Below are 72,089 nucleotides of genomic sequence, written 5' to 3'. Positions count from 1 at the left end.
GCGACATGGACTCGTCCTCTGATGGGAGCTCCCTTGTGGTGGAGGCAACATCTGTGCCCCCTGCATCTACAGGTACAGCCGCCACCCCCCCTACCAGCACCGCCCTCCCAGTAGCCCCTCAGGTTTTGCCCCGTGCCCGCACACCCAGGAGGGTGGGCATCACCTTCGACCCAGGCACCTCAGGCCCTGCCCCAGTCACCACTGCTGCCCTCAGTGAGGAGGCCATTGACCTCCTCAGGTCACTCACTGTTGGGCAGTCTACCACTTTGAATGCCATCCAGGGTGTAGAGAGGCAGTTGCAACAAACTAATGCATTCCTGGAGGGCATTCATTCTGGTTAGGCGGCCCTTCACCAAGCTTTTCAGACTCTGGCCTCAGCACTGATGGCAGCCATTGTCCCCGTCCCTAGCCTCCCCCCTCCAACTTCCTCCACCCAGACCCAACCCCCTTTACCTCAGCCCATTCCAAGCACACCTACAGATTAACATGCACACACGTCAACACCCAAGGGTAGTTCAGGCAAACATAAGCACCACGCATACCACAGGCATTCACACAAGCATCTCACACACACATGCAGACACACCAACATCCACTGCCTCCACTGTGTCCCCCTCCTGCTCGTCTCCCTCCTCCCTCCCAGTGACGTCTACACTCACACCTGCATGCACTACCTCTACAGCCACTACGTCCCTCTCCAGCACACCCACCACCACACCCCGCTCACGTGCAGTCACCACCCCCACTACCATTCACACCTCCTCTGTGTCCTCTCCCAGTGTGTCTGTGACGCCCCCTCCCAAGATACACAAACGCAGGCGCATACTCACCCAACAGCCATCCACCTCACGACAGCCTCCAGCGCATGCACCTTCACCCAAAGTCACCAAACGTACACCTCCTACAACCACCACCTCTTCCTCCACTCCCAAACCGCCTCCAGTTACCCGTCCCAGTGTGTCCAAAAAACTTTTCCTGTCCACCCTTGACTTCTTTCCCACACCTCCCCCACCCCGTCCATCTCATAGGTCCAGAACTAGCACCTCAACCACAACATCTCCGGGACCAGTGGTGCCTGTAGTCACCGGAATCTGGAGTGCACCGGCCACCAGGGCAGCCAGTGTGGCACGGAGCCACAGCACAGACAGTCCCCCACCTGTGAAGTATCAGAAGTTGGCCAGTGCCCGGCGGGAGAGGGGGAAGACTCCAGCCACCAAAGCCGCTCCCAGGGGTCCCGGTGGGAGTGTGGAGTCAGCTGTGACACCTTCCAAGGTGGGGAAGGGCCACAAGAAACCTGGCAAGTCTGGGAAGAGCAGCACGGCGGAGAAGACCGCCATCATCCCCGCTGCCCAGGAGGCCACCGCCAGCACCAGCCCTGCTGCCCGGGAGGCCAACGCCAGCACCAGCCCAGCTGCCCAGGAGGCCACCGCCAGCACCAGCCCAGCTGCCAGGAGGCCACCGCCAGCAAAAGCCCCGTTGGGCCATGAAGGACCGCCAGCAAAAGCCCTGTTGGGCCATGAAGGACCGCCAGCAAAAGCCCCGTTGGGCCATGAAGGACCGCCAGCAGATGAGACCCTGCAATGGAGACCGCCATCTCAAGCACCGCTGAACAGGGCACCGCCGTCTCAAGCACCGCTGCACAGGGCACCGCCATCTCAAGCACCGCTGAACAGGGCACCGCCGTCTCAAGCACCGCTGCACAGGGCACCGCCGTCTCAGGCACCGCTGCACACGGCACCGCCGTCTCAAGCACCGCTGCACAGGGCACCGCCATCTCAAGCACCACTGAACAGGGCACCGCCGTCTCAAGCACCGCTGGCCCATGAGCAGCAAGGGCACTGACGCAACTGAGTCCGTCACGGGGTGAATGATGCACTCTGGGCACCATGCCCCCTCCAGAACCAGTGGAGAGATACATCCACTCCCTCTGTCCTTAGCAAGATGAAGCACTCTGGGCACCATGCCCCCTCCAGAACCAGTGGAGATATCCATCCACTCCCTCTGTCCTTAGCAGGATGAAGCCCTCTGGGCACCATGCCCCCTCCAGAACCAGTGGAGATATCCATCCACTCCCTCTGTCCTTAGCAAGATGAAGCACTCTGGGCACCATGCCCCCTCCAGAACCAGTGGAGAAGGCATCCACTTGAGAGACTGTGGCTTTACACTCCCCAGGATTGAACAGTGGGCAAACCACCCACTGTACAGACTTGAGAGACTGTGGCTTTGCACTCCCCAGGATGGAACAGTGGGCAGCCCACCCACTGTACAGACTTGTGAGACTGTGGCTTTGCACTCCCCAGGATTGAACAGTGGACAAATCACCCACTGTAGAGACTTGAGAGACTGTGGCTTTGCACTCCCCAGGATGGAACAGTGGGCAGCCCACCCACTGTAGAGACTTGAGAGACTGTGGCTTTGCACTCCCCAGGATTGAACAGTGGGCAAACCACCCACTGTAGAGACTTGAGAGACTGTGGCTTTGCACTCCCCAGGATTGAACAGTGGGCATGTTGCCCCCTCATGGATGTCGTTGTGCACTCAAGCGGCTGAGGTGCCCCTCTTTCCCTCCCCCTGAGGTGCCTGTTTAGTTGCTGTCTGATGCCCCTGCAGTGTTCTCTCCGTCATGGTCGGGGATCTTGTGTGGGCCTCGCCCATACAGTGTGGTCCCGGTGTTCCACGGACTTTCTTAGAACACTACCTGGACTACTATGCTTGGTCTATATTATGTACATGGTGCATATATCTATTTCTGCCTACTTGCTTTTAATATATTACAATGGTTACACTCATTTTCTATTGTCTTTGCATTCTTCCAGGGTGGTTTCGGGGGTGTAACTGTGATGTATTGCTATGCATTAGTGTGTGTGTTGTAGTGGGTGAGGGTGCGGTAGGGGGTGTTGAGTGTGTGTGTCCCTGTTATTTCCCTCCCCCCTCCCCTGTGTTGTAGGTGCAGTACACACCGTGGTCTTCGCCGCCGGCATTCGTGCTGCTGGTAGAGGAGCAAGAAGATGAGGGCTGGAAAAATGTGAAGCTCTGGTTCCATGGTGTCCTCGTTCCTCGTGGAGTGTGTAGAGGTGAGCGTTTTTCCTTCGGGATTCCTGTTTCCGCAGTGTTTTTATCCGCAGTCAATCCGCCCCGGAAAAGGTGGCGGATTGGCCTGTCATAATAGTGTGGGCGGTACATTGTCTCCCGGCTGTCTGTTGGCGGTGACCGCCGCGCTGTTTGTTTGTACCGCCGTGGCGTCCGGAGTGTTAAAGTGGCTGTCTTTGTTGGCGGTTTCCGCCACGGTCGTGATTCCAAATTTTTTTACCGTCAGCCTGTTGGCGGTCTTACCGCCGCTTTAACACCGACCGCCAGGGTTGTAATGACCCCCATAGTTTCTGGTATACAATTGTAGCAATGCCATGGTGACATTAACATAATTAAATGTCTGTACACACATTCTCGCAAGGCTGCTTTCCTCACCAAACATTATACATTAGGCAATACATATCAGGAGTGTGTACATGCATGCTGGAGTATTCATCTGTACAAGTACATTGTGCTGTATGATGCAGTGTACCTTACACCATGAATCAAGGGTGACTGTGTTGGTGCTGTTGTTGGTTCACATTTTAGCGCTTAGGTTGCGCACCAATATTTTAGTCTTTAGCCCATAGCCTGGGCTTTTAAGGGACACACACGTTTTATTCACTTTTATTCATGTTATTATATTTTACCCCAGCTTGGTTTTCAGCTTGTTGTTTTTACGTTTTATCACCTGCCATTTTTTAGAAAAAAACATTTTATTAGTGTTTCACATTTATATGCACTTTGTATGCATTTCGTTCTGTGCTCTTCTCAAGGCTGTTAAGTTTTCCCTCTACAAGAGTACAAAGTCACAGACACACAGGCCCTCATTATGACATTGGCGGTAAATCCCACTTACCGCCACCCTGACCGCCGCCAACATTATAATCCGCTTACCATATTATGACACACACATACCACTTGTTAGACTTTTCATCCTTGGCGTGGTCTCCCTTAAATTTTTGCCTCTGTTTCCCAGGTTGTTGATGTGTGTTAGACTCTGATTTTGCTGTTTTTGTTACTCTGGGCACTTTACCACTGCTAAATAGTGCTAACGTGCAAGTGCTCCTTTACAAAATGTGCATGTAATTGATTCATCCATGATTGGCATATTTGACTTATTAGTAAGTCCCTAGTACAGTGCACTAGAGATGCCCAGAGCCTGTAACTCAAATGCTACTAGTGGGCCTGCAGCACTGGTTGTGCCACCCACATAAGTAGCTGCGTAATCATGTCTCAGACCTGCCACTACTGTGTCTGTGTGTGCAGTTTTTAACTGTAAATTTGACTTGGCAAGTGTACCCACTTGCCAGGCCTAAACCTTCCCCTTTCATACCTGTAAAGCACCCCCAAGGTAGGCCCTAGGTAGCTCCAAGAGCCAAAAATACAACTGGTCAGCAGGTAGGGACAAATTCAACCATTATTTTAAGAAACCAGTACTCACTCCTGATTTCATGGGTCAATTCCTTTCCCTTATTTATTTAAATCATTTTAAAAGGTCAGCAGTAGCTCGTCGTTAAGCAATCTATAACATAGCTATATACAAACCACAGATATATACATAACATCACAAACATTTATGACAGAAAAATAAATCACAATATTGGCTGTATGCCAAAAGAGGGTTATGCCCAACATCATTCCTTTACGTTGTGGTCACTGTTACAAGATTATAGTTGTAATCCACTAAAATGCGATGATAGAGGGATTTAACTGCACCCAGCTGTCAAATACCTATATATTTTTTAGAAGGTATTATGTAGTGCATATAAAATTCCGTGTTTGAGTTAATTAACTTCAAAGCCCTCAATCTCGCTAGAGATGTGTCAACGCGTTTCGGCCTCTTCAGTCAGGGCCTCATCAGGACTGTCAGGGGGCAATGGCGCCTCTTTATTCTGTTAGGCTTAGTAATACTTGCAGGTTGCCGCATCTACTCTCAAGTTTGTATTTTATCATTTCAAGCGTATATGATGGTTCACTGTCAAAGACTGGGGAGAATCCTTTTAATAGCTGGACCGATGCCGTTGTCTTGCCATGCCGTGTATAGGCAGTTCGGAGTTTCTCTGAATTTCCGACGACAAGCAGTTACCTATCTGCTGCCCGCATCTTTCTACAACCAAAAGTGGTTCGTCAGACGCGCGCGATGTGACCAGGACCCTGGTCACATCGCGCACGTCTGACGAACCACTTTTGACCAGGTCACATACCCGCGCGTCTGATGAACCAGAAATTATAAAATACAAACTTGAGAGTAGATGCGGCAACCTGCAAGAATTACTAAGGCTAACAGAATAAAGAGTCGCCATTGGCCCCTGACAGTCCTGATGAGGCCCTTGACTGAAGAGGCCGAAACGCGTTGACACATCTCTAGCGAGATTGAGGGCTTTGAAGTTAATTGACTCAAACATGGAATTTTATATGCACTACATAATACCTTTGAAAAAATATATAGGTATTTGACAGCTGGGTGCAGTTAAATCCCTCTATCATCGCATTTTAGTGGATTACAGCTATAATCTTGTAACAGTGACCACAATGTAAAGGAATGATGTTGGGCATAACCCTCTTTTGGCATACAGCCAATATTGTGATTTGTTTTTCTCTCATAAATGTTTGTGATGTTATGTATATATCTGTGTTTTGTATATAGCTATGTTATAGATTGCTCAAAGACGAGCTACTGCTGACCTTTTAAAATGATTTAAATAAATAAGGGAAAGGAATTGACCCATGAAATCAGGAGTGAGTACTGGTTTCTTAAAATAATGGTTGAATTTGTCCCTGCCTGCTGACCAGTTGTGTTTTTGGCTATTATAGTACCCAGGTCAGGTTAGGGTTACAGGGTTCCCTCTTTTGGATTATGATGCTAGGTAGCTCCAAGGGCAGGGTGCAGTGTACGGTTAAGGTAGGACATATAGTAATGTGTTTTATATGTCCTGACAGTGAAATACTGCTAAATTTGTTTTTCACTGTTGCAAGGCCTGTCCCTCTCATAGGTTAACATGGGGGCTACCTTTAAATATGATTAAAGTGTAGATTCCCTTTAGGAGCGGATGGACATGTGGAATTTGGGGTCTCTGAGCTCACAATTTAAAAATACATCTTTTAGTAAAGTTGATTTTAAGATTGTAGGGGTCATTCTGACCCTGGCAGTCCATGACCGCTATGGCGGAGGGCGGCGGAAGTACCGCCAACAGGCTGGCGTTGCTTCCTGGGCTATTCTGACCGTGGCGGTAAAGCCGCGGTCAGAAAAGGGGAACCGTCAGTTTCCCGCCGGTTTTCCCCTGGCCCAGGGAATCCACCATGGCGGCGCTGCTTGCAGCACCGCCATGGGGATTCCGACCCCCTTCCCGCCAGCCTGTTTCTGGCGGTGTCCACCGCCAGAACCAGGATGGTGGGAACGGGTGCTGTGGGGCCCCTGGGGGCCCCTGCACTGCCCATGCCACTGGCATGGGCAGTGCAGGGGCCCCCTAACAGGGCCCCACAAAGATTTTCACTGTCTGCTTTGCAGACAGTGAAAATCGCGACGGGTGCCACTGCACCCATCGCACCCCTGCAACTCCGCCGGCTCCATTCGGAGCCGGCTTCCTCATTGCAGGGGCTTTCCTGCTGGGCCGGCGGGCGGCCTTTTGGCGGTCGCCCACCGGCCCAGCGGGAAAGTTGGAATGACCGCCGCGGTCTTTTGACCGCGGTGCGGTCATTCGGCGGTAACCGCATGGCGGGCGGCGACCACCGCCCGCCGCGGTCAGAATGACCGTCTGTGTGTTTGAAAATGCCACTTTTAGAAAGTGAGCATTTTCTTGCTTATATCATTTCTGTGGCTCTGCCTGTTTGCAGATTCCCTGTCTGGGTCAGTTTGACAGTTGGGCTGGTTGCACCTCACACTAGACAGTGACACAAAGGGAGCTGGGGTGTAGTCTGCATTTCCTGATGAGCTATCTGTGCTAGGAGGGAGGGGAGAAGTGGTCACTCACACCTGAAAGGGCTGTGCCTGTCCTCACACAATGCAGTCTCCAACCCCCTGGTGAGTGTCTGGGGCCTGGCCTGGGCAAGGCAGGAGTTCACATTTAAAAGAGCTTTTGCTTTGAAGTAGGCCCACTTCAAATGAGAAATTGGGTAGAAGAAGGGAACCCAAAACCACAGACTTTAGAACACTTCTGGAAACCAAGAGGAACTTCTGCCTGGAGAAGAGCTGAAGAGCTGAGGAAGAAGAGCTGCCCTGCCTGTGACCGTGCTTTGTGGAGCTATCCTGAAGTTGCTGCTTCTGCCAGAGTAAGAGGACAAAGACTGGACTTTGTGTTGCCTTCCTTCTTTTGAAGATCTCCAAGGGCTTGAAAGACTTCTCTCTGCCAGCACTTGGAGTCTCTGGGGAGACTCCTACTCTGCCATGTGGTGCTCATCCAGTTCCTGGGACCTGAAAGGAGAAGCTTGCAGCCTAAGAGGAAGAAATCCACGCACAGGACGCCATGCGGGAAAAAGATCTACGTGACTCAGATCTGCAGCTGGAAAATCGATGCGCTGCCGGCTTTGCGGCTGAAAATCGACGCTGGCTTGCAACGCGACCAGAAGATCGACGCACGGAGCTGGGGAAACGGCACGCAGCATCACTGACGGAGACTGGTGAGATTGCAACCCGCGCTGCCTGGTTTTCGGATCATCGTGCGGCTGGATTTCCAATGCAAACACCGCTGGCCGTGTAAAAACAACACAAGGCCTGCCTAGACCAGAGAGTGCTGACCGGATTGACGCATCGCTCTCCTGTGGAGAGAAGAAACAACGCGCCCGACCCGGCGAAAGGAGAAACGGCACAAGGTCTCGCTCGTGAGTGATATCGACGGATAGCAAGCCCTTTTTGACACACACTAGCCCGTGCAGGGTTATTTTTGACGCTCCCAAGGTACATTTTCACGCTAACAGTGTTAGTGTGTGTTTAAAATTACATGAAGACTCTTTTTGCATTTTTAGTGATAACTTGACTAGTGTATGGTTTATTTTTGTTGTTTTGGTTAGATAAATATTTTCTATTTTTCTAAACCTGTGTTGTGTCATTTTGTAGGGTTAGCTGAGAGTGATTTTCTTTTACCCTGACTGGTGTGAGGGTCCTTGCTTGGACAGGGGGTAACATCACCATACACACCATCACCCACACCACTACACCCTTGGCACCACAACGACACCCCAGATTCTCTGAGGAGGAGCTAAGGGTCATGGTGGAGGAAATCATCCGGGTAAAGCCACAGCTATTTGGATTACAGGTGCAGCAGATATCCATTGTTAGGAAGATGGAGCTGTGGTGGAGGATCGTAGACAGGGTCAACGCCGGGGGACAGCACCCAAGAACCAGGAAGGACATCAGGAAGAGGTGGAACGACCTATGAGGGAAGGTAAGTTCCATTGCATCAAGACACCAGGTGCCAGTACATAGGACTGGCGGTGGACCCTACCTCCTCCCCCACAACTAACAACATGGGAGGAGCAAGTCTTGGCAATCATATATCCTGAGGGCCTGGCAGGAGGAGGAGGAGGACTGGACTCTGGTAAGTCAACTCTTTACTCTTTACTACTTTCACCTCCCTACCTGCATGCCCCGACCACACCCTCACTCCCTTCACTCCACCACCTCCCACACACCCCACCATCACAACCCACTCATCCCAATGCCAAGCCCTGCATGCACTGCTAATGCATGGACACCAATCACAGCCCCGCATGGACACCTATCACTAAAGCTTGCACACTAGAGACAATCAGCTAGCCCACCAAATAACATCTCACACATGGCAAAGCTGCCAGGGCAATAACTACAATATAGAGAAACCCACCCATGCACAATATGTCACACACAGAAACAATAACACTGCATTTACATCCCCACAGGTATCCCAGCCAATGTCACCGGAGAAGAGATGCCAGCAACATCCAGTCCCCCCACAGAAGAGGCCCACAGCTCTGGTCGCCTGGATCTGGATGACCAATCTGGCCCATCAGGGACCTTCGGACAGTCGGTTACCCAGCCAAAGGCTCACACCACCACAGAGCCTCCCCCCTCAGGAAACACCACCGCAGCACCCACCCAGCATACCCATTCCTCTGTCCCCAGGACACGTCAATCAGCAGTGTGTCCACCACTCCAGGGACCCCAGGGCACACCACAAACCCAGGACAATCAGGGACCTGGGGACAGTGGCAGTGGTTCAGGAGACAGAGGCACAGGACAACAGGAAACTGGGAGGAGTGCTGTGCGCCAGGGGGAGGACAGGCCCAGGGAACCGACTCTCCAGGAGGCACTTACTGCGATCCTGGGAGCATACCAACAGTCCCAGGATATGCTGGGCCAGATCCTGGACAAGTTGCAGGAGAACATGCAGCTGCAGGAGGGACAGTACCTGGGGATCAGGGAGGACTTGAAGAACATTAACACCACCCTGGTCTCCATTGCAGGGGTGCTGGCAGACATGGCCAACAGCATGAGGGAGGCATTGTCACACCAGCGAGCCCATGCCACTAGCCAAACTACAGAACAGCCCTCCATCTCCACTGTCGCTAGTGGACAGGAGGCCCCGCCACAGGACCAACAGGCCACCAGCACCCCTCCCCCAGCAGAAGGAGAACCACCCCGCAAATGTTCCCTGTGATCCAGGCAAAAGCCTGACACTATTGCCAAGACCCCCGCCAGGAAATGAGACTCTCCTGATTGTCACCCTTGTGTCCCACTCTGTCACCCTGTCCACCTTGAACTGCCATTGCTCCCCTTCCTATGTCCCCTTGGACATTGCACCTGTGATACAAATAGACTGACTTAAACCTGGACTTTCCGCCATCATCCCCCCAGCCCATTGCACTTCCCCCTGTTCGTCAGAGCACTGCAATAAACACACTTTGAAAAAAATACAAGTATGGAGTATGTCTAATGATTTAAGTATGTATTTGTGTAACAAGGTTTAAACATTGCAATTCAACTGTATAGTAATGTTTACATAGGAAAGACCTGTAGTTGGCTGCAGTGAGCACACCAGGAGCAATAGTGGGGCACCAACATCTGCAAAAAGAGATGCCAATGGGGAAGAGTGATTGGGCATAGAAGTAGAAAATCACAGCCTGCCAGTGACAATGTCAAACATTAAAATGTCAATGAAATGTGAAGTTACACTGTCTTACCCGAGTGTCATTGGAAGTATTGACGAATCACTGCACTTCTGTTGTCCTCATCCTCATCCTCTGCCTCCTCATCTTCACTGTCCACAGGGTCCACTGCTGCCACACGGCTATCTCCAGCCTCCTCCTCCTGTAGAAAAGGCACATGACGTCTCAAGGCAAGGTTTTGCAACTTACAGCATGCCACGATGATCTAACAGACCTTCTTGGGTGAGTAGTACAGGAATCCACCTGTTAGATGGAAGCACCGAAACCTGGCCTTCAGGAGGCCAAATGTATGTTCAATTATCCTTCTTGTTCGGCCATGTGCCTCATTGTAACATTCCTCTGCCCTTGTCCTGGGATTCCTCTCAGGGGTTAGTAGCCAGGAGAGGTTGGGATAACCGGAGTCACCTGCAAATATCGAGGGACAACTGTTAGCCACACACTAACCCTTATGACCCACACCATACCCATACACCAACATCCACTGGGTGGGAACCAGGGCTCACCTATTAGCGTCACCCTGTGCCTCTGGAGTTCGGCCATCACATTTGGGATGCTGTTATTCCTTAGCATAAAGGCATCATGCACCGACCCAAGATACTTAGCATTGACATGAGAGATGTACTGGTCCGCTATACACACCATCTGCACATTCATCGGGTGAAAACTTTTTCGATTTCTGAAGACCCTTTCATTTTGCTGGGGGGGGGCCAAATGCAATATGTGTTCCATCAACAGCCCCAATAATGTTGGGGATGTGTCCCATTGCATAGAAGTCAGCCTTCACTGTGGCCAAATGCTCCACCTGGGGGAAAACGATGTAGCTGCACATGTGTTTAATCAGGGCAGACAACACTCTTGTTAGCACTATTGAGAACATTGGCTGTGACATTCCTTCTGCCAAGCTCACTGAAACTTTGAAAGAACCAGTTGCCAAGAAATGGAGCACTGATAGCACTTGCACAAGAGGGGGGATCCCAGTGGGGTGACGGATAGCAGATATCAGGTCAGGCTCTATTGGGCACACAGCTCCAGGATTTTGGCCTTGTCAGGTCTGTAGGTGAGGATGATGTGCCTGTCTTCCATTGTTGCCAAGCAAACCAGGGTTCTGTACACGGGGGATGTCTCCATCTCCTATTCAGCCGCAGAGGTTGCATTCTATGGGGCAAAGAGTGAGAAACTGGTCATAGGGCCTCATTCCGACCCTGGCGGTCATAGACCGCCAGGGTCGCGGATGACTGAAGCACCGCCAACAGGCTGGCGGTGCTTCAAAGCCCATTCCGACCGCGGCGGTAAAGCCGCGGTCGGAAATCCGGGTCCGGCGGTTTCCCGCTGGATTTACCCCGGCTGTGCTAATCCTCCATGGCGGCGCTGCAGGATTCCGACCCCCTTCCCGCCAGCCTGTTTCTGGCGGTTTTTACCGCCAGGAACAGGATGGCGGGAACGGGTGTCCTGGGGCCCCTGGGGGCCCCTGCACTGCCCATGCCATTGGCATGGGCAGTGGGCATGGGCAGGGCAGGGGCCCTATAACAGGGCCCCAGCATGCTTTTCACTGTCTGCCTAGCAGACAATGAAAAGCGCGACGGGTGCAACTGCACCCGTCGCACACCTGCAACACCGCCGGCTCCATTCGGAGCCGGCTTCAGTGTTGCAGGCCCCTTTCCCGCTGGGCCGGCGGGCACTACCTTAGGTAGCGCCTGCTGGCCCAGCGGGAAAGTTGGAATGGCCCCAGCGGTCTTTTGACTGCGGGGCGGGCAAATGGCTGTTCCCTCCAGGCGGGCGGCAACCGCTGCCCGCCGGGGTCAGAATGACCCCCATAATCTGTACATTGTAACCACTACAGTTCAATGCATGATGTGATTTTTACAATTTAATTGTGGCATATGTCCAGAATGTACAATTGTGAACTGTGACGCAGTTATGATCCATGGCCTCCCCCCCTTGAAATGGTGTCCACCTGTCCTGTATGGAGGGACAGGTGGAAGTGAGGTAATTCCGCTGATGTTGTGCGCCGTTGCAGGAGGCAGTCGGAAACCGCAATGCAACTCCTCATTGGTTATCATTGGGCCCTCTGGGGTACAGTGGCCAATGGTGATGTATGCCGGCGGTGACGGTATGCACTGCCGTGGACGTCACTGCCATTTTCTAACTGTTCACTCACTTGCTACCTGACCTTCAACAGGAGAGGACCTACACTGCATGTGCTGCTGTGACCTGTGTCTGGAACCTATCATGGCTCGTGTGACTGGGAAAAGGCCCTTGCCTTCACTGCGGCGGTGTTGGAGAGACTGGTGGATGGGGTCCTACCCCGGTACCGACTGCTGTATGGGCCTCCAGACCAACAGGTGAGTACACTGTGAGCATGATGCATAGGGCATGAATGCATGGAGTGGCGTGTGTGAAGGAAGGCCTCATGTGGGGGGTGTTGGTGGATGGGCCCTGGGCAGCGTGCAACATGTATGCTGGGCCATGTCTGTGCGTAAGGCGATGGGAAGGGATATGGTGGGCCATGAGTGTAAAAGGCAGGACGGTCTGACTAATACCTTTCCCTGTGTATATTTCCTCTGCAGGTCAGCGCCCATCAAAAGAAGGGTATATGGCATGCCATCGCCAAGGACGTGTGGACCCTGGGCAGACGGAGCCTCCCAACGAGAAAGGGGTGCCCGTCAAACCCTGCCCCCCTGATGGCCCGCATACTGGCGGTGGTCTATCCGGAGCTGGATGGGCACTTGAGGGCATCACAACATCCATAAGGGGGTGAGTACAGTTTCCCAATATACTACTTGGGCAAGGTGAGGTGGCATCCGGGAGATGGATGTGGGCCTGTGGGTGCCCCTAGGCAAGGCCTGACATTGCAGACTTGGTCCCATGTTGGGCAGGGTTCTGATGTGGAATTTCTCCTACCTAGCTAGTAGGCATCCACTACTGGGCAGGCCTGTGTGGGTCCCAGGTATGCTGCAGTTGGCAGTATGTGTCCCTCCCTATGCCCTGGTGACTAGCATGGTTACTAGTATTGCATTGCCTAGTGCGTAGGGCTGTTACCTGTTTGTGAGTGTGTTATGTATGCCAACGGTGGTGTTGGTGCAGCAACTGACCAAGTATATCCTTTGTCTCTCCCCCCCTTTTTGTTTTGTCACCCTGTCCTTATGTGCATTAGCCTCAGCTGGCGGAGGAGCAGAGGCACCGGTGATGGAGGGAGCAGCATCCCATAGGACCCAGGAGGCAGAGTCCACTGACTGTGAGGGCACCAGTGGGACGGAGGGCAAGAGGTGGAGACTGGAGGGGACAGTTGGGACATGGATACCTCCTCCAATGGAAGCTCCCTGATGGTGGCGGATGCCTCTGTGCCTACCCCAGCTACAGGTACAGTCGCCACCCCCATACCAGAACCGCACTCCCAGCAGCCCCTCAGCGAGTTTCCATGCCTGCTCACCCAGGAAGGTGGGCATCTCCTTCGCCCCAGGCACCTCAGGCATTGCCCAAGTTAGCCCTGCTGCCCTGAGTGAGGAGGCTATTGACCTCCTGCAATCTATCTGTGTTGGGCAGTCAACCATTGTGAATACCATCCAGGGGCTGGCAGCCCAAATGCACCAGTCCAATGCCTTTCTGGAGGGCATTCACACTGGCTTGGCAGCTCAACAGGGATAAATCCAGGCTCTGGCCTCCTCTGTGAGGGCAGCCATTGTCCCTGTTTCCACCCTCCCCCCTCCAACGTCCTCTACCCAATCTCATTCCCCTCAACCCCAACCTATCCCAAGCACACAGGCAGACGAGCATGCATACAGGACAACACACAACAGTGGCACAGGCAAACACAGGCACCACATTTCATCCCACAGGCACTCACACAAACACCAACCAGATGCAGACATACCAACATCCACTGCCTCCACTGTGTCCCCTCCTCCTCGTCCTCCACCTCCCTCACAGTTGTGCCTACATTCACACTTGCATGCACTACATCCTCATCCACTACCACCATCACCAGCACACCTATTAGAGCACACACCTCACTGGCAGTCACCACCCCCACATCCGTGCACACGTCCCCTGTGTCCTCTTCCACTGTGTCTGGGTCCCCTCCTCCCAAAGTGCACAAACGTAAGCACTCAGACACCCAACAGCCATCTACCTCACAACAGCATCCAGCCCATGCACCTGCACCCAAACACAGCAGACAGACACCTCCTACAACCCCTCCCTCTTCCTCCACTCCCAACCCTTCTCCCTCTTCCCGCCCTAATGTCCCTAAGAAGCATCAGGCCAGGGTGGTTAAAACCCAGGCAAGCACCTCAGCCATCCAGTCCACGGGCCCAGTAGTGTCCACAGCAACACAGTGTCCACAGCAACTCATGGTGGGCAAGAATCCCGGGCAGCAGGCAGCCACACGGAAAGGGTGCCTGCCCCAAGTTCTGCCAGGAAGGTCAAGGAGCCACCAACATCTGCTGCAAGGAACGGAAAGGTGCCACCCCCAGCTGCTGAAAGGAAGCGTAAGGAACAATCCCCTGCTGCTACCCAAAGGAGCAAGGAGCCATCCTCAGCTGCTGCCAAAAGGAGCAAGGAGCCATCCCCAGCTGCTGCTAAATGGAGCAAAGAGCCATCCCCAGCTGCTGCCAAATGGAGCAAGGGGCCATCCCCAGCTGCTGCCAAAAGGAGAAAAGAGCCATCCCCAGCTACTGCCAGGAAGGGCAAGGGGCTTGCACCAGCAGGCAGAAAGGACAAGAGGCCTGGTGCTGGGACTCAGTTGAAGCCCACACCACCAACCATGGTGGTGCAGCCATCCGCGGCTGCAGGGGATGGGCTGGAGACTCCCACCACCACTACCACCAGCTCCACCACCAGCTCTGCCACCATCACCACCACTACCAGCAGCAGCACTAGTGGGTGGCCATCCGAGGCTGCAAGGGATGGGCAGGAGCCTCCTTCAACCACTACCATCAGCTCCACCACCAGCAGCAGCACCAGTGGGCAGCCGTCAGAGGCTGCAGGGGATGGACAGGAGCCTCCCCCAACAACCACCAGCAGCAGCACCATTGCCACCACTAGGCAGCCATCACCGCCGGCAGACATTCTGTAGACCTGCCTCCATAGGCTGTTGTGCGGCCTGCCCCCTGCAAATCCTGTGAGTGTGACACCCAGCTGAGAGACTGTGACCTTGCACTCCCCAAGATCTGCATCACAGGGCACGATGCCCCCTCCAAAACCAGTGGAGAAGCAATCCCCTCACCTCATTCTCCCCAGGATGAAGATCACAGGGCACAATGCCCCCTCCAGAACCAGTGGAGAAGCCATCCACTCACCCCATTCTCCCCAGGATGAAGATCACAGGGCACAATGCCCCCTCCAGAACCAGTGGAGAAGCCATCCACTCACCCCATTCTCCCCAGGATGAAGATCACAGGGCACAATGCTCCCTCCAGAACCAAAGGAGAAGCCATCTACTCACCCCATCCTCCCCAGGATGAAGATCACTGGGCACGATGCACCCTCCAGAACCAGTGGGAAAGACACCCACTTGAGAGACTGTGGCCTTGAAGTCCCCAGGATCAGGCACAGGGCATGTTTCCCCCTCCAGAGCATGTGAGCAAGTCACCCACTTGAGAGACTCTGGCCTTGCACTCCCAAGGACTGAGTAATGAGCATGATGCCCCCCTCCAGGACCAGCAGTCCCGTTGTTCCATCTGCCGGCTGAGGTGCCCCTCCATTCCTTGTGCCCCTGAGGTGCCTGCCTATTTTCGACCTGATGCCCCTGCAGTGTTCTCTCCGTGTTGTTGAAGGAGTCAAGTGGGGCCTTGGACTTTGTAGTGTGGCCCTGTGGCCCACGAACATTGAGGACTGGACAGTGTCCCTTCATTTGTACAAATGTATATACTTTTTGATTTGGATGCACGTATTATTACTATATTTATCTTATTACACTCACTTTGATCTATTGGTGTTGTCCTTGCATTATTCCTGAGGGGTCCAGGATATATATGTTATGTTACTGCATCTGCTTGTGTGTATGGTTTTGGGGTTGGGGGTGTTGTGTGTGTGTGTCCCTCTCTTTTTCCTCCCTCCCTCCCCTGTGTGCTAGGCGGCTGTACTCACCGTGGTCATTTTCGCCGTTGTTGGTGTTTGTGGTGGAGCAGGACGTAGAACAGCATTGGGAATATGTGCAGCTCGGGCTCCATGGTGGCGTGGTTCTTCCCTGAGTCTCCACAGGTGAGTCGTTTCCCTTCTGTGCAGTGTTTCCGTCAGACTTTTGATGTTGTTTTTACCGCCCCGGAAAAGGTGCTAGTTTCCTGTCTCATAATACAGTGGGCGGAACATTGACTTCCACCTGCCTGTAGGTGGCTACCGCATGGTGCCTGTTGATTCCGCCCTGGCGGTTGGTGTGGTAAAGGGGCTGTCTGTCTGAGCTTGCTTCGCCATGGTCATAATTTGGCGGTATTTACTGCCAGCCTGTGGGTGGTATTATCGCCGCTTTCTCACTGACTGCCAGGGTTGCAATGAGGGCCACAGTCACATCAGGCCTGTTCTCAGAGCATAACACATTTTGTTATAAAAACACTACTCGGGCCAAAGGAGGTTAGAGAGGGCATGGCATTCAGAGACACCTTCTTATGCAGCATGGCACTGCGTTGCAGCTTTGCTGATCTTGGCCTTATCTTCCCAGCGAACTGGGAGGACTGCCAAGCGGACCAACAGGCAAGACCCTGGCCTTTTTCTCAGGTATGGGGTCAAGGCTCCTCCATAAGACTAAGCATGGCCTGAAAAGGTTAACTCTGCCATGCTCTCAATGTACAGAATAAGGTGTAGGAGGGAATTCTTAAAAACTTGTTTATTTCAGGATGTTGGTACTGTTTATCTGTTTTTCCCTATTGGTCACACTCCTTACTGTGCTATGTTTCATCCTCCTAATAATCACAGCTCATGTCTTTTATCGTAGAATGCTGTCATTTCAATAAATACATTGAAACTTGTCCTGCATCTCTTTGTCTGCTTCTGCCTTTGCTTGTATGAGTTGTGCAACTGAGAGAAAGAGGTACGCCTGTTAACCACAACTTCCCATAAGGAGTCAGAGTGTCATGTTTTCTAGGTTGCCACAAATCACCTTTATTTTTCAGGTTCTGGTGAGGTGCTTCTAACTAGCCGGAAACATCAGGCCGACAGCTTCCAGCCAGTGTGGGACCGACTCAGTCACCTACACATTGTGGTGCTGCCACCCGATACCAGCAGTCTTACCCCCAGTCCTACGAAATGGTGCAACCAACAAGGATCAGATACTAATTTATCTGATCTCCCAAGTATCTCTCTTTCACATGCTAAAGGCACAATAATTACCATTATACAGAGATGTCCATTGTGTTAGGAAAATATCCCCCTCAGTTAAATAGGTAGCACCTATCTTAGGCAGTAGGTTGTACGAGCTTGAACCTTAAAAGGATTCCCCCATTGGAATTTCTGACTTTGATCCCTATCTTTTGATATGGAAAATGCAAGACCAGTAGAAATAGTAGAAAACTGTAGACAACCGGTCACACAGTACCTACTTGCGAATGGACTAACAAATGAGGGTGGGGATGTTATGTTCATGGTAGATATCTACTCATTACGAGTCATGCGGTCCTATGGAGCAAAGGCTGCCGTGGTCCTGTCAGCACCGTCAGGCAGCACAGACCACCACGGTCACAAGGTAGCACAAACAGGCCAGCAAAGCCTCTGTTGCCGCCAGACACATTATGAAGTTGCACACCGTCAATGTGACCATGGCAGTCCAACCACCATTTCTCAGAAAGCAGATACAGACAGTGTATTGTGAGACACTTACCTTTAGGCAGCCTCACACATATGGAGTTCATCACATATATCCTGCTGCTGTTGTTGATCTTCGATTAAGCACAAAATCAATGCTGCAGTGGGCGCAACCGACCGTTAGTACACACTGAACGAAGCTGGCTCAGTATGTATTATTCCAAAATGAGGTAGAGTGTGCACAGAGTCCAGGGATTCCCCAGAGGCTTAACAGATGCTAAAGTAGATAATACTAAGGTGGTCATTCTGACCCTGGCGGTCTTTGACCGCCAGGGCGGAGGACCGCGGGAGCACCGCCGACAGGCCGGCGGTGCTCCAATGGGGATTCCGACCGCGGCGGTAAAGCCGCGGACGGACCGGCACCACTGGCGGGGTCCCGCCAGTGTACCGCCGCCCCATTGAATCCTCCGCGGCGGCGCAGCTTGCTGCACCGCCGCGGGGATTCCGACCCCCCCTACCGCCATCCAGATCCCGGCGGTCGGACCGCCGAGATCCGGATGGCGGTAGGGGGGGTCGCGGGGCCCCTGGGGGCCCCTGCAGTGCCCATGCCACTGGCATGGGCATTGCAGGGGCCCCCGTAAGAGGGCCCCTACATGTATTTCACTGTCTGCTGCGCAGACAGTGAAATACGCGACGGGTGCAACTGCACCCGTCGCACAGCTTCCACTCCGCCGGCTCGATTCCGAGCCGGCTTCATCGTGGAAGCCTCTTTCCCGCTGGGCTGGCTGGCGGTCTGAAGGCGACCGCCCGCCAGCCCAGCGGGAAAGTCAGAATTACCGCCGCGGTCTTTCGACCGCGGAACGGTAACCTGACGGCAAGACTTTGGCGGGCGGCCTCCGCCGCCCGCCAAGGTCAGAATGAGGGCCTAAATCTCTCTTTTGTGGTAGTGTGGTTGTCACGTATGCTCTCATTATTCTAATGAGACTACTGGATTTGGGTGGCAGAATCGCCTGAGGTGTGGGGGACTGAGTCTAGCCCACTACAGGTGACACCTATTGGTCCAATCCGGGGTTTGCCCTGGCTAACTAGCAGTGCCTCATCTCTACCCAAGATCAGAGATGATTGGGCAGCCAAACGCATGACACAATTGACTCCTCAGGAAAATCGTGAACACTCAGATCACATCCGTTTCTCTCAGTTACATTAGTCTCAAATATACAAGGATAATCAGAGCCAATATATGTTTCAATAAGGTTTTTAATGAAGCAACTGCATCTTAGATGCTGAAGCATGTACTGCAATAACTAGGACGAAAAAGCATGACAGTATTATAATTGTGACATGGAGAGTGAAACATAAACATAACACTACCATGTTGTCACTAAAGTCAATAGACAAATTCCTACCTAGGCTATATTAGAGCACAACATGTTAAGCTCTATTTCTACCCTTCAGGTTCCCCTGGGAAGACATCATCCCTCATACTTGAGCAAGAGGCTTGAAGCCTGCATAAGCAGCTGTAGCGAAGCATTCAGCAATCAGCATACAGTCGTTGTCATCTGGCTAGAATCTCCCTCTAATGTGTTTGGGACAGGAAAGTGTTTTTATAATAAAACAGCTGATGTTCTAAGAAAATATCCCTACATAAGGATGTGTATGTTTCTATGAATACCAGAGACAAAGCATTAACACGTTTACCAGCAACCTATCTTACTGCAGCCTTGAGAGAAGCACAGAGTGAACAAAATGTCTTGTTTAAGAATGCAGTGCTGGCCTAGATGAAGAGCAGCTAGATAGAGAGAAATAAAACAAGACCACAAATGAGGTTATTGTTAAAATAATAAGCGAAGCTGAATAAAATATATCTAGGGTAAAGTGCACAGCGGCAGCCCTAGTGTGCTAAAATTACATGCATGGAGCTATAACTAAAATGGCTACACCACATGGACAAGCAGTTAGGCTTCTCAGAGGGTAGTGCAAAGCATTTGTTGTACACACAAGTCAAGGAATGAGGCACACATTCGATTACTAACTCGAGGGCAATTGTTTTTATATAGCAAAATATATATTTTGTTACTTCATTACTAGAACCAGAAGAAGTTTGTTGCAGATAAATACAGTTGTATTAATCATATATATCAAATGTACTCTGTTTGATTTTAGCAGTTAAAGCAGTTTACAAGTAAGTAGCAATTTCAAAAGTTGACACAATGAATTTTTCATACAAACCAATGCAGTTCAAGGGGAAGAAAATAATTAGGCCCTCATTATGACATTGGCGGTAAATCCCGGTTACCGCCATGCCGACTGCCGCCAACATAACGCCGCCGCTGCGGATAACCGCCAACCATATTATGACACACGCATACCAATCCGTCACTGTACAGCCACACACACAAGTCTGCCAGCCCAAAGATGCCAGCAGCAGCAGCCCGAGTGGGCAGCCATCCGAGGCAGCAGGGGAAGGGGTGAAGCCTCCCCCCACCACTCCCAGCACCACCACCAGCACCACTGCCAGCAGCAGCAGCCCGAGTGGGCAGCCATCCGAGGCAGCAGGGAATTGGCTGGAACCTCCCCCAACCACTGCCAGCACTGACACCAGCACCGCCACTGCCACCACTGAGCAGCTGTCACCGCCGGCGGACAGTGTGTGGTCCTGCATCCATGGGCTGTTGTGCGGCCTGGCCCCTGCAGTTCCTGTGGGTCTGACACCCAGGTGACAGACTGTGACCTTGCACTCCCCAAGATCGTCATCACAGGGCACAATGCCCCCTCCAGAACCTGTGGAGAAGCCATCCACTCACCAGATCCTTCCCAGGATGAAGCACATTGGGCACAATGCCCCCTCCAGAACCACTGGCGAAGCCATCCACTCACTGCGTCCTTCCCAGGACGAAGATAACTGGGCACAATGCCCCCTCCAGAACCAGTGGAGAAGACATCCACTAGAGAGTCTGTGGCCTTGCACTCCCCAGGACCAAGCAGTGGGCAAGTCACCCACTTGAGAGACTGTGGCCTTGCACTCCCCAGGACCAAGCAGTGGGGAAATCACCCACTTGAGAGACTGTGGCCTTGCACTCCCCAGGACCAAGCAGTGGGCAAGTCACCCACTTGAGAGACTGTGGCCTTGCACTCCCCAGGACCAAGTAGTGGGCAAATCACCCACTTGAGAGACTGTGGCCTTGCACTCCCCAGGACCAAGCAGTGGGGAAATCACCCACTTGAGAGACTGTGGCCTTGCACTCCCTGGGACCAAGCACTGGGCAAGTCACCCACTTGAGAGACTGTGGCCTTGCACTCCCCAGGACAGAGTGATGGGCATGTTGCCCCCTCCAAGACCAGTGGCGTTGTACCATCTTCCGGCTGATGAGCCCCCCCATTCCTTGTCCCCCTGAGGTGCCTGTCTATTTTCGACTTGATGCCCTTGCAGTGTTCTCTCCGTGTTTTGCAGGAGTGAGGTTGGGCCTTGGACTTTGTGATGTGGCCCTGTGGCCCATGGACATTGAGGACTGGCAGTGTCCCTTGCATTGTAAATATGTATATACTTTTTGATATGGGTGCACGTATTACTAATATATTTATCTTATTACACTCTTTTTACTCTATTTTGGTGAATATGTAATGTTATTGCATCTGGTTGTGTGTATGGTGTTGGGGGTGGGGGTGTTGTATGTGTGTGTCCCTCTCTTTTTCCTACCCCCTCCCCTGTGTGCTAGGCGGCAGTACTCACCGGGGTCATCTTCGCCGGCGTTGGTGTTCATAGTGGAGCAGAAGGTAGAAGAGCATGGGGAAGACATGCAACTCGGGCTCCTTGGCGGCGTGTTTTTTCCTTGAGTCTCCAGAGGTGAGTCATTTCCCTTCTGTGTAGTGTTTCCGGGAGGCTTTTAATGTCGTTGGTAATGCCCCAGAAAAGGTGGCGGATAGGTGGGTCATATTACTGCGGGTGGTACTTTGTATTCCGCCTGGCTGTTGGCGGTTACCGCCGTGGTGCCTGTTGATTTCACCCTGGCGGTAGGTGTGTTAACGGTATTGTTGGCGGTATTACCGCCGCTTTATCACCGACCGCCAGGGTTGTAATGAGGGCCTTAGTATGTTTTGGAGGTAAGTAGTTGCCTTACAGTTCCAGTCTCTTGGGTTTAGGATGTCCACTGGTCAAAGTTCAAGTGGACCCCTAACATTTACCACCAGCAACACGGGGTCAGCCTAGTGCAGAGGTCAAAGTTGATGTCAGGTTTAGAATGGGATCCTATGGAGACTGGGAGCACTCAGAAAAGATCTGCTGGTAGGTAAATACATGTGTCCTCAGGGAGAAGATCTGGGGGGTTTAGAGGAGCACTGGGGGTGGGCACAGGTCTACACCAAACACACACTCTCAACGGCACAGGGGCGGCCAGGTGCAGGGTGCAAACATAGAGCTGGACCCCCAATGCTTTTCAATGGTGGGACCCTGGGGGTCACAAAAGAAGCTGCAGGCTGGGTCCAGGGGGTTGGTTCTGGGAAACCAAAGGCTGGAAAGGCAGGAGAGGTGCCCACTGGATGTTGATGGACTATCGGTAGGCTTTCGTCAGGTGGCTGCGGGTGCAGGGGTCTACCTGGGTGTCTGGAATCCTCATTGGATCCGGTCAGGGGAGTCCTCCGGATTCAGGCTACATGCATTGTTGACCAGGAGGGGTCAATCCAGGGTGGGCTCTAGGTCAGAATTGCCTGGGCCACCTGGCCTTGGGGAGTGGGCATTGGGTGCTGAGTGGACTGGGCTCGCAGATCCACAGTCCTTTTCGATGATTTCTTCTGGACAGGGCAGTGGTCCACGGGAGTTCTTGGTCCTCTCCTAGGCAGGCAGACCTCTGGGGGTTTGGAAAGGTCGCTGGTCCTGCAGGATGCGTCGCCTTTGAAGCTGCAGATAGGCTGGTAGGACTGGGCCAAGTCAGTTGTCGTCTTAAGTCTTCACTGCTGGGATCCGCTTAGCAGTCCTTTTTCTTTCTTCTTTTCTTCTTTCTTCTGATGTTGCTAGGAATCTGGTGAGTAAGGTTAAGGGGAGCCCCTAAATACTAGATTTAGGGGTGTTACAGGGGTCAGAGGGTAGTAGCCAATGGCTATTGTCCCTGAGGGTGGATACACCTTCCTGTGCCCACTCCCTTTGGGGAGGGAGGCACATTCCTAACCCTATTGGTCCCTATCCTCCAAAACAAGATGGAGGATTCTGTAAGGGACGGTCACTTCAGCTCTGGACACCTTAGGGGTGGTCCCAGCTGAAGTGGTCACTCCTCCTTGCTTTTCCTCATTTTCCCACCAGACCTGCTGCCAAACGTGGGACATGGTTTGGGGGGGTGGTCATCTCCACTAGCTGGAGTGCCGTGGGGCACTGTAACAGGAGGCCTGCACTGTTGAGTCTCATCGCCAAGTGTTGCAGTGCCTACAGGGGGGAAGTGTGAAGCACCACCACCCAGAGAAGGCTTTGTTTCTGACCTCAGAGATCACAAACACTTACAGCTCCTTGGGGTCAGAACTTGTCTGTTAGTGGCAGGCTGGCACAGGGTTAGGTAAAATACAGGGTGCACCTCTAAGATGCCCTCTGGGTGCATTTTGCAAGAAATCCAACACTGGCATCAATGTGGGTTTATTGTGCTGAGAAGTTTGATACCAAACTACCCAATCATCAGTGAAGCCACCATTTAGCTGTGGAGTTCATAATGACAAACTCCCAGCCCATGTACTCAAAATGGCCACACTGCACTTACAATGTCTAAGAATGGACTTAGACACTGTAGAGGCATATTGCTCATATAGCTATGCTGTCACCTGTGGCATAGTGCACCCTGCCTTAGGGCTGCAAGGCCTTCTATAGGGGGACTTACCTATGCCACAGGCAGTGGTTTGTGGGCATGCACCATGAGAGGGATGTCATGTTGACTTTACCTTTTCTCCCCAACAGCACACAACGTGCAATGGCAGTGTCCATGTGCTTGGTGAGGGGTCCCTTAGGGTGGTACAAAACATGCTGCAGCCCTTAAGAACCCTTCCTGGTCACAGAGCCCTGTTACCACTGTTACCTTTTACAAGGGGCTTAGCTGTGTGCCAGGGGTGTGCCAATTGTGGGCAGTCTAGGGAAATAACACTGGTGCTGGGGCCTGGGTAGCAGGGTCCCAGCACACATTTAGTTAAGTTAGCATCAATACCAGGCAAAAAGTGTGGGGGGGTAACAATGCCAAAAGGGGCACTATCCTACACACATACCTACCTGTGTAATTACGCTCAACAACAGATCATTGCACCGTCGTCCACATCATATACGGGCACCAAGTACGGGTCTGATCATGTACACAGTTTGAATCATACATAAAGAGGGACACATTCACAGTCACAAAATGTCCTCTTTGGATAGGTCACTCACACTGCACTGCCACACTACACAAAAACACACGTCCACTCATATAATGTACAGGGATAGTGAAGGCTACACAGCATTGTCTCACACAACACCAACATCACATATACAAATACAACTCACACACTCATATCCCTCACAGGCTATGAACTCTCATCACATACAACACACCGATGTATGGATGTATCATAGAACACAAACAGCAGTCCCATGAAACAGACCTGCAATGGACACACACATCACCCATGTTGTACACAATAGAAGGACAATGGTATTCACAATGGACAGAGAGAAAAATTTACAAAGATCACTATGCTAACAATACCTGCATAATAGGGATGGGTACATCAGGAACACTCAGGAAAGAAGGCTGCACTGGGACACATATCACTTTGCACACGCACCTTAAACAACATTTGCACAGGAAATGGCCTTACATGTGCCTCCAGGACAAACAATATTAGACCCAAATGGCATGCCTATCTGCATAATGTGGAAGTGCAAGTCAACAAAGCACATGCAACTCCAACTGCATGGGATATACTCTACAGAAACTAGCTGCAAGGTACACACAACTAAATTAACACATGCACAGGCAAATGCAAACCGAGGTAGCAAAACCGAACACACTCAATGTCTGCACAAACAAAACTCAAGCTGAAACACATCAGATTAACACATAGGGGGTCATTCAGACCCCGGCGGGCGGCGGGAGCCGCCCGCCTTGCGGGAACCGCCGAATGACCGCACCGCGGTCAAAAGACCGCGGCGGCCATTCTGTGTTTCCCGCTGGGCTGGCGGGCGACCGCCAGAAGGCCGCCCGCCAGCCCAGCGGGAAACCCCTTCCCACGAGGACACCGGCTCCGAATGGAGCCGGCGTAGTGGGAAGGGTGCGACGGGTGCAGTTGCACCCGTTGCGAATTTCAGTGTCTGCAATGCAGACACTGAAATTCTATGTGGGGCCCGCTTATGGGGGCCCCACAACACCCCTCGCCGCCATCCTGTTCCTGGCGGTCGGAACCGCTAGGAACAGGATGGCGGTGAGGGGGTCGGAATCCCCCATGGCGGCGCAGCAAGCTGCGCCGCCATGGGGGATTCCTCAGGGCATCGGAAAACCGGCGGGACACCAGCCTGTTGGCGGTGCTCCCGCCAACCCCGGCCCCGGCGGTCCGTGACCGCCGGAGTCGGAATGACCCCCATAATCCATATTACGGGGACAAGTCTAACACCATACACGCTCACATTGAACAACACAAGATGAAATACTTACCATAACAAACAGTACACAATGCCATGACACCACCATTACATTTACTCCCACATATCCCTACATTGAACACATACCCTTGTCTTGGGGGAAACCAGCACTGCCCACCAAGTTAGATACTGCAAACAACAGCAAATGGATCAGCAAGCAGGCTGAAACGCACACAACTATAGGCACAGAACATAAATTAATCATGGACAACATTATGGTAGGAAAGGAATTGCAGGACAAATGTGCACCCAACAAAACAACCAAATGTTTGGGTTTATTAATTTTAACCTTATCAGTATGTGCGTCGGTCACTGGCCGACACATGCACACTATCCCAGCAAAGGAGGGGTTTTAAAAATCCTCGGGTGCTTTGCATCGGAGGATTTTTTTTTAATGTAAAACTCCCTCAGGAGACACGGAAGAACTTCTGTTTTCTCCAAGCCCCTTTGTGATGTCAGCGCACCGCGATACGCGCTGACGTCACAATTTGTTTTCCACACCAAAGCAAGAAGCAGAGGTAAGGCCGCTTTCTGCTGAGGTGGGGAAAACAGGCCCAAAAGGGCCTCCCCACCTTTCAGGAAGGCCTTGTTTGAAAGGAGAGAGTCTCCCCTTTCAAACAAGGCCTTCCTGAAATGATTTTGCAATCCACAGCCAGGAAATCCCATCAGACACCAGGGATTACACCTGGGGGTCACAATCCCCCCCTCCAGGGGCATATTTTAAAAAAAAGAATATGTTAGTTTACCCCTGGGGGGCCGCGATCCCTAGGGATTGCGATCAGCTCCCTGGGAAACCACACCCACATAAAAAAGTAATTTCGTTACATATATATATATATATATGTATATATATATATATATATATAAATATTTATATATATATATGTGTATATGTATATATTCATATATATATATATATGCATATATATATATATATATATATATATATATATATATGTATATATATATATATATATATATATATATATATATGCTCCACCAGTTGTCTCACATCGCACGTCTTCAAACCAATGCACATACTCCAACTGACGCGTTTCAACCATAGCTTTTAGGCAGCAATAAAAAAGTCAAGCTAACTCTTGTGATTATGTTTCTGATCAGACTTTTATCTAGTGGCATCTCTGATGCCATAAAGTAGCGCATTAGGTTTAATTGCCTGCTGCAAAGATCAAATCTGTATTTTATGTGAATAGCTGAGTGGATTAGTAAAGCCAGCCATTACCTGTGCTATAATAGAAATTAAATGTGTGTGCGCGCGGGGGCTATGAACAGTTGAAGGGCACTTTTGCTGGGTGGTAGTGAGGGAATCCGAGGAGGAGGTCATGGGAGTGGGAACACCAATAATGATTGTCGGACTGGACGCCACAGGTGCTAAAGACTGTGACGATGGGTATTTCACAAGATGAAGTAATAGTGTGTCTTTTTGTTTGTTTTTTAGTGTCTTGAGAGAACGTGCTGATTGAGAGAAGAAGCGAAGGTAAGGTGACTGATCTTTACTGGTGCACGCATCACACACACACCCACCAGCAATTTTGTGACCGTCTACATAGGCTAGTTATTAGAAGGACAGTTTAGCCAGTAGCAGAGATGGCTTCTCGTTAAATGACTGCTGCTCAAGCCCTAACTCGGGATATGGAGGACAGCTCTGACATAGGATCAGAGACTGAGACAGCAGATACTGAGACAGCATCTGAGGGATAGGACAATGGAGCAGACTCTGGGAGTGATTTTTCAGTCGGAGGAATCCCATCCGACAACTCCTCTTTGAGCGATTCTGAGGGAGGTGATGAGGGCAGTCATGCTGTCCCTTCGCAAGCACAGTCTGTGCAGCGGGACAATAGCAGGTTAGCCCAACCCAGAGAGCAGGTGTATGCAGTGGCAAGCACAGAGAAAGTGCTCTCTTGGGAGCTCCCCAATTTAGTTCAGCCCCAAATTCCACTGCCCAAAACGTATTGTGGAGACATCAAAATTATCTATCACAAACAACCTGGTTTTGTAAGGCAGGTACCTGAGTTTTTAGTCCTTGGCTCAGCGGCTATATAGGGAAACCTAAAAAACCCAGACATTTTTTAAATCTAGGCATCCGGGGGAGTCCACTGAGGTGTGGCTTGTGTGGATTCCCAAAAGTTTTCTTACCCAGAATACCCTGCAATTTTGAAATGTTGAATAAAAACTCAATTTTTTCTTGCATTTCTGTCACACAAACTACAGGAGTATGCTGAGATCCACAAAATTCCTACCACCCAGTGTTTCCCCACCTGTCCTGATAAAAACGCTACCCCACTTGAGTGCCTGTACCTAGTGCCTGCGTCAGGAATGAATCACCCTAGGGTCAACAGTTGCCCTCATGTAAGGACTAACATTGACCATTGTGTGATCCATTCCTGTAACAAGCACTAGACCTACCCACACAAGTTAGGTACCGTTTTTATCTGGAGACTTGGGGGAATGCTGGGTGGAAGAAAGTTTGTGGCACCCCTCAGATTCGAGAATTTTCCATCGCTGAAATGTCCAGTAAACTTATTTTGTTAGCTAACTTTTAAGGTTTGTAAAGGATTCTGGGTGACAGAACCTAGTAAGAGCCCCATAAGCCACCCCATTCTGGATTCCCCTAGGTATCTACTTTCCATAAACATATAGGCTTGGCAGGTTTCCCTAGGTGGCGGCTGAGCTACAGCCCACAATCCACAGCTAGGCACTTAGCAAAAAACACCTCATTTTTCAATGAAAAAATGTGATTTGCCCATGTTGCGTTTTGGGGCGTTTCCTGTCACGGGCACTAGACCTATCCACATAAGTGAGGCACCATTTTTATTGGGAGACTTTGGAGAATACAGAACAGAATAGCAAGTGGTATTGCCCATTGTCTTTCTCTACGTTTTTACCTTCCAAATGTAAGGCAGTGTGTAAGAAAGAAGTCATTTTAAAAAATGCCCTGTAATTCACATGCAAGTATGGGGACCACAAAATTCAGATATGAGCAAATAACCACTGTGTATAAACTCCTTATCTTGTGCACATTCCGGAAATATATAGGTTTCCTTGATACCTATTTTCCACTCTATATTTTACCAAATGAATTTCTGTATACCTGGTATACAATGAAAACCCATTGCAAGGTGCAGCTCATTTATTGGCTCTGAAAAGCTTGGGTTCTTGATGAACCTACAAGACCTATATATCCCACAGCCAGGAGGGTCCAGCAAACATAACGGTATATGGCTTTAAAAAATCTATCATAGTTGGAAAAAGTTATGTAAGAAAACATAGTCAGAAAGGGCTGTTTTTTCATCTCAATTTCAATATTATTTTTTATTTCAACTGTTACTTTCTGTAGGAAAATCTTGAAGGACCTACAAAAGTGACCCCTTGCTAAATTCGGAGTTTTGTCAACTTTTCAGAAATGTTTAGCTGACTGGGATCTACCATTGGTTTTACACCCATTTCTGTTGCTAACTGGAAGGAGGCTGAAAGCGCAAAAAGTAGTAACAATGGGGTGTGTCCCAGTAAAATGCCAAAACTGTGTTGAAAAATGTGGTTTTCTGATTCAAGTCTGCCTGTTCCTGAAAGTTGGGAAGATGGTGATTTTATGGGGACCACAAAATTCAGATATGAGCAAATAACCACTGTGTATAAACTCTTTATCTTGTGCTTATTCCGGAAATATATAGATTTCCTTGATACCTATTTTCCACTCTATATTTTACCAAATGAATTTCTGTATACCTGGTATACAATGAAAACCCATTGCAAGGTGCAGCTCATTTATTGGCTCTGAAAAGCTTGGGTTCTTGATGAACCTACAAGACCTATATATCCCACAGCCAGGAGGGTCCAGCAAACATAACGGTATATGGCTTAAAAAAATCTATCATAGTTGGAAAAAGTTATGTAAGAAAACATAGTCAGAAAGGGCTGTTTTTTCATCTCAATTTCAATATTATTTTTTATTTCAACTGTTACTTTCTGTAGGAAAATCTTGAAGGACCTACAAAAGTGACCCCTTGCTAAATTCGGAGTTTTGTCAACTTTTCAGAAATGTTTAGCTGACTGGGATCTACCATTGGTTTTACACCCATTTCTGTCGCTAACTGGAAGGAGGCTGAAAGCACAAAAAGTAGTAACAATGGGGTGTGTCCCAGTAAAATGCCAAAACTGTGTTGAAAAATTTGGTTTTCTGATTCAAGTCTGCCTGTTCCTGAAAGTTGGGAAGATGGTGATTTTAGTACTGCAAACCCTTTGTTGATGCCATTTGCAGGGAAAAAACAGATGCTTTCATCTGAAGCACTTTTTCCCCATTTAAAAAAAAAAAAAAGATTTTAGCTGTATTTCGGCTAATTTCTTGGTCACGTACAGGGAAACCCACAAACTCTGCATACCTTAATAATCCCCAGAATGTTGAAAAGAAGGACGCATATTTGTCGTGGGTAGTTTATGTGCACAAAAAGTTATGGGGACCTAAGCACGAACTACCCCAAATATCCTAAAAAAGGCTCAGCACTGAGGGAAAAAAGCCTAGCAGCTAAGGGGTTAAACCTTCAAAGTCCAGGGACATTGGCCAGTCCATAGTCCGATGCACAGGCACCTCATGGTGCCCACACTTGACTCCTAACTGCCATGGAACCTCCACAGGAAGGGGCATCAAGAGGACAGGCACCTCAGGGATCATATTTAGGGGGTCACATTTAGGAGGGGGTTTGGTCTTGGGAGGGGTTGTCTGCTTTATGGGAGGGATGGGCTTCTTCTTGGTGGTATTAATGTTTGCGTGGGGCAAGGGAGGCCTTGGAGGTGGAAGGGAGGGGCTGGGAGCTGCGTTGGGGGCTCTTGGGTTTAGGGCAGGGGTGGAGAGAACAGAGGAAAGGTCAAGATCAAACAAAAAAAGTTCTCAGGGACATGGGGATGGTCAGCACAAGGATTTGGAGGTTAAGGGAGTGGTTGTCTGCTGTTTTGGTGTGGATGTCGTGGGTGCGTGCTTCTGGGAGGTATGCTTGTGGTTAGTGGGAGTCTGTTGGGTGGGTGAGTAGGTGAGTTTGTGTGTCTTGGGGGACTGGGAAGTGGAGATGCTGGGGGGATGGAGTGGTGGATGTGTGTGTATCTGTTGAAGTGGTGATTGTTCGTATGCTGGATGTGGTGGATGTCTGTGTGTCTGTAGTTGTGGTGTTTGTGGGGTAAGGTGCTTGTGGTGGATGTCTGGGGGTCTGCTGTGGTGGTATCTGCGGGTATGATGGGTGTGGTGGGTGTGTCACTGACTGTTGGTGTGGTACCTGTGGGTATGCTGGATATTGTGGGGGTCATTCCGACCCCGGCGATCACGGACCGCCGGGGCCGGGGTTGGCAGGAGCACCTCCAACAGGCTGGCGGTGCCCCGCAGGGCATTCTGACCGCGGCGGTTTGGCCGCGGTCAGAACAGGAAAACCAGCGGTGTCCCGCCGGTTTTCCGATGCCCTGAGGAATCCCCCATGGCGGCGCAGCTTGCTGCGCCGCCATGGGGGATTCCGACCCCCTCACCGCCATCCTGTTCCTGGCGGTTCCGACCGCCAGGAACAAGATGGCGGTGAGGGGTGTCGTGGGGCCCCTGGGGGCCCCTGCAGAGCCCATGCCAATGACATGGGCACTGCAGGGGCCCACGTAAGCGGGCCCCACATAGAATTTCAGTGTCTGCACTGCAGACACTGAAATTCGCGACGGGTGCAACTGCACCCGTCGCACCCTTCCCACTACGCCGGCTCCATTCGGAGCCGGCGTCCTCGTGGGAAGGGGTTTCCCGCTGGGCTGGCGGGCGGCCTTCTGGCGGTCGCCCGCCAGCCCAGCGGGAAACACAGAATGGCCGCCGCGGTGCGGTCATTCGGCGGTTCCCGCCAGGCGGGCGGCTCCCGCCGCCCGCCGGGGTCTGAATGACCCCCTGTGTGCGTAATGCAGGAGGTTGTGGGGGTGTCTTGGGAAGTGGTGACTGTTGATGTGTCTGTGGGTGTCTGTTGTGTGCTTGCATGCCAGTGTGTTTTGCGGTACTTGTGTTTGTGTGCTGATGTGGATGCGTGTGGATGTGTTTGTTTGCTTTGGGTAGGTAGGGGAAGGGGGATTTGGATTGGGAAGACGAAGGTTTAGGGGGGCTGACTGGCTGCCCTCAGTGAGGTGAATAGTCTTCTCATTGAGGGCAGCAGGGGTAACATGGGCTGGGGCGGTGGTGCCTGTGGCAAAGGAGGTACTCACCCTCTTGGGCGAGCTGGCACGGCCAACTGGGTGGGGAGTAACAGGGAGGACGGTGTTACAACTGGGGGTGGTGGAAAAGGATGTCCCAATGGGTCCGCCACCACTAGGGAATGTCCACTGGAAGAAGAATCCAATGATGATGATACCCCGGTCTCCCCCGTGGCACTCCCCTCCCCCTCCAAGCCTCTGGGTCCCTCTGTATTGGGGGTGTCTTGACCTGAGGTCCCATGATCAGATGCTTCCCAACTCAGCTGTGCCCCATTTCCTTTGCCTGCCGGTGCAGGTGCTGTATATACAAAGAGAAATAGGGTCCTCACATGTCCATGATCACACTTGAACAACAACTCATATTAGCATGCATTAAAATGATGTAAAGTAGGCCCCAGCAAAAAACTTCACCTAAGTGGCATGCATGTCAAAAGAGTTGTCAACAGTTGCCCACAGGAAAATCTGGATCTAAGACAACTACAATTGCATGGCTGAAGTTGTGCAATCACAATAACCCATTCAACAAGTAGGAGACACCATCACCCTCAAACCTTTGCCCCATGGAGCAGACCTCAGTCACCTGTTAGCACACAATAGTAGGCCAATGCCAAATGTGTTCCCACTGATCCCACAAGGTCATGCACGCTTCTAATTGTCACATACATGATGACCCAACAATGAGACATGATGCTACAAAATAATGCCATGTGGATAACCAAAGTACAATATCCTGGAAAAGGTGACATGGAAATACCTGTGTCATACTGGAAACACATCAACAATGCACACTTCATCAATTGATATTTGTCCCAATAGAGTCAAGGAGGTAGTGTTATTGTTGCTCAGATAGGCGGAACATGTGGCATGGAAATGGACACTGTAGACATCATGTGCAATATGTCAGGAAGAGATGTCCCCAAAAGACACAGCACAATGATTCAACAAGCCTTAGGGTAATTACCACTAATATCTGGCCCCGCTTACAGTGACATACTCTGAGTACATCAGTAGAAGCCATTAGTCCTTTGCATGATGGAGAGGCCCTGAGATTTTCAAGTACTTGTTGAAGGCCCTCAACATGTTGCCCAATGGGAAGCTACATCACTGTCTCCATTTTGGTCCTACAAACCCAGAGGTCTGTGGATGAATGGATGTACCCAAACACATGTGATTCCAACATTACTGCAAGTCACTCCATGATGCTGGCCAACAGTCAGGGCACAAAACGTATCCATTACACATGCGTAGTGCACTTTTCCACATGATGCCAAATCAAGGGAACAAATATTCACATTGTGGCCCTAAACTCTCGGCCTACCTGTCATGATCCCTCATTTCTACTGCAGTTGTGCATGCCAATTGACATGCTATAATGGGTGAGGTTATGTGTGAGCCAATAAACAATGGTGACACACTCCTGTATATGGCACAATATGAAATGTGTCCCCATTGTAAATGTATTATTCCACAAACAGTTTGCCATGCACATATAGGTGAGGGAATACAGACATCATCCCATCAACATAGGTGGGCCATGCATGAAACTGCAGATTACAAATGTTTTCCAAAACAGAAAGTGACACATGCAGACATGTATGCACAAAGAATGTTGGCAGCAGGGATGGCACATAAACCCTGTCAATGGACATTCCCAACTTACCAAAAGAAAGTATTGATCCATGGCTGCATCCAAAGAACAATGTAAGCCCTGTCACATGAATGTTGGACATCTTCACATTACAGACTGCAGTGAGGCACCAGCACTCATCATATGCTGAAGACAACTAGCTTCTGGGTGGCAGATGCCTATGAACACATTCAGCCAGATACATGCCAAAGACAGTGATCCATCACTTACTTACCTTTGGCCTGGAACATTCAGGAGCAATGGTCTGTTGCATATAAATTGCAGACACTACAACAACAAACAATACTTGATTGATCAATATACCCAGCTATATGTCGTCCCTGCAGAGCAAGTGTTCCGTGGTTTGCACCTAGTTGTGTCCTAGGTCCCTGGGAAAATATGCAAGGCCCAGCAGTATGCACCACATGACATGTCTACACAAACTATCACTCATCTACTGTGTGACACATGGCTCATCCCTAATTGATAGGGGGAGCTGTCAGAACCTAACTCATTCACTTGGCAATGGGACAGGCAGGAATTTGCCCAGTACTCACCCCCTTGTGGCTGCTGTGCTGCCCTCAAACACACCCATCAAACTTCGGATAGGCCACCAACATGATGCAGGCGATTGGGGGGGTACTCATGGTTTCGACAGACACCCCACCCACATTGGGAGGACAACCCCAGCTGGACCTCTGCGATCTTTTGGGTCCAGCGTCTCAGGTCCTTCTACCTTTTTCCACAGTGGGCGTTCTGCTGGCTGTGGATCTCTGGGGTCCGCACCTTCTTGGTGATGGCTCTCCACAATCCCTTCTTTTGATGGGCATTGCCCTGCATGGATGCAAAAGACAAATAAAGAGATCATGATCACAAGTCTCATTACAAATGGTTGAGCCACATACATGTCAGTAACCTTAAGTTAGAACTTTCCTATTTGTTAGTACTCCCCAAGTGTGACACATACAAGCCAATAGGTACAGGGAAATGATTAGAGACATAAATGTCTCCATCTGCAGACTAACCCACTGCCCTCCACAGGCCCTACAAATGACCAAGCAATCTTAGTGGCTTCTGAATGGTAAACTCCTTAGGCATGAATGGACCAACACATTCACACTCTATGGAAATGACTCTACATACACTCCCTACTGCCAGAGTACAAACTCAAACATAACACATGGGTCACAATGAAGGGACTGCCATGGTGGATACAGAAAGTGTCTTCCCCCATGTGTCGACACGAGAACTAACAAATGCAGACTCATGCCATTTAAGGAGGTGGTGTTTGGTGCCATGAACCTGTACCACAGAACACTCCTTTGGACAAATGTGTCCATCCTACAGCGATGGCATCCAACAAACAAAGGCATGTGTTGTACAGTTTCTGCTAGGTGGCCAAACTACTGAGTCACATATCATGGCCTCCCAGGCATCAACACACTGTCTGCAGTGTGGGACTGTCATGTATGCAATGAAACTGTACAGGACAAGTATGACTTGTGGGAAGGTGACAACAGGGCTGTGGGAGTATGGGACCTGCCATGACTCAAAGACACACACATTGACAATGATGCTAAGTGCACATATGGAGTAGCTTAATGACTTACCTCTGTACCCATTCCTAATCTAATCAAAGGAGGCATTCTGGGCAGGATGTTAAACCATATTGCCCACATAACAGGATCTACTGAGGTTCAGGGGGTGGCCACAGTGCCACAGTTACATAGCCACAGTGACTTCACCCCAGTCTTGGCTAGAACCCATACTGTGAAATACATTTGTCAGGACCTGGTCTCTACAGGCTGAGCAGACTGAAACTACATGCCACTCCATTCCCATCACTTCCATGGATGACAGCACATCATGTAGTGAACAGCTATTTGGCATGTGGTGTGTGTGGTAGCCTGAAGGGCAGAGTGAGTCACAATATGCCTTACAACTGACAGTTTAGCAAGATCAGATGTGTTCTCAGTGGCACCATACACATTGCGCACATTACTCTCAACTGAGTCATACAACGTTCATACTCCTCTCATGCTATTGTGCATGCTGGAAACGGGGTCTCTGGTTGGCAGTCAATTTGCACTCTGTCCAAGCAAGGACCCTCACTCTAGTCAGGGCAACGGAGATACACACTTGGATAACCCTTGCTCACTCCCTTAGTAGCTTGACACGAGCAGTCAGGCTTATCTCAAAGGCAATGTGTAAAGTATTTGTACAAACACACACACTAATACAGTAGAAATCAGACAAAATTGACACCACACCAGTTTAGAAAAATAGCCAATATTTATCTAAATCAAACAAGACAAGACCAAAACAATACAATTCCGACATACACAAGTAAAGTTATGAATTTTGCAAGATTAAACAAAAAATTGTGCCTAGAAGCACAAATGCTGCAATTTTGTTTTATTACAGCGTCGCAATGGAGTCGTTTCCCACAATGCAATGCCACTGGCGCCAGGCACGGAGTAACATGGATCCAAGGTAGAGTACCTTAAGCAAAAGTGAAGGAAATAGGCCGGTGCATGGAGTCGGGGAGCAAGGAGTCACGGGATCCAATGCAGTGTTGGTTCTGGTGCTGCTGGGTTAAGGAGAGGAGGCTTCAGTGAGAGGCGTCGGGTCCTTGCTGTGGAGCGGCGGAGGAGAGATGGTTGCGAGGTGTCCGTCTCTTCACCTCTGGCAGGGTTTATGTCTGGCAAATTCAAAATGCTGTGGGGTGACCTCACAGGATTGCAATCATGCCACAAGTTCACACGTGTTGTGACGGAGTCAGGTGTCACCAAAATCGGTGCTACGACACTCCGATCTCACAAGTTCTTAGGACGTCAGTGGCTGCAGTGACGTTGGGCCTGCATTGTAGGTGGGGTCACTGCACTTCAGCGAGGACCACGGTTTCAGGTGCAGGCAGCGTCACAGGTTTTGTGCAGTGGTGTCCTTAGCGAAGTTGCACGGAGTTGTCCAAAGTCATTTTGAGAGGATTTTCACCAGATTTCACTTCCAGGGGCACAGGAACTGGAATGGCACCTTCTGGCAAGATAGAGTCCACAGCAAGCAGACTCAGAGACTGGTTGATGAAGTCTTTGCTGTCCCTGAGATTTCAAAACAGGAGGCAAGCTCAGTCCAAGCCCTTAAGGATACTTCTCAAGCAGGAATATACCACAAAGTCCAGTCTTTGTCCTCTTTCAGGCAGAAGCAGCAACTGCAGGCCAACCCAGCAAAGCACAGTCACAGGCAAAGGGGCAGTACTCCTCCTCCAGGGGAAACATCCTGAACAACTAGGTCTAAACCACTACTTGCCTGAACCACTACTGCTAAACAACAAAAAAGTCTCTACAACTAAGTACTGAACAACTACTGTCTGAAGAACTATTGTGTCTGAATAACAATTGCCTGAACAACTAATTTTAAGGTAAGGTTTTCCTTTTGGTTTTTATGGTTTATTAGTTGTTTAGAATATATATATATATTAGTTGTTCAGGCAATTGTTATTCACACACAATAGTTGTTCAGACAGTAGTTGTTCAGTACTTAGTTGTAGAGACTTTTTAGTTGTTTAGCAGTAGTGGTTTAGGCTATAGTTGTTTAGGACCTAGTTGTTCTTTCACATATTCCTCCTCCAGCTCTTCAGCTCTTCTCCTTGGCAGAGGTTCCTCTTAAATCTTGAAGTAATCTAAAAGTCTGGGGTTTTGGGTCCACTACTTATACCCCTTTCTGCCTTTGAAACTGGCAAACTTCAAAGGAAAGTCTATGTTGTTGACAAGATCCTGTCTTGCCCAGGCCAGGCTCCAGACTCACACCACAGGGTTGGAGACTGCATTGTGTGAGGGCAGGCACAGCCCTTTCAGGTGTAAGTGACCACTCCTCCATCCAGCCTAGCCCAGATGGTCCATCAGGATGTGCAGGTTACACCCCAGCACCCTTTGTGTCACTGTCTAGTGGAGATTCACAAGCAAGAAGAGTCACAGAATGGTTTAAGCAAGCAAATTCCCACTTTCTAAAAGTGTCATTTTCAAAATGACAATCTAAAAAACCAACTTTACTAAAAGATGTGTTTTAAAATTGTTGGTCTCTCTCTGCTGCCAAAGGGAAACTGCACTTAAAAGTTATTTAAAGGCAACCCCCATGTTAACCTTTGAGAGAAATAGGCCTTGCAACAGTGAAACCTGAATTTGGCAGCACTTCACTGTTAGGACATGTAAAAATACATCAGTACATGTCCTACGTTTTACATACACTGCACCCTGCCCATGGGGTTATCTAGGGCCTACCTTAGGGGTGCTTTACATGTAAATAAGGGAAGGTTTGGGCCTGACAAGTGAGTACACTTGCCACGTCGAATTTGCCAGTTTAAAAACCACACGCAGTCACTGCAGTGGCAGGTCTGAGCCATGTTTACAGGTCTACTCATGTGGTTGGCACAATCAGTGCTGCAAGCCCACTAGTAGCATTTGATCTGCAGGCCTTGGCACCTTTAATGCACTTTACTGTGGACTTACTAGTAAATCAAATATGCCAATCATGGAAAAGCCAAGTACACATACAATTTACTCAGGGTGCACTTGCACTTTAGCACTGGTCAGCAGTGATAAAGTGCCCAGAGTAACAAAAGCAGCAAAAACAGAGTCCAGCATGCAGTCAAAACATGAGAAGCAGAGGCAAAACAAAAAGATAGGCGAGACTATGCCAAGGATGCCAGGTCTAACAATGCACATTCATGTTGTCTGACATTTTCATCAAACATGAAGAAGGAGATGTCAGTGGGTGGCATTAATATCTCTTCACCTACTTATGTGCATCCAACACAAGGAGGATCTAGGAACCCAACAACCTCACACAAAACAAAGTGACTGAACTTTATATATGACACTCGCCACGAATACCTGCACATTGTACAGCCCATTGATGCTACACAGACTGCAGCAACAGCCACATGAGTAGTCAACCTAGCAAACATGGCCACATTCTAGCCTGTGAAGAGGGAAAGGATGATGAAGTACAGAGAAAACTGTGCACATGAGATACTTAATCTGGTGCTCCATAAAGCTGTTCATACAGGGGTGGGACCTCATCTACTAGCCTCTCCAGCTCCTCTGGAGAGAAGGCAGGGGCCCTATCACCTGCTGGACATGGTATGATTGCTCCCAGAGATGGTACAGAGCAGCTCAGGACGTGGAGGTCTTGCTAGCAGCAATGTCAGGGGTCAAGTGAGAGAATCTGCAGAACATGGTGGTCACGTCTGCCACATACATGGTTGTCACCTCCGGCGGACACAGCCATTTGCCCACAACCACAACTGACAACAACCGTAGCCTATGGCTGTGTCCACTGCGATTGCAACTGTCTACCTCCATGGCAACTTCTGCCGGTGGTCGCTGTCAGTTCCTAATGTCCAGTGAGATAGGTCGGGCAGCTGTCATTTTAGAGGCCTGAAATTAGGTTTTGGGCTTCTCAAACTGGGTCAAAACTCAGAAAATGTTGTTTAGAGCTCACAAACATGCTTATCCTGTCTTGTCATGTAGGACCTACTAGTCAAACACCACTGTAGTCTGCTGCAGGGCACAGATGGCATTTAACAGTGTGGCACAGTCTACCCATGCCGACAGTCATTTTTACGGTCAGGATATTCATTCAATCACATTTCAAGGGGCAATTGTGATGCACATTTTTAAGTTTGGTCTAGATACATGTAGTGAACAAATGTGTGGAAAATCATGGGGGTCACCTGTGACCCTTGTATTCTTTGCAGCTGTGATGTGTCCTGGTTGCCATGTCTATCTTTTTCTAAATGCCTTGGCACATAATATAATTGGCATGCATCATGTATGTTGCTGTGGACAAAATGACTTATGTTAGAACTCATTTCTTGTCATACATAGGTACCCAGGGAGAAGGAGGATGTGGCAATCACCTGTCTACCACCCACTGCCAGACCTTCAGACCGTGGAAGAATGCCACATAATACTTCTATATCATCTGAATCGGTAAACAATAGTGGACTTATGTCTCCAGTTGGAGCCAGATCTGATGCCAGCTATTAGTTATCTAACCAGCATACCACCCATTGTACAAGTCATGTCAGTATTGCACTTCCTATCCACAGGGCCCTTCCAACATACAGTGAACCTGTCAGCTGGCATGTCCCAACCTATGTTCAGTCTGTTGTTGAAGGATGTCCTCTGAGCAGTGTTGAAACACCTGGACAGCTACATCCAGTTTCCCAGCCATCAGGATTTAGCCCATGTGAAGGCTGCCTTTAATGTTTTTGCATGCATCCCACATGTGGTGTGGGCCACTGATTTCATACATGTTGGCATTGTATTGTCCAACCACATGCAAATGAACAAGTATACTGCAACAGAAAGAACTTCCATTCCATCAATGTACAAGTTTGGCGGATTTATACATTTCACAGGTCTGTGTCCATTCTCCTGGTTCATCCCATGATTCCTTCATAATGAGGAACAGCACTATACCCCAGCTGATGTCACAGCTGTAGCCAGAGAGGACCTGGCTGATTAGTAAGTCACATCTGTTCTGTTTGTGTGTGTACAATATCAGGTGCTACAATCCTGAAAAGAGAGACTCATTGTTGCACATATGTCCCATTCCTCAATGGGAGACTCGGCTAATCCAAACTGTCCTTGGTTGTTGATGCCAATAAGGATTCCAACTACGCCAGGGGAAGTCCGCTTCAATGAGGCTCATGGAAAAACAAGGTGGGTAGTGGAGCAGTCTATTGGGCTCCTGAAGGTAAGATTTAGGTTTCTGGACCGGACAGGTGGAGCCCTCCTCTACTCACCCAGGAAAGTGTGTCAGATCACTGGGGCAAGCTGCATGCTCCAAAGCATCTCCTTGCAGAGAAATATCTCACACATCCCAGAGGAGGGTCAGCCTGCAGTGCCACTGGGTGAGATCCTGAAATTCCCATGAGGATGACAATGGTAAGGAGGAAGGAGCTGACGTGTGGGAAGATCTCATCAGTACCTACTTTTCATGAGTGTAAGTATATCATGTGATGTAATGACTGTGACTGTACGAAGAACTGTAGTTGTAAGAATGTTATGGAGAATAGTGTGTTTTCGGCAACATCTAGGGAGGTAATACTCCGCAATATTCAGCCAAAGGGTGCCTGAATGATTAGCCTTTGACATATCCCCACCTTGATGTAGCTACTTTGTTTGTGGCAGTCTCATTACAATATAATTTCCTTTCCAGATGCTTACCATATGATTTGTGTAATAGGTATTTTTTCAAGCCTGTACTCCTTGTTTTTACTTTGTCCATGTACCTTCACCATGATAGGCTGATCATATGGGCTTTTCAGAGTTGTGAAATTGGCAGGTATGTGATGCAGTTCCCACATACGAAGTGGGCATGGATTGTTGATGGTAATATAGGTCACAGATTTGGGTTGTATGAGACCTGTGCCTAGGAAGCTTAAACAGTGTTTGGGTGGGAGGTCAGAAGTGCACATTGGACTCCTTTAGTGTGCTACGTTGGGACAATTGTATCATGTGTGTGATCTTGTGGGCATGAAATATGTTGACATAATGTGCAAGAAAGGCATTCACCCTTCACATAGGCTAAACACTCTTCTTGTATGTCCTGAATGTAGCTGTTTCTTCATTGCAGGCCACAGTGCCTGTGCCACAACACTGACACTTGTTTGTGTCATACCACTAGATTCATGGTCTTTTGTATTATAATGGACCTGTGATGAAGGACTATTGTACTGCCCTCTGTCTGTACCTTGGTTTATGTTATGTTGGATTTCATTAGTTTGGTATATGATAAGGCTCAAGCTGGTAATACCATTCACTTTTCTATTTGCCTGTTCTACAGGACAATGTCTGACAAGCCCCTTCCTTCTATGGTCTCGGGGTTGTACCTTGGTATGTGTACCTTGACACAATATGAATCAGCCATTTTTCGCTGTGATGGTCAAAGAAATTTCAACAGCCTATATGCTGTACACTGGAATAAAATGTTTGGTGCGACCAGACGTCTGTAGCAATGTGTTTGTGTGAGTTAGTAGTAATCCTTAGCACAACACTGTACCTGTAACATGTCCCTCCTTACAATAGTATTGTGTGTCTTCCTCATTTGCTTCATATGGTCTGACATCTCTCCATAGCTAAATGTGGAAAAGAAGCAAGCAGACAATGGGGGTCATTACGACCCTGGCGGTATAAGGCGCTTACCGCCGTGCAGAAGACCGCCAATACACCGCTGCGGCGGCGGTAGACCGCCACAGCTATTATGACACACATCACGGAATCCGCCGAAATTCAGACACCCACACAATACCGCCACACCAAAGGTCAGCGATAAACATGCGGAAACAAATCCTCCACCTCCACGCCAACAGAAACACGCCCATGCTATTACGACCCACGAATCCACGTGTCGGTCTTTCAACCGCAGTATTCCATTGGCGGTACACACCGCCGCGCTCAAAATACACACACATCTACAAAACACCGCCACATTGGACATTTCGAAATACACACACCTGATACACATACACACACCACACCCACACATCCAATACAATATAAAACACACACCCACATCACCCACAAACCCCTACAACCAGAAATTCTGAGAGAAGGCGAGAGAGAGAGCACAGAATAGACAACCCCATCACACAGAGGCACACAACACCATCACCCACACAACATCCAAGCACAAAACACCACATACCACTACACTCACCACACTCATCACCACATACACCACCCCACACATCACACACACCACCCCATGTCACGCCAAAGACACCCCCGCTTCTCCGAGGAGGAGCTCAGGGTCATGGTGGAGGAAATCCTACGGGTAGAGCCACAGCTATTTGGCTCACAGGTACAGCACACATCAATTGCAAGGAAGATGGAGCTATGGCAAAGAATAGTGGACAGGGTCAACGCAGTGGGACAGCACCCAAGAAATAGGGAGGACATCAGGAAGAGGTGGAACGACCTACGGGGGAAGGTGCGTTCAACGGTATCCAGGCACCACATCGCGGTCCAGCGGACTGGCGGCGGACCCCAACCTCCTCCCCTCAACTAACAACATGGGAGGAGCAAGTCTTGACCATCTTGCATCCTGAGGGCCACGGAGGAGTCGTTGGAGGAACGGACACTGGTAAGTCAAATCTTAACTATCACATCCCCCACCCTACCTGCATGCTATCACACACCCCCACCCTCACACCCTCCCCTATCACCCAAACTCCTCACTAATGTACTAATAACACCAACTACACATCCCAACCCCAAGACCTGCATGACACAACTAACCATGGACACCCATCACTAAAGCATGCCCACTGCACATACCCAGAACACCCCCCAACCATCAGCACACAACCCCACACACAGGAATGCCTGCACTGGGGTTCACGCACACCCAACCATTGCACACCATTACACACACACACATGCAATAATCATGTACTAATACCCCCGCAGGAACCCGAAGGAACGTCACCACACCAGAGGGTCCAGACAACACCACTCCACCCCCAGAAGAGGCCCACAGTGACGACAGCAGCCCTGACCTACTGGATCTTGATGACCAGCCCGGACCATCGTGGGCCTCAGGACAGTCGGTTCCCCTTGCCCAGCCACAGCCCAACACCGAACTTCCACCCTCTGGTAACACCAGCACAGCACCCACCCAGTGGGGCCCAAACCTCCCTACCCAGGACAGGTCAATCAGCGGTGTGTCCACCACTACAGGGCACCCAGGCTAACCCACCACCCCAACAACAACAGGGACCTGGGGGTAGTTGTAGTGGGCACACGGTCCAGGGGACGGAGGCACAGGAACACAGGGGAACTGGGAGGGCTGCTGTGCGACAGAGGGAGGACAGGCCAAGGGAACCAACTCTCCATGAGGCCCTCTCCTCCATCATGGGAGCATACCACCACTCCCAGGAGACGATGGCCACGGTCCTGGACAAGTTGCAGGAGACCCTGCGTCTGCAGGAGGAGCAGTATTTGGGGTTCAGGGAGGAGCTCAGGACCATCGGCTCCGCCCTGGGCACCATCGTAGGGGTGCTGACGGACATTCAAAAGATCTTGAGGGACACCGTGGCACTCCAAGGGGCCCCTGACACTAGGCACGACGATGAACTGCCTACCACCTCTGCCGGCGCTAGTGGACAGGACGCCCCGCCACAGGACCACCACACCAGCACCCCATCCCCTGCAGACGGACAACCACCACACAAGCGGGCCCTGAGATCCAGGAACAGGACAGAGCAAGATGGCAAAACCCCCGCCAGGAAATGAGACCACCCTGATTGTCCCCCCACTGTCCCACTTTGTTACCCTGTCCAAATCGGAACTGCCCCAGCTCCACTTCCAATGGGCAGATGTGCAATGTACCTGTGAGACTAATAGACTGGACTCTGCCATGGACATTCCTCCACCATCACCCGTCACCATTTTACAACCCCCCTTCATTTTTAGCACTTAAATAAACACCCTTGAAACACTAAAAAAACTGGAGTCAGTCTATGATTTGTAATTTTGTATTATCAATGACAGTGTCATAATTGGTTACCCATTGAAGGCTAGCATACCAATGTCACACATCACAAGCCCTTCAAGGATGCAAGCATTTGACACGTAGGTTACCACATTTGTGAAACTGAAATGGAAGGGGACAACTCAGTTAACAAATAGTGAGTGAAATGTCGGTACAGGATAGAGGTAGACGTGTGAAAGTTAATGTAATGTTAAACCTGAAAATGTACTCACCTGAGTTTCACTGGAAATATTGCTGTATGACTGACTCCCTGTTGTAATTTTCTTCTTCCCCAGCTTCATCCTCATCACTGTCCACAGGCTCCACAAACTCCACAGCTGCTACAACACCGTCATCTGGACCATCCTAATGCAGAAAAGGCACCTGGCGTCGCAATGCTAAATTATGGAGCATGGAGCAGGCGATGATGATGTCGCACACCTTCTTCGGTGAGTAGAATAGGTACCCACCTGTCATATGGAGACACCTGAACCTGGCCTTAAGAAGGCCGAAGGTGCGTTCGATAACCCTCCTAGTCCGCCCATGGGCATCATTGTAGCGTTCCTCTGCCCTGGTTCTGGGATTCCTCCCTGGGGTCAATAGCCAGGAAAGGTTGGGGTAACCAGAGTCCCCCAATAGCCATACACGGTGCCTCTGGAGTTGACCCATCATATCAGGGATGCTGCTATTCCGCAGGATGTAGGCGTCATGCACAGAGCCAGGGAACATAGCATTTACCTGCGAGATGTACTGGTCTGCCAAACAGATCATCTGAACATTCATCGAATGATAACTCTTCCGGTTCCTGTACACCTGTTCACTCCTGCGGGGGGTACCAGAGCTACATGGCTCCCATCAATGGCACCTATGACGTTGGGGATATGTCCAAGGGCATAGAAGTCACCTTTCACTGTAGGCAAATCCTCTACCTCAGGGAAAATGATGTATCTCCTTACGTCTTTCAGTAGGGCAGCCAACACTCTGGACAACACGTTGGAAAACATAGGCTGGGACATCCCTGATGCCCTGGCCACTGTTGTCTGAAAAGACCCACTTGCAAGGAAATGGAGCACTGACAGCACCTGCACGTCAGGGGGGATTCCAGTCGGATGGCGGATTGGTGACATCAGGTCTGGCTCCAACTGGCTACATAGTTCCTGGATTGTGGCACGGTCAAACCTATAGGTGACGATTAAATGTCTCTCTTCCATTGTCAACAGGTCCACCAGTGGTCGGTACACCGGAGGATTCTGCCATCTTCTCATATGTCCCAGCTGACGGTGCCTAAGAAGGACAACAGCGAAGAAACAGTCACTATTCCTCCAGGTATGTACCCACAGTCACACACAAGACTACACCAGACAATGAACCTTTCCTGTATGTGTGTTGAGTGTAGGCCTCGGTATGTGTGACGCAGTGGAAAAAGAATCCATGTGGGCCCCTGAAATGGCGGCTGCCTGACCTCTAAACTGGGACAATGGGATTGTGGGGTAACAGCGCTGGCGTTGCACACCGTCGCGGTAGGCGGTCGTAGACCGCGGCGCACTGCTGCATTGGTTAACATTGGACCCTATGAGTCCCAGGAGCCAATGAACAGGTGCGCTGGCGGCGATGATGCGCACCGCCGCCGACGTCACCGCCATTTTCTATCTGTTCAATCACTAGATACCTGACCTTCGATAGGAGAGGACCTACACTGCTAGTGCTGCTGTGACCTCGGTCTGGAAGCGACGATGGCTGCTGCGTCTGGGGAAAGGGCCCCTGCCTTCACTGCACAGGAGTTGGAGAAACTTGTGGATGGGGTCCTCCCCCAGTACATGCTACTCTACGGTCCTCCAGACCAACAGGTTAGTACACAGGGAGCACGTTGTATGGGCTAGGCCTGGGTGGACAGGGCTGGGTGGAAGAGGGAAGGGGGCAGAGTTCATACTACAGTAAAGCATGGGAATAAATGGGCCACATGGTCAAAGTAGGGAGGGGGCTCCTCACATTGATGGTGCATTTGGTAATGACTGTTCCTCTTCCCTTGTGCATGTCATGTAGGTCAGCGCCCACCAGAAGAGGGACATTTGGCGTGCCATCGCCAAGGAGGTCCGGACCCTGGGGGCCCACCAGAGACGGGGCACCCACTGCCGGAAGAGATAGGAGGACATTCGCCGCTGCAGCAAGAAGACGGCGGAGGCTCAGCTGGGGATGGCCTCCCGACGTGGGAGGGGTGCCCGTCGCACCATGATCCCCCTGATGTTCCGGATCCTGGCGGTGGCCTACCCGGAGTTGGATGGGCACTTGAGGACATCACAGCAGACACAAGGGGGTGAGTACACAATCATTCTGAGGACTTTGCGTGCAGTGGAGGGGTCTGGGTGGGGGAGGTGGGCTGTGGGTGTCCCTAGGCCTGGGCGAGTTAGGTAGGCAAGGCTTTCCGTAATGTAGGCCATGTGGCACTCTACCCCACCTCAGAAGAGTGCCAAGTTGAGGTATAGTTGCCCCTGTGGCATCCATGTGCGCAGATGTCCACCATTGCCATGTAGGCCATATCCCAGAAATTGCATGTGCAGAGGCCAGGGGCACGGCGTAATGCATGGGGCTGCTGCGTCTGTCTTGTCCGCCAATGGTAGCGGTATGCCATGCACTAAAACTCTCTTACTTCTGTCTCCCCCACATTTTCTGCTCTCCCTGTCCTTTTGTACATCAGCATCATCAGGCGGAGGTACAGTGGCACTGGAGCACGAGGGAGCTGCATCCCACATGGCCATGGAGGGCCACACCACAGACTCTGAATGCACCAGTGGGACGGAGGGCGAGGGGAGCTTCACATCGGCCACCGGATCAGCAACCAGCGACACGGACTCGTCCGACGATGGGAGCTCCCTTGTGGTGGCGGCACCATCTGTGCCCCCCACTTCTACAGGTACAGCCGCCACCTCCCCTACCAGCACCGCCCTCCCAGCAGCCCCTCAGCCTTCGCCCTGTGCCCGCTCACCCAGGAGGGTGGGCATCACCTTCGCCCCAGGCACCTCAGGCCCTGCCCCAGTCACCCCTGCTGCCCTCAGTGAGGAGGCCATTGACCTCCTCAGGTCACTCACTGTTGGGCAGTCTACCATTGTGAATGCCATCCAGGGTGTAGAACGAAAGTTGCAACACGGTAATGCATTCCTGGAGGGCATTCATTCTGGTCAGGCTGCCCTTCAGCGAACCCTGGAATCTCTGGCCTCAGCACTGATGGCAGCCATTGTCCCTGTGTCTAGCCTCCCCCCTCCAACTTCCTCCACCCAGACCCAATCCCCTGTACCCCAGCCCATCCCAAGCACACCTACAGACTAGCATGCACACAAGTCAACACACACAAGTAGCTCAAGCAAACATAGGCACCACACACACCACAGGCACTCACACAAGCATCACACACATACAGATACAGCAACATCCACTGTCTCCACTGTGTCCCCCTCCTCCTCTTCTCCCTACTCCCTCCCAGTCTTGTCTACACACATACCTGCATGCACCACATCTACAGGCACTAGGACTCGCACCAGGACACCCAGCACCACAAGCCGCTCACCTGCACTCACCACCTCCACTGCCATTTACACGTCCCCTGTGTCCTCTCCCAGTTTGTCTGTGACGCCCCCTCCCAAAGTACACAAATGCCGGCAGTCACTCACCCAACATCCATCCACCTCACGACAGCCTCCAGTACCTGCACCTGCACCCAAAACACCTAAAGTGACACCTCCGACAACCACCTCCTCTTCCTCCACTCCCAGACCCCCTCCAGCTACCCATCCCAGTGTCCGTCAGAAACTGTCCCTATGTCAAATTGACCTTTTTGCCCCACCCCCCTCCAATTCATCAGTCCCGTCGTAGCGCCTCAGCCAAAAAGCCTCCAGTACCAGTGGTGCGTGTTCCAGGTTTTTGGAGTGCACCGTCCACCAGGGCAGGCAGTAGGACCCGGAGCCAAGGCACTGGCAGCCCACCCCCTGTAAAGGCTCTGAAATTGGAGAGTGGACTACGGGACCGTGTCAAGACTCCTGGTGGGACAACAAGTGAAATGGGATCAAAGGCGATTGGTGAGTCAGCTGTAACTCCAAAAAAGGTGGAGAAGGTCCAGAGGAAGTCTGCCCAGCCTGTTGTGAGTGTCACGGCAGAGAAGTGCGCCATCTTTTCCGGCGGTCCAGACACAACCGCCAGCACCGTCGTCACTGGTCCAGAGACCACCGCCAGAGTCACAGCCCAGGAGGGCCCAAGTATCGCCACTGCTCAGGAGACCACCGCCAGAGTCACAGCCCAGGAGGGCCCAAGTATCGTCACTGGTCCGGAGACCACCGCCAGAGTCACAGCCCAGGAGGTCCCAAGTATCGTCACTGGTCAGGAGACCACCGCCAGAGCACAGCCCAGGACGGCCCAAGTATCGTCACTGGTCAGGAGACCACCGCCGGAGTCACAGCCCAGGAGGGCCCAAGTATCGTCACTGGTCCAGAGACCACCGCCAGAGTCACAGCCCAGGAGGGCCCAAGTATCGTCACTGGTCCAGAGACCACCGCCAGAGTCACAGCCCAGGAGGGCCCAAGTATCGTCACTGGTCGAGAGACCACCGCCGGAGTCACAGCCCAGGAGGGCCCAAGTATCGTCACTGGCCCAGAGACCACCGCCAGAGTAACAGCCCAGGAGGGCCCAAGTATCGTCACTGGTCAGGAGACCACCGCCAGAGTCACAGCCCAGGAGGGCCCAAGTATTGTCACTGGTCCAGAGACCACCGCCAGAGTCACAGCCCAGGAGGGCCCAAGTATCGTCACTGGTCAGGAGACCACCGCCGGAGTCACAGCCCAGGAGGGGACAGGATGCCACAGCCCCGCTGGCCAATGATGGAACGTCATTCCACACACCAATGTCCAGTGTGAAGATCGTCATGCCACACACCAATGCCCAGTGTAGAGATCGTCATACCACACACCAATGCCCAGTGTAGAGATCGTCATGCCACACACCAATGTCGGTATCAGGACCGCCATGGCAAAGCACCGCTGAACAGGGCAAAGACCGGCATGGCAAAGCCCCGCTGAACAGTCCTGAACCTCAATGGCAAAGCACCGCTGAACAGGGCAAAGACCGCCATGTCAAAGTACCACTGAACAGGGCAAAGACCGCCATGTCAAAGCACCGCTGAACAGGGCAAAGACCGGCATGGCAAAGCACTGCTGAACAGTCCTGAACCTCAATGGCAAAGCACCGCTGAACAGGGCAAAGACCGCCATGTCAAAGCACCGCTGAACAGTCCTGAACCTCAATGGCAAAGCACCGCTGAACAGGGCAAAGACCACCATGTCAAAGCACCGCTGAACAGGGCAAAGACCGCCATGTCAAAGCACCGCTGAACAGGGCAAAGACCGGCATGGCAAAGCACCGCTGAACAGTCCTGAACCTCAATGGCAAAGCACCGCTGAAAAGGGCAAAGACCGCCATGGCAAAGCACCGCTGAACAGGACAAAGACCGCCATGTCAAAGCACCGCTGAACAGTCCTGAACCTCAATGGCAAAGCACCGCTGAACAGGGCAAAGACCGCCATGGCAAAGCACCGCTGAACAGGGCAAAGACCGTGTAGGAATGAATGGCCCGCCACATCAGGCATCCTTATCCCATGTGCAGCTGGGACAGTGACAGGACAGGAACTTTCACGGGGAGACGCATCCAGTCTGGGCACCAGTCCCCCTCCAGAACAAGTGGAGACCTACATCTACTTGAGAGACTGTGGCTTTGCACTCCCCAAGATGGCACAGTGGGCAAACCACCCACTGTAGAGACTTGAGAGACTGTGGCTTTGCACTCCCCAGGATGGCACAGTGGGCAAACCACCCACTGTAGAGACTTGAGAGACTGTGGCTTTGCACTCCCCAGGATTGTTCAGTGGGCAAACCACCCACTGTAGAGACTTGAGAGACTGTGGATTTGCACTCCCCAGGATGGCACAGTGGGCAACCCACCCACTCTAGAGACTTGAGAGACTGTGGCTTTGCACTCCCCAGGATACATCAATGGGCATGGAGCCCCGTCGTGGATCTGGCTTCGCATTCATCTGGCTGAGGTGCCCCCCCTTCCCTTCCCCCTGAGGTGCCTGTTTTCTTTCTATCTGATGCCCCGGCAGTGTTCTCTTCGATTTTGGTCAGGTATCTATTGTGGGCCTCGCCCATGCATTTTTGGACTGTTGGTGCACAGACATTGTTGTGTACATATCTGCACTACTTCTTGTATTGTATATATAATTATGAGTGATTTAGACATATATATCTGTATATTTTTGTACGACATGTATATTGGCACATTACAATGTTTGACCGAAATTCGCTTTGTATTTTCATTCTTCCGGGGGGATTGTGGGTTGTTAATGTGATATTTTTGACTGCATTGGTGTGTATGTTGTACTATGCGAGGGTGGGGGTGGGGGAGTTTGGTGGGTGTCCCCCTAACTTTTGCCTCCCCCCTCCCCCGTGGTACTCACCGATATCTTCTGCGCCTACTTCGCTGTTGGTCGTAAAAGAGCAGAAAGACAAGGGCAGTTAGTATTTGGAGTTCGGGGTCCATGGAGTCGTCGTTCCTCGTGGGATATGTTAAGGTGAGCGTTTTCCCATAGCAAAAGCTGTTTCCGCCGTGTTTTTATCCACGGTGAATCTGCCCTGGAAAAGGTGGCGGATTGGCGGGTTGTAATAGTGTGGGCGGTACATTGTCTCCCGCCTGTCTGTTGGCGGTGACCGCCGCGCTGCTTGTCTGTACCGCCGTGGCGGGCGGTGTGTTAAAGTGGCTGTCTTTGTTGGCGGTTTCCGCCAGGGTCATAATTCCCTTTTTTTGTCCGTCGGCCTGTTCGCGGTATTACCGCACCTTTTACACCGTCCACCAGGGTCGTAATGACCCCCAATGACTTTGTGGTAGGTGGATTTATTGAAAATGAGAGCATAAAATAATACTGGGGCACAGTTGAAAAGAAGAGTGAAGGATTCAGTCACGGTGGATGAAATCATTGGAATAGATGCCACATCACTGAAGTCCAACGTCAAGTGTACTTCTCCCATTGGAAACTGAAGGTGATTGTAGAACAGTCAACAGAGTTAATATATGGCACACAAAGGAGGTCATTTAGGAAGAGGTCACTTGCTGGCAGTGGTGGGTGTCTTGCCACCCACACCTCCTGGAGACATTGCTGGACATCCCTGCTTACGTGCTTACGTGTGGGGGTGGATCTGCTGCTACAGAGGTAGGGGTGTCTAGGGCGGGTTCTTCTCCTGATGGGGCCTCCCTCCCAGTGGCTGGCACCGATGAAGAGCCTAGTGCAGAGGTGCCAAAGGAAGAGGTAGAATGTTGTTGACAATGCCTGATCAGGGTAGTGTTAATGTCCCTTAATACCCCTGTTAGGAAGGCCATGTTGGTATTGTGGGCCTCGCAATGTTCCCACATGCCCTTATGGATGTTCCTCTGCACCTGCTTGATCTCCTGGAGTTCTGCAAATACCTGGCCCATCAAGCCTTGTGGCTTCTGATAGCGGCTGACGATGTCCTGGCTAGGAGCATCCCCAGTGATCTCACCCTGCTGGCCCACAGCATCCCGCCCATGCACCCTACCCCTACGGCCCTGTGCCCTTGCCACAGCTTGCCCTCTACCATTGGTTCCAGGACCGTCATTGTCCATGGTATTGTGCTGCTACTCAGGATCCTGGGGGTACAAGATGGTAGACACTGTTCTATGGACACAGGTTGGGGGGTGAATGACTGCCTGTGATGTTGAGGCAACTGGGCTGAGAGGTGTTGATGTGGCCACAGTGATACTCACTGTTGAGGTCTGACCAGGTTGTACTGATGGGTCGGAACAGTCCTCCACATCCAGACATCCAGGAGTGTCTTCATCACTGGGGGCTTTATTCAGGGGGTGGTGGCAGTCTCTTCTGTGACCTCTGTGTGCCCAGTGGCAGCTCAACCTGTTGATGTGAAAGATACAATGCTACTGGTTGTATTATGACATCTACCTCCAAAGGTTTTCAGTGATACTTTGCAAAGACCTTGTAATTTGTTGCTTTGTAGGTTATCCTATTGTGACAGGTACCCATGCTATTGGTTGTATTGACCTGACATTTGTGACGCATGCCAATTCCATTTCAGTCAAACAGCTGCTGAAATATGAGGGTCATTAGCACTTGGGAGGATGGTCTGAGAGTGCCATCTTGCCACCAGTGCAGGCAAAACAGTGTCTAGGCAAGAAATAGATTTGACCATTTGGAGGTCTAGTTTATTGTCATGTAGACAGACCCAGGACTTTGTTGTATATATGTGATTGGAGTCATTGTGTTGTCAGTGCTTTGTGAATGTGTCTGCTGCCAATACCATTCTGGTTAAGCATCTTGAGGCTATTGGGATCCTTGTTTTACACACTGTGTATGGTGTCCTTCCTGTCCTCAATGGCTTCATCTTGGGCCAGCAGGTGAAGATGGAGCTAGGTAGCCAGACACATCTCTGAGTTGAGCATGATCTTTATCTTGGTCCCTCCCAGGTGAGTAAACTTCAATTGAGTGTCAGCAGGCAAGGGTGTTTAGACAAGTGACCACTGCTCTGGTGTTTGGAGTCACTGAAACAGTGCCTCCAGGGAGATGCAATCAGGTCATTCTCACTACTCCCCAATACTTGACAAATGTTATCCCCCAGGTGAGTAAACTTCATTTGAGAGTTCACTAACAGATGCATTGGGGCGAGTGCACACTGGGCTGGTGGCTGGAGTCAGAGAAACAGGGCCTTTTAGACTTTACAGTCATGTCACTCCCTCTACTTCCCAACACTTGAAAATTGGTATCCACCCAGGTGAGTAAACTTCATTTGAGAGTTCACTAACATATGCATTAGGGCAAGTGCACACTGGACAGTGGTTGGAGTCAGCGAAACAGGGCCTTTTGGGCTTTGCAGTCATGTCACGCCCTCTACTTCCCAACACTTGACTATTGGTATCCTCCCAGGAGAGTAAACTTCAATTGAGAGTTCACTAATAGATGCATTGGGGCAAGTGCACACTGGGCTGGTAGCTGGAGTCAGAGAAACAGGCCCGTTTGTGCTTTTCAGTAATGACACTCACTCACCTTCCCAACACTTGACAATTGGTAGCCTCCCAGGTGAGTAAACTTCAGTGGAGAGTTCACTAACAGATGAACTGGGGCAAGTGCACACTGGGCTGGTGGTTGGAGTTATAGCAACAGGCCCTCCTGGGAGTTGTAGCCATGTCACTGCCTCTACTACACACACTATACAAATGTTGTCCTCCCAGGTAAGTACTTCAGTTGAGAGTTAACAAACAAGGTTATTTGGAAAAGTGAACTTTGGGCCTGTGTTTCGAGTTGGAGGGACAGAGCTACCTCGCCTTAGCAGTCATTTCACTCCCTGTACTTCATACACTTGATAAATGTCATCCCCCCAGGTTAGTACACTTTATGTGTGAGTTCCCAATCCTGAGACTTGGAGAAGAGAACCCTGGACTGGTGGTTGGAGTGACAGTAAGAGAGCCTCCTAGAAGTTGCAGTCATGTAGTACATACACTATACAAATGGTTTCCTCCCAGGTGAGTATACTTCATCTGAGACTTACGACACAAGGTTTTGGAGAAGAGAACACTGGTATGGTGTTTGGAGTTAGAGAAACAGTGCCTTCTGGGAGTTGCAGTTAGGTCACTCTCACTACTCCCCAATACTTGGCAAATGTTATCCCACCAGGTGAGTAAACGTCATTTGTGATTTGACTAACAGTGGTGTTTGGACAAGAGAACACTATGGTGGTGTGTGTTTGGAAGTACAGATGCAGGGCCTGCTGTGAGTTGCAGTCATCTCACTCTCTCTAGTACACCCACTTGACCAATGTTCTCCCAGCTAGTGACTATACTTCAGCTGAGAGTTCAGTAAGAGATGTATTTGGGGAAGGGAACACTGTTCAGGTGGTTGGAGTTAAAGAAACAGGGCCTCCTGGCAGCTGTAGCCATGTCACTCCCTCTACTTCCCAACACTTGACAAATGGTATCCTCCCAGGTGAGTAAACTTCATTTGTGAGTTTACAAACATGGGTATTTTGTGATGGTAACACTGTGCTGATGTTTGGAGTACAGGAAACTGGGCCTGCTAGGAGTTGCAGTCATGTCACTCACTCTAGTACAAAAACTATACAAATGTTATCCTCCCAGGTGAGTACTCTTCAATTCAGAGTTCACAAACAAGGGTATTTGAAGAAGAGGACACTAGGCTGGCTGAGTGGAGTAAAAGTAACTGTGCCTCCTGACATTAGCAGCCATGTCAGTCACTCTACCAGACACACTATTCATGTGTTATTCGTCCAGGTGAGTACACTACAATTGGGAGTAAACAAACAAGGGTATTTGGTGAAGGAAATACTGTGCTGGTGGTTTGAGTAAAAGTAACAGTGTCTGCTGGGAGTTGTAGTCATGTCAGTCCCTGTACTACATATACTTGACAAATGTTATCCTCGCAATTAGGTATACTTCAATTGGGAGTTTCAAACAAGGGTATTTGGTAAAGACAACGCTGGTCTGGTGTTTGGAGCTGTAGCACAGTGCCTGCTGGGAGTCGTAGTTGTGTAACTCCATGTATTACACACACTATACACCACTGTTATCCCACCGGGTGAGTAAACTTCAAATGTGAGATGCCATACAGGAGCCTTTGGACTGGTGGGCACTGGGCCGGTGTGTGGGGTGATAGGAAAGGTGGGAAAAGGTGAGCTGTGAGCATGCATGACACAGCATTTTGGTGACATACCAGACTCCACTCTGCCAGGTATTCCTGTCAAGCCCTCAGGATGCAGGATGGCGAAGACCTTCTCCTCCCAGGGAAAGAGATGTAATGAGGCACTGGGAGAGCCACCACCAGTCTTCTTGGCCTTCAACTGGCTTCTTGGCCTTCTTGGCCTTCTTGGCCTTGGTGCCAGGAAACCAGGGAAAGGAACTTGCCCCTGAGGTCATTCCACCTCTTCAGGATGTCCTCCCTGGTGCTCAGGGTGGTGTCTACAGCATTCACTCTGTCGACTATCCTGTGCCATTATTTCCATTTTCCTACTGAGAGCAGTATTCTGGACTTGTACTCCAAACAATTGTGGCTCTGCTCTTATGATTTCATCCACCATGACTCTTAACTCATCTTCTGAGAAACATAGATTTTTTACACGTAACAAGGTGGAATAAAAAAAAAAAGGAATTGTGACAATGACTTACTAAAGAGGGGAAGTGCAAAAGGGTGGGACTGGACAAAAGTGTATGCAGGGTGTTGTATGGGATAGTAAAAAAAATCATGCCTACTATCTGTGCAGTGTGGGAAAAAGTTGCTCTGTGAAAATGCACAGGATTGTGGTGTGTGGTGGGGTGTGTCCTTTGCAGGTGTCCAGTGAAGCAATGTGTAGTCTTAAAATCCATCCAATGTGCCATTGTCTATCACTTTGACGACCACAAACCACTGTGGTTCGGACTGCCATTGGCTGACTTCCATGTGTGCCCGCCACTGCGACTTCTGGCTTGTTATACGGTCAGTGTTTGGTCGAGGTGCTGTCAGATCTGAAGGTCAGACTGCTTATTTCCAGGCCTACGTGCCGCTGCTGCAGGTCTGCCTTTTTTGGTTGGTGGTCGGCGATCCTAACTGTATGACTCGTACAACGGTAGTCTGGAAGATCACCAACATGTTGAACGATTTAGTACCGCCAACATGGCGGACTGGCTGTCAGACCCCCAAACTCATAATGAGGCCCTTAGTGTCCTATTTCTAGGATCCGAATAATCAGATGAGGGTAAGAGCCTAGCCCCGTAATTTCTAGACAAATGTGCGCAACTACAACCTCCAAATACCATTAACAAATTACAGTCATTGCTCATTTTTTTTCAATTTTGGCGAACCTACATTCCAGACTATGCACAGCGCATAAAACCATTATATGACTTAATACATCCAGATTTCTCAAGCAAACATTAGACATCTAAACACACAGACACTCTTAGAGCACTACGGATTGACATGTTTGAAGCAAAACATTTACACACACATGACAACAAACCAAACTTGGTAGTTAGGGTAATTCCTGGTGCCATCGGGTTCACCTATTTCACATTTAATGAGGGTGACACAGCACCATTGCATACAAATCACACTTTCAGAACGTTTTGTACCAATAGTAAAAATACTGACTGCAGTTTAAATGGCGGTCATCAAGGAGAGGCCACTTGCCCTATGGAAATGCTTTATTGTTGTTACTCAAATACCAGCCTTAGAGGCAGTTACAAAAGAAAGCGTTCCGAATGCAAAAGCATTACATCTGCGTTGGATTCAATTGGCAACCTCCCTGACCGCAACTGATGTTGATTATGTTTTCAATCCAAAACTTCAGACCCAAGAACTCCTGCAATATGAACTAGAATACCCTGTGTCCTCTAACATCTTGCCACTTGACCAATACAGAATGATCATTTATATGGATGGTTCAGCACAACCAGCTGTAGGTACCAAACACCAATACTCTGTGGCTTGCACAGCTGTCAGTGGAATAATGAGGGATGGTGAATTCCACCCTCATTAGATCTACACACAGACCCTAGGGGACTGCACTGTACAATTTGCTAAGCTTAAGACTCTAATCTTGGCACTGGAACACACGGATCCTGAACTTTCAACTTTGATTGTATGTGATTTGTTTTACTGTGTCTAGTTCTTCAATGAAAATTTACACTACTGGTGCCTTAACGGGTTCAGAGATTCCATGGGTAAGAACATTAAACACAAATTCTTGGTGGGGGAAGGCAGCTGATCTAAAAGAGAAGCTGCTACTGCCCCATGTAGTCCATGCATTGGGTCATCAATGTGTAGGAATATATGAATACATGTTGTAGGTAACACTTTGGATGATGAAGCTGCCAAATCTGCAGAAGCTATGGATTCTGCTGCTGTGATTACTCATTCACAGATGAGAATGGATGATGAAACATTGGTTGCTGTGAAAGCTTTGGCTGACAGCAAGCCCTTACCAAAACCATACCCTCCAAAATATTCCTACCACTTAAGTGCCCAAAACATGGCATTTGAAACAATATCAGGGGTGGGAAATCATGTGATCCCCAGCCAAGGTCAGAGACTAGAGCTCATTAAAGCAGTGCATAACGGTGTTGCTTCTGCCCATGCCAGTGTGGCGTCTACTGTCTCACTGTGACAGAAATGGCCTGGTCTTTACAAGCAGACCAAGCAGTATGTCCTTAGTTGTGATATTTACCAACAAATTAAAGAATCCCCCATCACACTCCCTCTGTAGACACTCCTTATAATTTCCAACAAACCACTAAAGTCTGTATACTTTGTCTACTGTGGTCCCCTACAGCCAGATGGTGCACACAAATATATATCAGTCACTGTTGATTTATGCTCCAGATTTCTATGGGAATGGCCACAATGGTCGGCTGACACTCAAACTGTTAATAAAGGTTTGCAAGTCTTGATCAAGACACATGCAGTCGCAACATTCCACTGGGAACAGGGCTGTGCCTTTGCCTCCAGGACATTCAGGTACACCATGGCAACAATGGGTGTTTGGGTGCATTACAGTTATCCATATCATCCTGAGGGAAATTTGATTGTGGAGCAGATAAACCGTGACTTAAAGCAATCCTTGTCCATCAAGAGTATTATATTCAGGTTGTAATCGGCTTCATCACCTGTATGTAGTCCAGAGAGCACTAAATAATCCGCCCAGAAGGTCTTTGGGAGGACGTACCCCTTATGAGATCTTTCTATGTTATTTACCTTGATGGCCTTGGCAGCAGAAACACCTTTTGACATAAATGAACGTGTCACTGTTTTCCAGGAAACACAACAGCTTCATGATGAAAACTCATCAGCATATGCCCCCACCTTGGGAATAAGGGATTTGCCACCATCTACAGGCTGTATTCCTAAACTTGGGGAAATAGTTTGTGAAAAGATGCCTGTCAAGAGAGAGTTTGGCCCATCATATCAAGCACCGCTTCCAGTTTTGGGACTAGACAGTACCAAAACTGTCATCCTACTACCTCTGCCTGGTTCAAAAGAATACCGCTCTGTTTCAATTGATAACGTTACGTTGCACTATGTGGCTGTTTCTGCACTGTAGACCAAGAGGACTCCTGAGTAGTTCCTCTATTTCTCTCACTACCCTGTGGGATATACCTCTTCAAGCACTCAACAATGCTGAAATAGTTTCTCTAATGTTGGGTAGGGCGGAGAATGAACTTTTGTTGATTTCTGTCACAACATCATCATCAAGAAATGTCCAGAATGTAGATCATTATTATTCAAATGCAACACAAATGGATGGAATAGCTTACTTTGAACCACCATTGGATACATCTGCCAGCTCTGCACCTTCTTCAGATTTTGAACAGACTGCTCCTGGTTACTTTACCAATATTGACAATTTTATTCAAACTCTTCGGCATCAGCTAAGGAATCTGTATCAAGAGCACATAAGCTTATCAACTGGCTCAAACAAAATTAGTTTATTTTTTTTCATGGTACTATCTGTGGATAATATTGACAGTGCTTGCATTTCTGCTTTGGGTTGGTTTTGTCACTGTTTTCTTCCTGCTGACACGTGGTAATTATCTTCCTGAACACTCTCTTGTTAAACTGGTGGATGCAGTTTTAAAGCTCTATTTGTCCTCCTACAAGGCCGAAGAGACTTGTCACTTTTGAACATTTCCACTGTTCCAGTTCCTGATGGGATTGTTTAGCATAAAGTACCATTTGATATCTTTGGCCCTACAGAAATGATTCAAATTCCATATGTTTTCAAATTATCAATAAATTATATTATTCCATTGGGGGTTGTTTCTCATGACTGGGATGTAACAACAGTTGATTCTATGCTTCCTGAGCCTGAATATTATACTGTGTTTGAGAATGAAGATGTATACATGAACACTGCAAATTATGGGGAAATCTTCTGTTACCACCATTACAGACACCATTTTCAACTCCCAGCTGGCACCCTAAGAATAGTGTACAATTACACACAATGGGATCAGTGTCTGACTCCTCTAGTGGCTAGTTCAGAAATATATATGGAATAATTTGCATATTTTACAGGGTACAATGCTAAAGTTGCTGAATCATATTATTTCAAATTACCTCCCTCGAAAGCAGGAAAAATATTGCTAACCAACACTAATAAATTGGTCTATTCAGATTCCTTTGTTTCACAGTTGGCTATAGAGGGCTATGAGTATTGGAAAAAGTTGACTGACTTAAAGAGTGTGTAAGAAACTAAAGATTGGCAAATACAGGGCAGAAAATCTTTATTTAGAGCTTGCCTTATTTCATTACAAATGATATTTTTAAATGACAGAGGCCAGCAAACAACTTGCTTTGGGTTAGCAAAAATAAAAGAAATGAACACACCTAGTAGTCCCTCCTTCACTAAATTTGACAATTGACAAAATATTTTAAATGTCACTGAAGAAGAGCTCAATGATTGGGTTCAGAACAGTACCTTTAATTCATCACTTTCAGGTCCCAATGGATGGTTTTTGTGGCCAGTGGACACAAATGGTTGTTATGCATGTTTTGTAAACTCCACACGGGGTTTTAGAGTGAGCCGGCCCGACCCTCATTATGTCACCGCTCAACACTCTGTTATTATCACAATCTACAGTGTGGGCAAACGTTGTCAACAATGGTTACTGTCTTCTACGTTACCAGCTGTAAAAGAACACCTTAGTCTCCTTTCAGAACACGTTAACTTACAAGCTTTCTTGTTGGGTCTCAGAAAGCCACACTCAATGTGTCTCATATATAATATATAATGAAATATGAAAGCTTCCACAAATGGAAGTTGCAGCTCTTTTAAAGCAGATTGACATGGAACATTTGGAGAAAGCTCTAGCTGTTGTCGATAATGGTATGAACACATTGTCCAATCACATTTACAGTTTAAATAACAGTGTGTCTTCTGCAATGGACATCATTCGAAATGACATGTCACTTTTATGCCATGGACAGAGCCAACTAAGGTCCATTATGCAGTTGAATTGGACGTTACAAGTTCTTCAAAATGGCTGTGTGCCCTGGAAGCATGTTAAATCTAAAGAGTTATTTGCAGCATTTAATTTGGCACAGAAACAATAGATAGTGGCTGAGAAAGAAGCTAGTTACATCATGCTTAACATTGAAAAGTTAGAAAAGTTGCCTTTTACTGTGGCTGAAATCCCATTGTCAGTTTGGCTAATACATGGAGTCATTAATCTACCCATTTCATCAGTTTAATTTTCTTCATGATTAAAACATTTTCCTGTAGGCACATTTGAACAGCTAGGAGACAGTTACATCTACGAGGTGTACTTTTGATCACAAATGTCTGAACCGTGAGACAGAGATCCTTCTTAACGGGAGCGAAAGCAAGACTTTTGTGAGTCATAATATGATATGTAAACAGATGTCCTACAGCTCTTTTAATGCGGCCGTCATAAATTTAGGAGCATATTTACAAGCCCCTAGTTCTGCCTTAGCATCATTTGTTTGGCGTGAAGGTGGCGATAAGGTGGCTTTTTTCCTGCGCCACATTTACAAAGTGGTGCAATGCATGCATTGCGACACTTTGTAATCCCTTGCGCCACATTATGCCTTCGTCAGGCATGCTGTATGCAAGGGGGACATTCCCCCCCCATTAGGAGGTCTGAAAAAATGGCGCAGTGAAATTTGCAAGATTTCACTGTGCCATTTTTCCATCCTTTTTAAGGTCTGCTCAGGGGAGGCACTTAAAATGATAGACCCATTGAAATCAATGGGCCACTTTGTGCTTTGCTGCACTGGCGTCAACATTTTTACCCTAGTGTAGCAAAGCGCCACAAAAGCATAAACAATGTTGACACTATTGGCCTAACGACTGCCAAGGTGTGCCTCATTGTAAATACGGTGCAACCATGGTTTTGTTAGGTGGCGGTAGGGGCACGCAACAAAACTGGCACATCGAAACCGATGTGCCACTTTCTTGTAAATATGCCACTTAGATTGTTATCTGAAGGGCATTCCTGTTGCTTTGATTCACCCAGTGTTTCAGCTGCTCTAGAATGGGAGTTATTTAATGCTGAGTGATCAAGTTGCTGTGGAATGAGACCCGACATTGCTTACGTGATTTCGGTTTCAAAGATTGTAACTTACTGCAGTAATATGTTATCCCCCCCACACATGAGATAAAAGTAGAGGACATATGGCCTCATATTGCTACTTATTGTGTCCATTTTGACACACTGAGCAAAATGAAAGCCCTTTTGTTTCAAAAACACGTGGCTTTCACATTAGCCTGTGGAACATATGAACTCCAAATGGCAAGGTCGTCCGCAGAGATACAGTCCCTACAATTTATTTTTTGTAAATATGTTTATTTAACATGATAAACGAGTGGCAGTACATTTCTCCATTAAGTTTTTGCATTCTGTTTACACACATATATAACCTTATACAATGCAGTTCGTATTTTGCCGTACTGTGGTGCAACATGTAACATAACAACTTATAAATGATGTCACATTTGTGTTCAGGAGTGGCTTAAAGGGTGTGTGGCGTGGTTTGGGTTGTTCTTGCCTGGAGAGTGGGGGTGGGGCATCAATTGTGTCTACGGTCTGTGGGGGGAGTTTGGCCGAGCCAGGAGTGGGCACTGCCCTGGGAGTAGTCCTATCGTGGCAACGAAAGGGACCGCTGTTGGGGGGAGCTTGCTTAACTTGTTGTCACGCGTCTAGCGGGCATGAGCCCTGAGTGGTGTACTGTAAGTATAGTGACTGGGTTATTTATAGGGGTTTCCGGGGGGGTGTACAGTATGGGGATTTGACATGGTCTGTATCATGTAGGTTACCCAGTGTTCAGGGGGGTATGTATAATCTCTGGCCTCGATGTTAACCACGAAAGTATCCCAGATTTCAGCGCCACCCTGGATCAGTCCCCTGTGTTGTAGCTGGCGCAATGTCTGGGCCTCTGCTTGTGAGCGACTGTGCAAGTCTCGGAGCCAGGTAGCATGTGACGGGCGTGTGGGGCCTTCCAATGCGGGCAATCAAGCGCTTGAACACTATGAAGGCTAGGTCAATACATTTCTGGAGGTGTTTGTCACCTTTGCCACTCCGGCGTATACCTAGTAGGCAAGATTCCGGTGTGGGTGCTAGGGTGTGATCGGCAATGTCAGCTGTGGTATCGGTGATACGTTGCCAGGTCGTGTTCCCTGGGTAGCAGCTCCACACCATATGATAGAAATCTGCTGCTGGGGTAGTGCATCTGGGGCATACTGGGTCTGAGTTCGGGTATTTTTTTTTATACGGGCCGGAGATATATAGGAGTGGTGAATGTAATTGAACTGGGTGTAGTGCAGTCTAGTGTGACGGGATACATTCTTGATCATAAATAGTGCTGCGGACCAGGTATTCTGGGGTAAGGGTGAGGGGAGGGCGGCGTCCCAGCGGGCCTTGGCTTGTGGTCATTCCGAGCAAGCTCCGGCTAGGAGCAGCTTGTATAGTTTTGTTATTATGCCTTTTGTATTGCCCATTGAGAGGATCGCAGTGAGCAGTTGAGATTCCTGTGGCTCAGCGTTGCCGAGCTCCCATATGTTGTTGAGTAGGAGTTTAAGTGCACCGTATGTTAGAAAGGCCCCAGCGTGAGTCGCCCCCGCGTTCACTAGTTCCCCAAAGGAGCGCAGCATGGAGCCTGAATAACAGTCACCTGCGTTTAACAGTCTCATGTTGCGTATATTGTGATGTAATGACAGCTTTTGGGCTCCCGGGAGTTGTGCCAACGGCAGCAAGGGAGAGTAAGGAATCGCAGAAGTATTGCCTTGGACGTATCTGCGCCAGCAAGTTCTGGCTACATCTAGCAATATAGCCCCTTTCTGTGGACGATGGGGACTAGCCAATGGCGAAGTTAGGATCGGGAGTAGTGCTATGAATTCTCCCAGTGTTTTGCGCTCTTCTGAGAGGGGCTCAATGAGCCACATGGTTGGCCATTGCAGTTGAGCAGTGGCGTAGTATAGCTCGAAATTTGGCAGGCCCAATCCTCGCGCGTCCTGCCGATATTGCGTTGTAGATAATGCTACTCTGAGCCTATCTCTGCCCCAAAGCAGATCAGACACCAAGGAGTGCAGCGATTGAAAGAACAATCGTGGTAGGAGTATCGGGAGCGCAGTGAAGTAATATAGGAATCTCGGGAGGATGAGCATTTTGGCTATGGCTACCCGTCCCATAGGGGATAAAGGGAGCGAGCTCCAGAATGGTAAGGAGCCACGGACAGATCTGAGAACTCTATCATAGTTGCCTTCTTTAAGGTCCGCTATGGAGTGATATATTTGTATGACTAAGTACCTGAAGGTGGAATGGGACCATGGTAATTGATATTTCGGAAGTGCTGCGTGCATTTCAGTTGCTATAGGAGTAAGAGGAAAGATGCATGATTTGGACCAGTTAATTCGTAGGCCGGAGGTGGATGCAAAGGTGTCCAATATTGTCATCACCCCAGCTATGGAGGTGGTATGATTGCGCAAATATATCAGGGCATCGTCCGGGCATAGGGATATAATGTGGTGTGTGTTAGATTCTGGGATGCCCCATATTTGGGCACAGCTGCGGAGCTTGATCGCTAGTGGTTCCATGGCTATTGCAAACAGTAAGTGGGATAGCGGGCACCCTTGCCTAGTGTCTCTGCCTATTGGGAATGATTTGGAGATAACTTGTCCTGATTGAAACGGGCTGTGGGTTTAGCATATAGTGTTTTAATCCATCTAATGTAGCCGTTGCCAAATCCCAGCGCTATGAGTGTGTGCACAAGGAAGTCCCAACTCAGCGTGTCGAACGCATTTTCTATGTCTAAGGACAATACCACTGCTTCTCCCTGTGTGTTGCTGTGCATTATGCAGGTTAATCTTCTGATATTTAAGAAGGTGCTCCTCCCTGGTATAAATCCGGATTGGTCAGTGTGTATCAGACTTGGTACGTAGGGGAGCAATCTGTTTGCTAGGATTTTCCCAAGAAGCTTGCAGTCAGAATTTAGTAGGGAAAGTGGTCGACATGATCTGACATCCAGGGGGTCATGGCCTGGCTTCGGCAGCATCACTATCAGGGCTGTACACATGGAATCTGGTAGTTGCACCCTGGCGTGCGCTTCGTTAAACACCTCTAGGAGTGGCTTCAAGAGATTAGTTGCTTGGGAGTTTAAATACTCTACTGGCAGGCCGTCTGAGCCAGGTGCTTTGCTGCGGGCCATCTGTGACAATGCTAGACGTACTTCTTCTATGGTAATAGGGCCATCCAGTGCGTCTGCATTTTCAGTTAGTTGTCGGTTTTGGGGGATTATTGACAAAAGTTCAGTCATTTGCTGCTCGGTTGAAGTGCGAGGAGGTAAATATAGGTAGCGATAGTATGTATGAAAGGCCTCATTGATTTCCACCTGAGTGTTAATAATATTACCTGAGTGCAGCCAGATCGCACCTATAGGTGAGGATTGCGATGGCTGTCGAACCAGCCACGCCAATAGTCGTCCTGATCTATCTCCTTCTGCATGTTGGAGTGTCATGTAATGTCTGTAATCATGTTTACACAATCTGGCATCTGCCTCTCTGTGACTAGTCCTTAGTGATTTCAGTTCCTCCATCGGCCTCTCATTTCTGGAGACCGCCACTTCTGCCTTTCGCATCCTAGTCTCTTGTTCTTGCAACTCTTTGGTTAATGCATGCCTTACCCCCACTGAAGCTGCTAGACAGTGCCCGCGTATCACAACTTTATGGCCGTCCCATTCGGTTGCGCGTGATGCAGTTGTGTTATTATTCAAGGAGAAATAATTGGACAAGCACTTGGCCAGTTCTGCGTGGAAGGGGGGATCTGCGAGTGCCTCTGTCTGCAGGTGCCATGTTGGTATGCGTGCGTGTGTGCGACCCCATTCTAAAATTGAGTATAACGGGCTATGATCTGATATGGTGTGGGCCAGATATTCTGGTAAGCATATCTTGTGGATTATTGCCGCTGAAGCAAGGAGCATATCTATCCTGGTGTGTAGGCTGTGCACTGGGGAATAGTAGGAGTATTCGCGGTGAGTGGGGTGCCCAAATCTCCAAACATCTCTCAAGCCATTTTTTGAGACCCAAGCTACCAGGTCGTGTGAGGCGCGGTTGGTCGGGACGGTGCCAAGTGGGGGAAAGGAGCGATCCATGTGAGTGTCTAGGACGCAGTTGAAGTTTCTGCCCCATACACTATCTGCAGCCGGATCCTTGAGATTTCCGGTTGTTAATGTACATAAAAAGTCGTGTTGGTAGATATTATGGGCGTATAGCACTACCAGCGATAGGGACGAGCCATCCAGATCGCCCTCCAGGACCACATATCTGGCATTAGGGTCTATCTGGTTGCGAGCCATAACTAATGGGACTCCCGGGGCGATCCAAATCGCCACACCCCGAGCGAATGAAGAGGATGTGGTTCCATATAATTGCCCTTTCCATTTTACACGTGTGCTTTCTAGTGTAGCAATTGAGAAGTGTGTCTCTTGCAGCATGGCTAGATGGATCTAGTGTCTCCTGAGATAGGTGTGTACCCGCTGACGCTTACGCAGTGACGCCATTCCCCTTATATTCCATGTGAGCACATTATATCTTGGGATATGTTTTGGATCTTGGGTAGCCATGTGAGGTTGTAGGTTTAACTAGTTGAGGATCGAGCGTGATCCCCACCACTTTCATGTTGGTGGTACGCCCTCTGCCACCCGGTACCGGCTTGTTTATGCCCATTATTCTGTTGATCATGCTATTACTAGTGGAGCAAATGTGACGTGCAATGCTGATAATGTGTGTCCATGCAAACGACATGGGGAAAACCCATTGGGTGATAAAAGAACAGATAACACTATAAAACATTAACTTTGGTTGTGTCAGGGTGGGTAGAATTCCGCCGACTAACAACTGGAGTGATTAGTCCATATGGAGCGGGGTGTGCATAGGGTTGATGGGGTCTGGTCGTCAAGGTTCCCGGGCCCTAATTCAGCTGTCCCTCGGCCCACCGCCCAGGACCATGGTTACATGACCCACTGTGGAGTGTAGTGTCGTGGGCCCCCAGTTCTGTCCAGTCAGGCCCCTGGGCATCTGTTTGAGTTAACCCTTAAGGCTGCGGGCTGGTCTCATCACAGGGTTCGTGAGTGGCCGGGCATTAAGTGTATATCATATATCGTCGGCTGAGCGTGGAGGAAGGGGCGGGCCCCGGGAGGAGTTTGTGGAATCTGAGTGGGCGTCTTGGTCTAGTTTGCCATCCGAATGACTGAACAAAGTTGTTGGTGATACATTCACGAATCGCAATGTGGCCTGCAGTAGACGGGAGCGTGCTCCACTAAGGATTGTTCAGGTGTGGGTTTAGTTCCTTGTTTTTTGCGATGCCTTGCCTCAGGGTTTTCAGCATCTGCTGAACCGGCCAGGCCCTTGGCGTGCAGCCAGGTCCAGGCGTCCTCTGGTGTGGTGAAGAAAAGGACTCTGGAGTTATCTTGCACACGGAGCCTGGCCGGGTACAACAGCGCGTACTTGATGTTGTGCTCGCGGAGGTGTTCCTTGACTCGGTAGAAAGAGCTATGTTTCCTCTGCACTTCTGTAGTAAAGTCTGGTATGCGGTGATCGTTACGTTTTCAAAGCGTACAGGTCCTGTTTTGCAGAATAACTGCAAGATGAGGTCTCTGTCCCGGTAATTGAGGACCCTTGCTATCAGAGGGCGGGGCTGTGCTCCAGGTGGAGGGGGTCTGCCAGGCACTCTGTGGGCACATTCTATTGAGAAGAACTTCGGGACTTTGTCTTTTAGAATCGTCTCTGTGAGCCATTGTTCTACAAATAGTTCTGTGCTGGGGCCTTCTACTCGTTCTGGGAACCCCACTAGTCAGATGTTGTTACGTCGTGATCTTCCCTCTGCATCCTCAGCTCTGCGTTTTAGGTGACCTACTTCCGCTGCCAGGTGATTCATTTGTGCTTGTAATTCCTTCACTGTCGGGGGGAGGGTTCCAGTGTCCTTTTCCAGTTCTGTCACGCGATCTGACAGTGCATGTTGGTCTGCCCGCAGTATGCTGACGTCTGCTGCGACAGATCCTATTTTTGCTTCTAAAGTAGTCTTGGTATCGAGGATGGCTTGTAATATTTTTTCGAACTGTGCTGTATGGGTGTGTAGAGTGAGTTCATTTTCTGCAGTGCTTAGCGTGTCATGTCGTGGTCTCCGGGAGGGGAGCATTTGATTCCATGGTCCCCAGGGGTGCCCGTGGGGTTTTCGGCTTGCCCATTTGATGCCTACGGCAGTGGGAGGCTTAAGGTATTGTGCGCCTAGTCGTATGTGTCTCAGGCTAGCCGCTGCATCTAGTGTGCCTTGGTACTATGCTGGGTGGACTTCTGTCTTGTGGCGATGGGGGATAAACGCAGGCCCACGCTGCGGTGCGGGCGGGGTCTGTGTGCCCAGTGGAGTTTGAGGTAGCTGTTTGCCAATCGTGATGGGGGGGTGTGGTTCGTGCTGCCATTAAGTCCACCCCTACTCACGATCCCTCACGATGTGTTGCCCAAACGCCCACCTCTTCGCTGTCGCGTCCGGGCACCGTCAGGGGCAAGGTCCAGTTCACCTCCATGCGTTGTGCTGAACGGACATCCGTACTCAACCTGATTTTATGGGCCAAGCACTGCGCGGTCGTAGTGCCTGTTGTATGGATCCACAGCAGGGGTCTCCGGCCCTTATACTCTGATCTCTCCCGGGCCCATCAATCAGCCAGGGCACCGGGAGGCTGCGGGAAGAAGGATGCGTAAGGCCTCAGTCCTGCTCAGCTGCGAAGGCAGGTAGGAGACTGTACTGTGTAATAGGGGCATTTGTGTTATCGAAAGTACATAAGGCAGCTGCACCAGTGTTGCTGCCGGTCCTCGTCCACTATAGTTCCCTCCGTTTTGGAGCGGGAACTAGGCCTCTTTGTTCGTGCCGCGGTTCAATTCGTGCCACCGAAGATCCCTGGGTTATGCCCAGCCAGCCGGCGTCGGCCCCGCACGGGCGCCCAGGTACGTCCGGGCCAAAGTACCCGTCCCCGGCCCTCTTACTTGTGGCCCCACAGGAGTGGGGCTTAGCGCCCTGGCGTCTCCGTGTTGGTGGTGGCAAGGCTCCGGCCCGATCGGCGCCCGTCCTGTTTGCGGGCCGCGGGCTCCGCCTCTCCTCCATGTCGGCTGCTGTTTGTGCTGACGGACATCTATGATGCAGAAATCAAGCCTGCAGCTTCTCTCGGGGGTCCCAGGCAGCAGGGAGACCGGCGCCCGTCCCAGAGGGGCCGGGAGGCGCCGTCACTAGGATGATTATTACGTCCGGGAGCGGAGCTACAGATTATGCTGCTGCTCTGATCGCCATGTTGGCCACGCCCTCCATACAGTCCCTACCAAATACCAACTTCCTCAAACATTTCGGTGAATTTGTCAGCCGCATTTGTAATGCTTCTAACACTGCTGGGATTATACACTTTTTTAAGACTGTTGGTTCTGGTTTTGTCAGCACTTTCCAGGCCAATTTCGGTGTTATATCTTGCAGGATTCAGAATAACTTTGGCATTTAAGGGAGTATTCTGCCTTTTCTATTTTGAATTTACAATGGCTGCACCATCTAAACAAGGAGAAATGATGGCAATTCCACCAGCCCACCTGTGTCATGAACCCATGATGCAATATTTCGAGCATCGCTGTTGGAAGAACTTGACTTGAATTGGTTGCTGTCATTTCAACCACTTCTTTATTGTGTGCTGTATGTCTACCATTGTTTGTGGTGCCCTTTCAAATGCGCAGAAGAGGTGCATCTAACTGTACAGCATGTACCTTCTTTGGATACAGATCTGATGATGTTCTTGATGAAGGTTCATTGTCAGATATGCCCATTGAGATTGCAGTTTTTGCAAGATGTCTCATATGTGGATTTAGTGGCTCCAACTTTTGTCACTGCACAGAACACTGCCTCCTCAGCCGGAACTAGGGCTGAGGCACCTAAACATGTGTGCTCCTTGGATCTCATGTCTAATGTGCTGATCAACTTATTGCCTGCTAAAGTGGGGTCTTTCTTGGAATCGATCTCCACTGATGACATTGGAGATTTACTGCAGGATCACGACTACTGTTAAATTTAACATTTTTTATTTGAAATTCTAAATTATCCTTTTAACTCGGCCAGCTTTTGGCTTGGACTGCTTGTCAAATTTGACCTTTTCATCTCTTTTTGTGTACAGTTTAGTAAGCTTTTTAGTAAGCAGTCTAGTGTAGTTAACTTTAGGTATTGTACCCTGCACTCTTGTACCGATAGTGGGAGGGTGTTGTGGGTTCACTTTTTAGCACCTAGGTTGGGCACCCATATTTTAGTCTTTAGGCCATAGTCTGTGCCTTTAAGGCATGCACACATTTTATTCGCTCTTATTCATTTTATTATATTTTACCACAGCTAGCTTTTCAGCTTGGCACTTTTACATTTTATCTGCTGCCATTCTTAGAAAACATATTTTGTTCGTGTTCCACATTAATCTGCACTTTGTATGCATTTCGTTCTGTGCTCTGCTCAAGCTGTTATATTCATCCACAATCATTTACTAAGTATTGCCTCTACAAGAGTATGAAGTCATGGACACACAATCACGTCAGGCCGGTTCTTGGAACATAACACGTTTGATTATAAAAACACCACACAGGCCAAAGGAAGTTAGAGAGGACAATCCAGCCAGAGACACCATCTTATCCTGTGTGCCACTTCATCAAAGCTTTGCTGATCTTGGCCTTATCTTCCCAGCCAACCAGGAGGGCTGCCAGGTGGACCACCAGGCAAGACCCTGGCCTATCTCTCAGCTGTGGGGTTGGACTCCTTCCATAAGACTGGGGCGGGCAGAAAAGGCTAACACTGTTATGATCTCATGTAAGAGAATAGGGTACAGGTACAAATTCTTAGACACATGTTTATTTCAGGATGGTGGGACTATTTATCTGCTTTTCCCTAATGGTCACAATGATTACTGTTTTTCTGTTTCATCCTCCTAATACTCACAGCTTATGTCTTTTATCATAGAATGCAGTCATTTCAATAAATGCATTGAAACGTGTCCTGCATCTCTCTATCTCCCTCTGCATGTGTGAGATGCTGTGTAACTGAGAGACAGGGGTACGGTCTGTCAACCATGACTTCCCTGAGGAGAAAGAGTGTCATGTTTTCTAGCCTGCCACAAATCGCCTTTACTTTTCAGGTTTGGTGAAGTGCTGCTCGCTAGCCAGAAAGGTCGGGCCAATAGTTTCCAGGCAGCATGAGACAGACTCAGTCACACATGATGGTGCTGCTGCCCGAAACCAGCAGTCTTACCCCCAAGGTAAAAGTCCTACAACAGTGCTAGCGAGTATATGTTACCCCTCCAGTAGGTGAGCAGTGTCATGGACTGCATACTGCTGATACAGTGCATCCCTGCATGTGGACTTTTACACAGTGCAGCAACATTTCTAACTACCAGGCATTGTATGAATACCTCCCAGGAATGGGCGACAGGGTATATGAGGCATGCCTGGGTCTGGATGACCAACCTGGCCCATCAAGGACCTCTGGACAGTTGGTTGCCCTGCCACAGTCCCAACCCTCCACAGAGCCTCCCCCTCAGGAAACACCAGCACAGCACCCACCCAGCGGGCCCATACCACTGTCCCCAGGACACGTCATTCAGCAGTGTGCCCACCACTACAGGGACCCCAGGCAACCCCACAAACACAGGATGATCAGGGACCTGGGGTCAGTGGCAGTGGGCACATGCTTCAGGGGACAGAGGCAGAGGACAACAGGGAAGCTGGGAGGACTGTTGTGCGACAGGGGGAGGACAGGCCAAGGGAACCGACCCTCCACGAGGCACTCTCAAACATCATAGGAGCATACCACCGTTCCCAGGAGACCATGGGCCAGGTACTGGCCAAGTTGCAGGGGACCCAGCGGCTGCAGGAGGGACAGTACCTGGGGATCAGGAAGGACCCAACAAAAATTTACACCATCCTGGTCACCATTGCAGGAGTGCTGGCTGACATGGGCAAGACCATGAGGGAGGCAGAGGCACACCAACAGGCCCCTGACACTAGCCACACCGAGGAACAGCCTTCCACCGCCGCCGGCGTTAGTGGACAAGAGGCCCCGCCACAGGAACAACAGGCCACCAGCACCCTACCCCCTGCAGAAGGAGAACCACCCCGCAAACGGTTCCTGCGATCCAGGCAGAAGACAGAGAACATTGCCAGGAAATAAGACTCTCCTGATTGTCACCCTTCTGTCCCAGTCTGTCAGCCTGTCCACCTTGAACTGCTATTATTCCCCTTCCTATGACCCATTTAACAATGCACCTGTGATACCAAGAGACTGGGCTCTAACTGGACAATCCTCCACCATCACCCCAGCCTCTTGCACATAACCCCATACTTATTGGCACAAAAATAAACACCCTTGAAACAAATACCATACTGGAGTCAGTGTAATGATTCGAAAAATGTATTAGTACAACATTATCAAAGCATTGCAAAGTATATGTTCAGTGAAATATACTACAGGATGACCTTTGGTGGGCAGCAGTACATATAGCAGGAGCCATAATGGGGCACACAGATCTGAAAAATAAGGAATCCAAAGGGTACAGTCAGTGTCCATAGACAGAGGGTAAGAGGCTGCCATGTACAATGTCCAAAAGATTACTGAAAAGTAAAGTTGAGTTACAGTCTCTTACCTGTTTGTCACTGCTGGATAATGTTTGTTCTTTTGTCCACATCTTCTTCATCAGCCTCCTCTTCCTCACTGTCCACAGGCTTCACTGCTGCCACAAGACCATCTCCAGGCTGATCCTCCTGCAGAAAAGGCACCTGACGTCTCAAGGCCAGGTTGTGCAACATACAGCATGCCACGATGATCTGGCACACCTTCTTCGGTGAGTAGTACTGGGATACACCTGTCAGATGGAGGCACTGGAACCTAACCTTCAGGAGGCCAAAGGTCCTTTCAATAATCCTCCTTGTACCCCCATGTGCCTCATTGTAACGTTCCTCTGCCCTTGTCCTGGCATTCCTCACTGGGGTCAG

The sequence above is a fragment of the Pleurodeles waltl genome, chromosome 6 (genome assembly GCF_031143425.1).
Source record: "Pleurodeles waltl isolate 20211129_DDA chromosome 6, aPleWal1.hap1.20221129, whole genome shotgun sequence".
NCBI classification, from domain to species: domain Eukaryota; kingdom Metazoa; phylum Chordata; class Amphibia; order Caudata; family Salamandridae; genus Pleurodeles; species Pleurodeles waltl.
This window is presented reverse-complemented; position numbering follows the sequence as displayed.